General features: G+C 46.8%; 3 protein-coding genes and 2 long non-coding RNA genes across 7 annotated transcripts; 2 read left to right on the forward strand and 3 right to left on the reverse strand.

Moving 5' to 3' along the window:
- Positions 1-8,665: 8,665 nt before the first annotated feature.
- LOC120665598 (peroxisomal adenine nucleotide carrier 1-like) lies at positions 8,666-12,361 on the forward strand. Its single transcript, XM_039945194.1, has 5 exons — positions 8,666-9,069; positions 9,905-10,136; positions 10,209-10,355; positions 11,418-11,584; positions 11,696-12,361. Exons 1-5 carry the CDS (start codon positions 8,906-8,908, stop codon positions 11,991-11,993), a joined length of 1,008 nt encoding a protein of 335 aa, XP_039801128.1. The 5' UTR covers positions 8,666-8,905; the 3' UTR covers positions 11,994-12,361.
- Positions 12,362-14,291: 1,930 nt separating this feature from the next.
- LOC120667726 (SKP1-like protein 5) lies at positions 14,292-20,874 on the reverse strand. The gene is made up of 4 exons (XM_039947744.1): positions 20,426-20,874; positions 17,977-18,048; positions 17,683-17,904; positions 14,292-14,481 (listed from the first exon to the last, which is right to left on the reverse strand). The coding sequence occupies exons 1-4, from the start codon at positions 20,816-20,818 to the stop codon at positions 14,350-14,352; spliced, it is 819 nt and encodes a 272-aa protein (XP_039803678.1). The 5' UTR covers positions 20,819-20,874; the 3' UTR covers positions 14,292-14,349.
- LOC120665601 lies at positions 14,497-16,914 on the forward strand. Of its 2 annotated transcripts, none has more exons than XR_005671236.1 (5): positions 14,497-15,084; positions 15,199-15,936; positions 16,042-16,204; positions 16,582-16,707; positions 16,843-16,914. It is a non-coding gene; the product is annotated as an uncharacterized LOC120665601 (long non-coding RNA). The 2 variants fall into 2 exon arrangements; XR_005671237.1 differs by having other exon boundaries at positions 16,585-16,707.
- Positions 17,361-19,946, reverse strand: LOC120665600. Its single transcript, XR_005671235.1, has 3 exons — positions 18,442-19,946; positions 18,128-18,343; positions 17,361-17,996 (listed from the first exon to the last, which is right to left on the reverse strand). It is a non-coding gene; the product is annotated as an uncharacterized LOC120665600 (long non-coding RNA).
- A 3,180-nt stretch (positions 20,875-24,054) lies between the features above and the next one.
- Positions 24,055-31,860, reverse strand: LOC120665602 (SNF2 domain-containing protein CLASSY 2-like). Of its 2 annotated transcripts, XM_039945196.1 has the most exons (5): positions 29,941-31,860; positions 29,253-29,910; positions 27,008-27,163; positions 24,948-26,919; positions 24,055-24,502 (listed from the first exon to the last, which is right to left on the reverse strand). In XM_039945196.1, the coding sequence occupies exons 1-4, from the start codon at positions 31,812-31,814 to the stop codon at positions 24,988-24,990; spliced, it is 4,620 nt and encodes a 1,539-aa protein (XP_039801130.1). In that variant the 5' UTR covers positions 31,815-31,860; the 3' UTR covers positions 24,055-24,502; positions 24,948-24,987. The 2 variants fall into 2 exon arrangements, with proteins under 2 accessions (XP_039801130.1, XP_039801129.1); XM_039945195.1 differs by having other exon boundaries at positions 29,253-31,859.
- Between the last annotated feature and the right edge of the window lie 39,216 nt (positions 31,861-71,076).

Below are 71,076 nucleotides of genomic sequence, written 5' to 3' on the forward strand. Positions count from 1 at the left end.
AAGTCAACAAGGACTGGGAGTGCACCAAGGAGAAGATGGATGCCTACTGCAGGGAGATCAGGAAGCTCGAAGCCAAGTTTTATGGTCTGGAGTTCCACCACGTCCCTAGGGATGACAACGTGGCGGTTGATGTTCTGTCCAAGCTTAGATCCAAGCAGTCCATCGTACCACCCGGCGTGTTCGTTCAAGCACTCAACAGCCCTGCGGTCAAGATGGAAGAGGAGCCTCCTACAAAGCCCGACTTGGTCCCGGCCATAGGGCAACAGGTCCTAAGCCTCGACACCGACTGGCGCTCCCCAATCATCGGCTTCATCAAGAACAATAAAAGCTATCCAAAGGGAAAGGAGCACGAGAAGCTTGCCCGCCGGTCAAGCAACTACATCGTCATAGGAACCGAGTTGTTCAGGCACTTGGCTTCCTCAGGAACCCTGTGCAAATGCATCACACAGGATGAAGGAATCCGACTCCTTAGCGATATCCACTTGGGTATCTACGGCAACCATGTGGGCGCCTCTACCCTCGTGGGGAAAGCCTTTCGATCAGGCTTCTACTGGCCCACAGCCCTGGCCAATGCCCGAAACATCGTCAGGCGATGTCCCGGGTGCTAGTTCTTCTCCAAGCAGCAGCACGTCCCGGCTCAGGCCCTACGGACCTTCCTGGCCATTCACTTGTTGGGGACTCGACTCGGTGGGACCCCTAAATATGGCCGCCGGCGGATATAACCACATATTCATGGAGATTGACAAGTTCACAAAATAGATCGAAGTCAAGCCAGTGACAGCCACTACAGCAGCCAAGGCAGCCGAGTTGATCGAGGAGATATCACACCGATTTGGGGTGCCTAACCGGATCATCACCGATCAGGGTATCTCATTTATGGACTCCGAGTTCTGGGACTACTGCCAAGAGAGCTGCATCAACGCCTACTACGCCTCCGTGGCGCACCCCAGGTGCAATGGCCAAGTTGAAAGGGCCAACAGCTTGATCCTCCAGAGGCTCAAAGCCAAAAATTTTGACCCGATCGAAAAGTATGGTGCAAAGTGGCTCAAAGAACTACCCAGAGTAGTTTGGGGACTTCGCACAAAGAGAAGCCGGGCCACCGGTTATTCGCCATTCTTCATGGTGTACGGTTCTGAAGCAATCTTGCCATCGGACATAGCTTTTGGTGCTCCGAGCATCTAGAACTACAACAAAAACGAAGCCGAAGCGATTCGATGCACTGACATCGACTCGGCAGAGGAGCACCGCCTGACGGCCTCCATACAACATGCGAGATATGAGCAGCAGCTCCGGCGCTATCATGATCGCAACGTCCACAAGCGAGACTTCAACGTCGACGACCTGGTTCTGTGACGATCCAGTCGACCACCAGCGCTCACAAGCTGTCTTCCCAGTGAGATAGTGGTTCCCGGAACCTACCACCTATAGAGGCCAGACGGTACAGACGTGGGCAACCCATGGAATATCGAGCACCTATGCCGCTTCTATCCGTAGAAGCGTAGAAAATGCAAAGCTATGTACCCATCCACTCATTCAATAAAGTTTGTCGCATTTTACATGTTGCATTCTACTTATTTTCGTTCTTTACCGAGTTGTTTTCAACACGCTCGGGGGCTACGTCTCGGCCACCCAGCCAGCCCCCACTCGAAGTCCGACCAGTCGGACAGTAACAACCCGGTTCGCCTTTACTGAACACAGCCGAGTACGTCCAGGAAACACTCTGTGTCACCCGAACTAACCGCGCACATTGATGATCCGCTCTCAAGCGCTATCGCAAAGGGCTCAAAGGTCACCTTCCACCTACTCGGCAAATTCAGAAAAGAACTCGGACTGCGGGCATAACATTAACATCAAATAAAATTAAAACATTATTTACATAAATATTGTTTTTAGCGGGTCCACTCTAACCAACTTTCCTTCCAGCAAAATAAACAAAACAAACTCCTGGAGACCAACAGCCTACAGGTCGGCCACGATGTGCTCGGCGATCTCTAGGATGGCGACGTGGTTGGCCTCCCACTCTGCATCAGAGCAGTCTTCGGGGACGCCGTCTCCCACCGGGTCCAGATCCGCTTCCGGGAGGTGTGTCTTCACCAGACCCAGGGTATGTTGCACGGCATCCTTGGCAGCTCCCCTGATGAAGGCCTCCAGTCGGCCGCGGGATGCCTCCAGCCTCTCAGACAGGCTCTCGGCCGCCGCCACGCCCTCGGGCTTGAACGCCCTAAGCAGCGCCTCCAGTGGCCTGCGCCGCCTGATTTTCCGCTTGTGCAGAAAAGCACACGGCTGGGTCAGCCCAAGCCGGAGAAACGACAGAAAGCACATAGCAGTATGATTTTTGAATCGTACCACGCCAAGCCTGCTGTTCTAGGCAAAGCTTCTCCTCGGTGGCGGCCTCCCGCGCCTCAGCCACCTCCCGGAGCTTCTGCAGCTCCTCGTTGGCCTTGGTGCAGGCCTCCAACTCTAAAACAAAAGCAAGTCAGAGACAAAACAATGCGAAAAGGACTCGGCAGACAATGATCCGACTCCTTACCGTGCTTCTTCTTGCGCAGAGCCTCCTCGGCCTTCGCATTGTTAGCCTCCAACTGGTGGTCTCGTGCCTCTAGCTCGGCCACCTTGGCCTCGAGCTCTGCCACCCGACTGGCGGCGGTGCTCCCCTTGGCCAGCTCCTGGGCGGCCTGCTCCGATAGCTCCACCAGAGCCTGAAGAACAACTACGCGTTACAAGACAACGCCTGCAAGAACAAGTCGGCTTCACAAACGGAATGAGGCAGAAGACTCACCTCGACCAGTCCCTGGGCGAGCTTGGTGGACGCCACGAGCTTGCCGGAGACCATGCCGTCTCCCTCCTCGTCCTCGCCCTCCTCGGCCTCCTCCTTCACCGGCAGGGTTCTGACCCCCTCGGTGGGCTTGGCCCGGGTCCTCTCTGCCTCGATGGCCGGGACCTCCGTGGTCCTGACCACATAGATGGCCGGGACCTCGTGGGCCTCGACCTCAACGTCCGCCGCCCCTTCGTCACGGGGCGGATCCTGCATCTCCACGTGCTGGAGAGGAGGGGACACCATATTGCTGGTCTCCTCCTCCTCCTGCTTCTTCTCCTCCTCGCGGTGGGCGCGGCTCTTCGCCGAACTCGCCCGCGGCGAGGTTAGCGTCGCAGCATCACTGGAGCCGCCCCCGGCGGACGACTCCTCCGCCTTCCTCTTGGCGCTGCTGAGCGACGCCCTCCTACACCAACGACAAGGGCGCTCAGCGCAACTCCAGTAAACAAAAATCAAGCAAGAAAAGGATCAAGACTCTGAAACTTACCCGCCACTGCGACGTATCGAGAACTTCAGCTTCAGCGGCGCGGCTGGCGGAACCCCAGAGCTGACACGCGGGGGCGTCACTTCCCCGTGCAGCTGGCCCAGCACCTGGGCCGCCTCCTTCTCGACTTGGGGGATAGCCGATGCTGACCCCACCTCAGCAGTGGCCGGGGGCGCCGATGCTCCCCAGACCTTGCTCGTCCCCTTCCGGGTCGAGCTCCTAAGCGTTTGTTGCGCCGCCGCCAACCCCGTCTTCGAAAGCGGGATCTTCTTGATGGCGCGGCACATCTTCCTCCTCAGGGCGGCCGACGGCGGCGGCCCCGAGGCCCCAGTGATCTCCACCTCCAGCTCACTGCCCATGGAGGAGTCGGAGGAGAACTCTGCCTCTTCCTCCGCCGGCTGGCGCAGCTCAGCGGGGGTGACGGCATCCTTCCCAGGGTCCCCCTCAGGTAGAGGAGCGGGTGACCAGTACTCCAAGACCTTGGCCTGCAAGAGTTCCGAGTTGTGTCACAACCCAACGGGTGCGCCCAGAAAAACAGAGCAAAAATAGAGAAAACAACTCGGAATAGTCAAAGCAACTCGGAGGATTCAAGAAAACTTACGGCATTGGTCGGCCGCTTCAGGCAGTGGGCCTTCGGGCAGCCCTTATCCCAGATCTGCGCCACCATAATGCGGGCAACCCGGTTCGCGATCTCCTCCCGGGGAACCTTGCGATCCTGCCCCCGGGTTGGGTCCCAATGACCCCAGTATTTGAAGGCTGGGTGGACCCTCTCCTGGATCGGCTGCATGAGCTGTCTGCAGAAGGAGATGGCCACCGCGGCCCCCATCAGACCTTGTGCCGACAAGTCAGCGATCTCCTTGAGGAGGCGCTCCACCTGTGCCTCCCAGCATGCCTTGTACTCCGGTACGCGACCAGTGCGCGCCGGGAGGCAGGGCGCCGGGTTCGCCACCACGAACCATTCCCGCGCCCACCCCTTGTTGGTGTCGTGGAGCACGAAGTCGGGGTAGACGCTTCCCTAGCGCAGCGAGAAGGTGGCCCCGCCCACAACATTCCGGCGAGTGTTGGACGGGTGCCCCTTGAGGAGGTATAGAGCCCGCCACAGATTGAAATGGGGGGCGATCCCCAAGTACCCCTCCCAGAGGTGTATGAAGATGGCGATATGAGCAATGGAGTTGGGCTTGAGATGAGTTATCTCGAGCCCGTAGAAATGAAGAAGCCCGCGGAAAAAGGCCCCCGCGGGCAGCGCGAAGCCCTTCTCGTAGAAGGACTTGAACACGACCGTCTGGTTCGTGTCCTCCGACGGGAATTCCTCCCCATAGCAGCACCGCCACCCAGAGATCTGCTTCTCCGGGAGGATGCCACGCTCCACCATGTCCTGGATGTCGCTCTCTTGAAGCGAGCACTTTTGCCAGGACGACGACGGCGGCGGGGCCTCTCCGGAGCTCCCCGAGGTCGAAGATGCCGACACGACGGGTGAGGCGGCCATGGCGACGGTGGTGAAGCTCAGGCGATGGGAGGAAAGCGACGAGGACGAAAGCCGAGAACTTTGGAAATTCACCGAGTTAGCTACTTGGGCGGAAAGCTCTGGAGTGCTTGGGAACAGGATGGCCGCTCTGCGCTGCCTCCCCTGTTTAAATATCGAAGGCCTCACAACGGGCAGATCCGAAATCAACGGCCGGATCAGATCGGGCCGGCGATCTCACGACGGATGAAGCAGGATAAACAGAAACTTTCTTTTTACTGTTGCCTCTGACAACACCGCTCCTCTGTCAGGCGCGACAGATCCGCGCGGTGAGATAACGGTTTGATTTTTACCATAATGCACATATGCTCCGAATATTCTTGGAAACGACCCGGCGTGTCTCCATGACCCAGCCAGGGCCTCAGGGCCCGGATGTCGTGACGACTCGGCTCATCTCCACGACTCCGCCAGCGACCCTGCTCGGGGGCTGGGCAGCACCTATGACCCGGCATGTCTCCATGACCCAGCCAGGGCCTCAGGGCCCGGAGGCCTTGACTACCCGGTGTGTCTCCATGACCCAGCCAGAGCCTCAGGGCCTGGACGCTGCGACTACCCGGCGTGTCTCCATGATCCAGCCAGGGCCTCAGGCCCCGGACACCGCGACTGCCCGGTGTGTCTCCGTGACCCAGCCAGGGCCTTAGGGCCTGGACGCCGTGACTGCCCGGTGTGTCTCCGTGACTCAGCCAGGGCCTCAGGGCCTGGACACCGTGACTACCCGGCGTGTCTTTGTGACCCAGCCAGGGCCTCAGGGCCCATACGCCATGGCGACCTGGCATGTCTCCGTGACCCAGGCAGGGCCTCAGGGCCCGGACGCCGTGACTACTTGGCGTGTCTCCGTGACCCAGCCAGGGCCTCAGGGCCCGGATGCCGTGACGACTCGGCACGTCTCCGTGACTCCTCCAGCGACCCTGCTCGGGGGCTGGGCGCCACCTACGACCCGACGTGTAACAGGAATTTTGGCCGGACGCTCAAGCATTCAGACAGACAAGAGTTAAAGATCATTTCTTTGATCCTCGAAATGCTTCTCCGAAACCTTCCGAGGCTCGGGGGCTACACCCAACGGGTGCGCCCAGGGGCGCATCCCGTTCTGGATCTACAACAACGACAGACATTCTTAATGAGCACCGAAGGACTTCGTTCAGTACGACAAGGTTCAACTCGGCCCTCCGGCGCTCGGGGGCTTGACGGAGGTAGATCTATGTACCTCCCTGCCGAGTGGGGTCCCCGAATCCAGGAGACTACCCTGCTTGGTGACTCGGCTACGACTACTCGGCTGTGCGCAGATGGGATCCTCAGTGGATTAGGATGAGAGGCTCCAGCTAGAAGCCCGTATATCTAGGGATCTTAACTAATCTCTTTCCTTGTAAAACAACCCGAGCATATCATTCCTTGTACCCCTACGGCTCCTAGCCTATATAAAGGAGACGTAGGCCGACCCATAGAAGGACGCCTACTACTTTTCGTAGCATTCCACAAACCCTAATACAACCCCTAACACAGGACGTAGGGTGTTACGCTCATCGCGGCCCGAACCTGTCTAAGTCCATGCGTCTTCGTGTTACCATCGAGCTCTTGGTCCTGAGATCCTCATCCTGAAACTCTACCGCCGGGTACATCCTTGGTGGACTGGCCGGAATAGCAATCCGACAGTACTCTTTGTACTCATGGTGCTATCGTAAAAGTTGATGCAGGTGATGCACAGCCGGAGGTCGTGTTTGGTTACTTCTACCCCGCGGACAGAGGTGCGGGTGAGGAGTAGATGGCCGGTGGCTATGAGAATAGCACTATCGGCATATAGTGTTACCTTCTATTTTGCGTATGCATAGAGTGCGTGTAGTAGAACATTTCCGCTGCAAACTCTGAAAACCTAATGTAATATACTTTGAACCTCTTTGTAATATAAACTTGTGTGGATGTGCTTATGTAATGGTATTACTGTTGTGCTAGTGGAGTGTGTTTAAATTCTGGGCGGTACTCATGACACATTCCAAGGACTACTGGAGATAGTCCTTTCTAATTGAGTTGATCAATGAACGATGACTCGATTAGACGGGATTAACTTGAGCTGGTTCCTCACAGTCTCCACCTCCACCAGTCATCACCATCATCCGCATCCCCTGCCCCCAGCCTGTTGATCCAGCTGCAACGGCCGTCGGCGCTCGCTGGCCTCGTCTTTTTTTCCTCAAAAAAGATTCTCGCTGACGGCGGATCCCACAGGGCCAGCGCGGTGGTACAGGAAAAAAATTCTGTGCAGCTGGGCTGCAAACTGCGCCCGGTGCAGCCCCTCTCTAGATTAGAGACACGTCTATCTATGCGATCGAGCGCTCGTGCGACCCCGGCTGTGAAGCGTTTTTTTAGGAAGGCAACGCTCGGCTCCTGCCCGCACTCGGCTCGCCAGCCGCATGCTGCACTCGCAGTTGCTCTCCCAGACTCATGCTCTCTCTACATCCCAGTACAAAGTTTCCATACACGATTACCAAAAGTAATATATCATCAAAAGACTTTTGAAACTATGATTGAAATAGGACCTCCCAATGCATAGTTTTATTTCACGATTTTATAGGCGAGCCATTACATTCAATTACTATGAACATAATTGGTTGAAATCACATGAGATGAAATTCTCTAGCCCCAATGCTAGTTTCATCAAGTTTCATAGTCTTGGAAACAGTGTAACCCAAGTTTCATCTAGATGAAACTCATTTCTTCTCTCTCTCCATAAATTTCTTGCCATGTCATCATTTTTGCCTATATGGCACCTCATTTAATGTGCATGAAACATCTATGAAACTTGCACTGGGAGTGGCCTTAGAATTGATTAGTAGGCTGCCTGATTCACTTCTTGTTTATTAATGCGCATGCGAGTTCTACGTAGGGTGTGTTTAGTTGGTGAAAAAGTTTGAGTTTTTGTACTGTAGCACATTTCGTTGTTACTTGACAAATAATGTTTAATGATGGACTAATTAGGCTTAAAAGATTCCTTTCGTAAGAATCAATTAAACTGTGTAATTAATTATTTTTTCAACTATATTTAATATTCCGTACATATATTCGAAAATTCGATTGGACGGGTACTATAGAATTTTTTTTTAACTAAACACCCCGTAATTGAGATTTAAGATGCGAGGTTGCTCCGATCCACGAGCTCCGTGTACACGAGGAGCGGAGACAGCCGTAAGCCCGCAACTGATGATGCTCACATGCGGTGTGCACCCACCTCGTGGACCGTGCCATCGATGAACTCCACTGCAAGCTGCCATCGATTCTGGTTTTCTTAAGGCGGTTTGGCCGACGGCGTGAGGCAGATGCAGATGTGATGGAATATGGGAATTACTAGCTCAAAAACTCATCAGAGAGGAGCCGTCATGAGAGCGGGCGAGCCTAACATATAACACACCTAGGAGCCGCCGAGCCGGGGCCGCACGAGCGCCGAATCGCGTAGATAGACGCGTGTCGCTAATCGCTCTGTTTGTTGTGTTGGTGTTGGAGGTTATCGTTGGAGTGGTGTCAGAAAAAAATATTGTTGGCTGGTTGGTGGCTGGAGGCTGCTGCTGGAGTGATATAAGAGGAAAATACTGCTGGCTGGTTAGAGGCTGCTAGAGCAGAACAGATGAATTTAAAGAGTGCCGCACCGGCGGCAGTTTGCAGCCTGGCTGCACAGAATTTTTTTCCGTGGTACACGGGGGCGCACCCGCCACCGCCGAGTCCGCGCCGAAATTCGCGGCGGCGCACGTGCCGCCACGCACGAAACATCGCGCCAGGGCCGCGCAGGTGTACCAGCAGCTCAGCGCCTTAGCACAGTCGAAAGCCCGCCTGCGGCCCGCCCGGCGTGGCGGCTGGCTGGGGCGTCCCCCTCCCATCCCAAGTTCCCAACTCCCTCCGCCATCTCTGCTGTGACGTCTCCCTCTTCTCCATCCCACCCCGCCTATTTACCCGCAGGCCGCTGCCTGCCCCGCCCACGACGCCGGCCGCAACTTGTTGGACCCGAGGGGTGGGCAGCAGGCGGAACGGGGCGGGAAGATTCCCTCGGGTCTCGGGATCTCGTCGGCCGGGAGAGGAGAGGAGAGGGGTGAGCGAGCGAGCGATGGCGGGGGACGGCGGCAGCGGCGTGGACTGGGAGAGCCTCGCGGAGGCCACGTCGGGGGCGATCGGCGCGCTCGTCAGCACCACCGTGCTCTACCCGCTCGACACCTGCAAGACCAAGTTCCAGGCCGAGCTCCAGACGCACCAGGGCACGCACAAGTACAGGTACGGCGGACCGGCCCCCTTCCCTCGCCTCTCTTCCTTCCATTCCACGGGCTGTAATCTGATCCGTACGCATGGCGGGGCTCGTCGGGGGCTGGGGGCGGTGATCGCTCGGTTCTGGAGCTGTCGAGAGGCGGACCTTGAGGGTTTGGTAATTTGGATCTGATTCCGCAGAGGACGCTTGCGATGGTTGAGGTTTCCTGAACTGTCCTCTGGGCGAGGAGTTCGATTGCGACGGCTGGAACAGTCTTGCGTCAGTCAGGACGAGGATGCGTTGATTTTTTACATTCCTTACTAGTTACTCCCTAATTCTCTGCGATCGAACTGTCTGCACTTGAGGTCGCGATTTATGCGAGCTTCTCCTGCCCCATCTCCTCTTATGTGTTTCTGTTGAAAGGGGTACGCGGTAAATGATGTGCTTAGCCGGACAGCCAGTGGTAGCACAATTGGTTAGCGTAATTTCTTACAACAATTATCATCATTAAGCAAGCAGGGAAACAGTCTGACGTCACAACAAAAGAGAATTATGCATCTGATGCTGTTTCTGTGGCCAATCACCAATTATTGAAAAACTATATTGGAAACAGTAGATTTTCTTAAAACAGACATACTTTGACCCTAAATGTTGGGAGAATAGCTGTTTTTTTTTTCTAATGATGATGCTGGGAAATCAGTTGACTGCAATTTTAGCTTATTTTTATTTGTGGTTCCTGTATAAAACTTGACCTTCTGTTGATGATATTGTTGTATCTCTGGAGTTTTGTCTTTGTCCTGCATCTATCTTGTACTGCTCTTGTTCTCCATCATAGGAACTAAGGGAGTTCAAATGCTTTTTCAGGAACCTTTCAGATGTCTTTTGGGAAGCAATCCGTAAAAGGCAACTTTTGTCCCTATATCAGGGCCTTAACACGAAGAACATTCAATCTTTTATTTCATCGTTCTTTTACTTTTACGGGTATAGCTACTTTAAAAGACTTTACTTGGAGAAGAGTGGAGCAAAGTCTGTTGGAACAACAGCCAACTTGTTAGTTGCAGCTGCTGCTGGTGCTTGCACAGTTATTGTAACACAGGTAATTAATGCTATAGGATTGCTGAAAATTAATCTTGGCCGTCTGATCTTATTTATGCTTCGCTTGTATCAGCCACTAGATACAGCAGCTTCTAGGATGCAGACAAGTGCCTTTGGGAAGTCTAAAGGGCTGAGGGAAACTCTTGCAGAGGGTACTTGGATGGAAGCATTCGATGGCTTGGGCATTTCCATCATATTGACTTGCAATCCTTCTATTCAGGTATAAACTTTGCAAGGTTCTTGTATGATGAGTATTGTAGAACTTCATACGGATCATATGTGCTATGTTTTCCAACTGTATCCCTTTTATCTGTTGACATAGATACTGAAGATTGTGTTGAAATGATATTATTGAGTTCTCCATCCCCATGCTACCAACAGTAACAGAAGGTGCTTAGTTTTTATTGTTTGAAACCAGACATGACATGTGAGACATCACAAACAAACACAGGCAGTGGGAAAAAAATCTTGGGACTATCGCCCCTGTATATCTCTGCTTTTGCAATATTACCATAAATTATCCAAACATGATGATAGGAATGTGGCTGTCCTGATTCCATAATGAAACACTCTTTAGCTACAAAAGAAAACACTTGGGACCTAATTTGCTGCTAAAGGAAGCAATAACAGCAGCATCTGGATATCTGCTACTGTCAATATCTTTCACTAATACAAATATGTACAGTAGGATGTTTATTCTGGAAAATAATGTGCAAAACCGTTAGTCTTTTTCTGCACTTCCTTTCAGTTACAAAACAATTGTGCAAAGATGTTCTATTTATATAACTGTCCGAGCCTTCAAAATAGTCCCTGTGTCATCAAGTATGCATATTTTCTTTTATGAGAAGCCTTTACATATTTGAAGCGAGAAGTAGAGAAAGTTTATGTCTACGGATCACCTTTACAGCAAAACTGTCTGTTCTAACTTACATTCTGTAAACTTATATACAAGGAAACAAAACCACCTTTGTAAGTTACTTATTTTGTATGTATTTTTTCTTTCCTTTGAACTACCTCCATTCTTAAATGTATGTGGTTCAAGAATGCAGAGAGACATTAAAAACTTTGGCCACAACACTGATATACACTGATGTTTTGAGATTTGTATGTGAAACACATATTAGTAGAACTATTATGAAAAGTATTTTCAGACCTTTATATATTTGTATTTTTTACTGATACTTCTAGAAAGTAACGGTCCAATTTATGCATTGTAATGATGTCCAGTAGGTAAAAAAAAATGGAACTGATCAAAATGATTGTTGGTTTCTGTCGTGTGCAGTATACTGTATTTGATCAGCTCAAGCAAAGGATAATTCAGAGGCAGCGACGTAAAAATGGAGGATCAGCAGACGATAACTCCCGAGTTGCTCTGTCTGCTTTCTCAGCTTTTCTCCTTGGGGCTGTCTCCAAAAGTATTGCTACAGTATTGACTTATCCATTAATCAGGTCTGTAAACTTTTCCTGGGCAACAGAAGTATATCTGGGCCTTACCACATGCTTTTGCTTGTTGATGCTGTCCAACGATTTGTTGTCTTACTACAAATCATCGTCAAACAGGTGCAAGGTGATGATTCAGGCTGCAGACCTTGATGAGGATGAGGATGATGAATCTGAAAGGCCAAGCAAATCAAGAGCACCCAAAACGATGCTAGGTGCCTTGCATGCTATCTGGAGCAAGGAAGGCATTCCAGGCTTCTTCAAAGGTCTACATGCTCAGATCCTGAAAACAGTTCTGAGCTCCGCATTGCTGCTGATGATAAAGGAGAAGATCTCGAAGTTCACATGGGTCTCACTGCTTGCCCTGCACCGTTATCTTTTCGTTTCTCAGAAGAGGATCAAGTCTGCAGAACTGTAAATTGTTAGCTTCAAACAACTGTAACATGGTGCATCTGGAGTTCATATACCAAGGAATAAATCTGTGGAATAACGATCAGAACTACAGAAGGAAAAAAGGTTTGATTTATATGTGGCTGGTTGGCCTTTTTTCCCGAGAATACTACGTGGGGGACTGGGGGTCATGTTGATAGCGTCAGGGAGTGTTCTTCAATAAGTTTGTTCATTGCTTCTTTTTAGCTCTGAATCTCTGATAGTTAAGTGTTGCCGGACCCAGAACTGGACTGTATGTTTACGTTGTTTGTTGTCCGTGATGTGTAAAATAGCAGACCCCTTTTTGGAAGCAAATGGATCGATTGCTATAGTAAGATGTTGTCAATCATTCCCTTTGGTCCTTGAATTAGAATCCTTTTCCACTTGAATTTTTTTTCCCGAACGGAATAGCTGTGGCTAAACTTGTGGTCGTAGCATTTGTTTTTTTCCCCTTAAATATCGGCTGGGCATCTCATGGCTTTGGAGCATCAGTTGGAGCGATATTTTCCGCTACCCAGTTTGATAAGCTCAGTCATCTCATCAGCTGTACATGTAGATTGAAGCGATCCTTGTAGCTCTCTTGTTAGGCCTCAATTGAACTTGCCACTGAGAAGAGCAAATTCCCTGGTGCCACTAGAAAAACTGCCACTTATGTGCCATCAATACTTCTGAACTTCCCCGTTGTCGTCACTTTTAAACCTTTTGCCTTGAGAGGCATCCTGTTAGCTTTCTCTGTCCATTCCCTAGTCTTTCTGTTCTGGTGCCCAACTCGCATCACAAGTTGTCCAGCGCACAGACAGGCCACCATAAGCAGCAGCGTGTGGGCCATGATCTCCACAAGTTGGCGCTTGGCAGGGCACGCCAGCGGCCAGCGGGATCGGAGTCGCAATGGTGGCGAGGGGCGGCCGGTGCAGGGGAGCGCCAGCCCCCGTGCGAGAGATGGAAGGAGGGCTCGTAGCTGAGAAGGAAGATGGAGGACAATATGGTCTTTCTCAGAACAAGTCTGGACAATTTGGCGTCATATCATGGTGGAGAAATTTGGCGTCACATGGGTGGAGAATTTGGCGTCACATGGGTGGAGAGAGAGACGTATCGAGTGGCATTGAAGGCATCAAACTTTTGAGTGATGGCAATAAGATAGTTTAGAAGTTTTGAAAGTAGTATTATCTCGGTAGCAATTTTTAGTATTTTTAACTAATAATATCTCTAAAAATAAATACTTTTAAATAGGAAAGGTTACATGATAGTTAATTTATCATGAGTAAACCAATATTAATTTTATATTATTATTTTTATGATTTTCCCATATATTGTTAAAGTTTAAAAGGTTTGATTTGGAGGGGAAAAAATCTAAAAAAAAACTATATTCTAGGATTGAGGGAGTAGTTTTTTTCTAATGGCACTGTGTCATGTGGGAATTGCCTCGCTAATCATCTTTATTAACCATGTTATGCAATAGCACAAATACTGGAGAAAGAAATGGCTAAGTTTAACCCAATATATCATTGGTTAGTTATATGGGAACAAGTAACATTGGTGCAAGTTTAAAGAAATTCCTATCAATTACAAGGGAAAAAATCATCCCAGGCATTAATTCTGAAATCAACAAAGTTATTTACACATTTCCTCCGATGGAGACATCTAATCTCCATTCTTAGAGTATTTCCAAGAGTGTAGCTATTTTTTACACTCTATTTGACTCTCCTTTTAATTCTCTAAAAAATTATTCCCCATATTTAGTTGCTTAGTTCAAAGACTCCAAATCCCGATTGCTCCTTGAACTCTTCCCTTCTACACACTGACATGTGATCCTACACGTCATTCTCTTCCTTTCCCTTTCTTTATCCTCCCCAGCCTCCCCGCTTCGGCGTGGCCTCCGTGCTCACCGTGTCGCGCCGCTTTGCTGAGGCCTCGCTCTGAGAGGCGGGGCTCCTCCCGCCCACAGCGTCACACCGCCGCTGCTCTTCCTCGCTGGCGAAGAGGCACAACGTGGCCGCATCAATGGCAAAGTGAGGGAGGGGAGCTGTTGTTGGTGGGAAAGGAGATGGACGCAGGAGGGCGGGACTCGCGCGATATCGAGAGACTCGTGATGTCGAGGGCATCTTCTTCGAGCGAGGGAATATCGAGCGCGATTGCAAGGGGAGCAGGATAACGAGACTATTGGATGAGATTTTTACGATCTTTTTTAAGCTATCTCATCTGGGATCTGGATACAGAGGCTGTTGGATATGTTATTAACAGGCTTCGCCGTAGTTAGGAAAATTTTAGGACTGTCCCTACAAAAAGGGGCATGCTATACGATGAAAAAAAACCTAAATTCCTGCGGCTACTAATTATCGAATCGATCAGTCGAAGTCGAACGCCCAGGGGTTCTCCTTCCTGATCTCTTCCTCCTCCTCCGGCGTGAAGTCGTTCTCGATGCCGAAGTACTCCCGGAGCTCCGGCACCGTCTCCCCCCTGATCCTGTCCGCGACGCACTGCGTCGCAACGAGGATTTAGTGTCCTATGGCATATGTACCCATAGCAAATCGCTGCCGTCGATGAATACTCCAAGATGCGTGCAGCAACGAGCAGTTAAGCTACGGCGTTCAATAACTTAGGGTTAGCCTGTTTGCTTATCCAGAGTTTAGAAGACGCGTTCACACCACGCACCGCAAAACCACTGTAGTAGCATTTGTTGTAGGACTGCCGACTTGAGGAACAGCTCGAGGCACTGTACATCTTCCCGAAAACTCTTCTTCTCCTGGAGCAACTCACGCAACCCTCCCCCTCCCCTTCAGGGGCCAACCCGCGCACTCCCTCTTCCCCAGCGGCTCTTCCAGGCCCCCAAAGCACACTACACCGCCCCTCCATCGAAGCCGCCCCGCAACCATGCGGATGGCCTCCAGCTTAATTCGTTCGATTGAATGAAATTGAACCCGTGGCTATTTTAGTGAGTACAAATAGGATAGGGTTATAATTGAGCTTTCCGCAAATCTGAAAAGAGGAAATCTTAAGAAGATATGAGGAAAAGCAATCCAAAGTCTGGCGGATCTACTGCACGGAGCTCTGCTACAGACGAACCATATGGAGCTCTCGAGGTATGTTGTGTAATATTTCTATTATAGATTAGTATCAGTACGGTCATGCTTTCATTTACTTACTGCAAAACAATTGTTTAAGAGTGAGTGAAAAACAATGTAATTGCATCGCAGCTATTCCCTTCAAGATAGCTCTACCTCGAGTTTAGTGGATTTACCACTGGGGAAAATGAAAGAAGATTACATTGTTGCTTCAACTCGGTCATCAATTAAGCAAATATATGATGTTATATCATGCTTCGATGAGAGGAAAAGGTCTTTAGTTAAGTCAATTGGATTTGGTGGTTTGCTGTTATTCCCCTCACTAATAAGGCAAATAAACCGCCGGTTTACAGTTGCAGCTTGGCTGATGAGCAGAGTAGATCCACTCTCACAGACACTTGGTATTGACTCCACAAAACACATTAAGTAGAAAAACAGATCTTCAAAAAGTATTCGGAATATCATGCAATGGAAAGAGTATATCTGATTGCGGTATGCCACGGAAGGATATCATTGCAACTGTAATGGGGTTATACCTTAGTACAGAAACCCAGGAAAACTGGAGTATAAAAGCTTCACAAGAAGTTTTAGAAAGAAAATATGGCAATGAAATGACACAATCTGACCAGGATGCGTTTAAAGTAGCATTTGTCATATATATAATGTCAACATTATTATCACCTGGCTCCAAATATGACTATGTGTCAGTGGATTACTGGGATGCTCTTGTGGACCCATCAAGCATCGGAGATTTCGATTGGTCAGATTATGTAATAAAGAAGCTATTCCAGGCAGTCGTCAAGCTAAAAGACTGAGCTTCAGCTTAGCAACAAAGTGTCAAATATTACAGGATGCTCCATTTTCCTGCAGGTAACCATATAATTTCCTTCACATATACCATGTACTAATCATTGCTGATATTGTTTAATTCAAACGCAATAAAATGGTATAACATAATTCCGGAACACCTTTTAGGTGCTTTACCTCGACAGTATGGATATTGGAGTGATCAGTATGGAGCATTCATCATTCTCCACGCATTAGACATTTCTCGGCAGAAACAATGAAGTCTATGGTGCTTGCTGATAGTTTGTGCAGAACTGCAGACAGTAACGAGTTCGAATTTGGCAAGAGTCAGGTTAGCATTCCATTGGAGGATTCAATCAAACATGCTAGTGAAATGTTGGGAAATAAGTACTATATTTGCCCAATTTAATTGTATCCTAAGTACACAATACTTACAGACATAATATAATACAGTGATAGTGTTGATATTGTCGTAGTTGGCCTCGTTTCATACATGCAATCCTGAAAACAATGGATCAAATTTATCTAGTCACCATGAGAACAATGAAGACCATGTTTTAACAGATAGAAACAGCTACATTAGAAAATTGCCATTAATATCACAAGTAGCAGAGTAGCATGGTATTCTTTATAGATTTTCCTAAGAAATTTATCAGAATTTGCACACCAATATCTATAAGCATTGATATTGATATTGTTGATTCTAAGGAGGCTACAAGACTGTGACTCGGAATGTACAACTCAATGGGACTGGTAGTGACTCTTCCACAACTATAATTGAACGCAGATCAGGGGATTCTGGTAATGGTACCACACCAACACTATTATATGAAGGTAATAAAAGAATGTACATTTATCAAGCGACAGTGCAAACCATTTGAGCAAAATCATCGAAAAAATAATAATTATGTTTGCATCGTGATACATAATTCCTTCTGAACACATACTTAACTGAATATTGTCCATCAGGTCTCAGCAGCAAGACTCTCCCCATACAATTTGACATTACTACTGCTACCGCACGGCCAGCCGAAACAAACTTGGTTGCCCTATTGAATGCGTCCTGTAAGCTTACTTGAACCAATATATGTCTTGCACCTCAACTATTGGTCGCATCAACGTAACTAATGAGAACCAATATTGATATTTTGTAATTCATGCAGTTGGACGGAGCAACACAAAATCAGCGTCTGCTCCTGGTCCAGCGAAATACGACACGTCCTTCGGCTGCTCGAAAAAACGACCTAGAGATTGACAAAGCATTTCAAGTCTAACCATATCATGGGAGAACACCGCACCAAAAGAGATTTAGATACTGCAAATAAACTTGCAATGTAGTAAAATTAGATATAATCCTTCTTTTACCTTGAACGGCAGCAAAATGCAATAATATTGTTTTTTTAAGGGACTTCCACATGTTTTTTAGAAAAATCATGGGGACATGCCCCCCCCCCCCCCCCCCCCCGATAGGTTTTGAGTTATTCATGTTACACATTTCAGAATTAAAAATATATATTATATCAACTCCAATTACAGAAAAGTCTGATACACTCTTATAGGCAAGCATGCACTATCATAAATGAGTCGTCCAAATTTCAAAATAAACTATACTACATTCTTCGCCTATCAAATATCAATTATGCGCCGGGTCTTCTTCCTATCAGGCCTCTCTTCCTCAGGCCAGTCTTCAGCTAATGGATCCCTTGATGAACATTCTGAGATCCTTTTCTTATCGTTCCTTGATAGCCACGCCTTAAGTCCAGTACTAAGTGGCCGGCCACCTTTCATTGTCCTTTCAGGACAAGAAACAGGGAGCTGCTCATGCTCAATGTCCATGCTACTCATGCCAGATTGAACAATTACTCCATCGGTGCACTGCACTGCAGGAAGAGCCCTTAAAGCTTCCATAGCATTCCTGAACATCTGCTCGTCAACAGCAGTAGGTCCATGGACTAACTGAAGTGTCTGCATCATCAGCAAAGCCTTCTTTCTCATTTGATCTGCATCTGATCCTATATCACTGTCATGTGCCTGTGATTTATATTATATACAATTGCCTCCTTTGTCCATCTTTGCATTATATTAAACTTTGGTATTTCTTGCCTGTCCAAATGTAACAGCACCTGCCACCAAAAACTTAGAATCATCAAACTCGATATATAGTTCATTAGGTGCCTGGAACATGATTACGTGAAAAAAATATAATTAATGAAGCTGTTACGCCTAGAATGCTACAAACTCTACCAATGCTTACATTGTTGTCTCTTTGTTTCTTGATAATACTTGGTTGCATCTATCATTCTGTGAGAATTCCATTGTTTCTTCTCTGCATACCCCTCGGATAATTTGTGGTTGTGGCTTGTGTTCACTCGGCTAATATACCATCCATGATCACACTAGTTCTAAGCAACCTTATCATCACTTTACACCCAGTCCTTACAGAAGCACAATTGCTGATCCGTGATGAGCCCTGTTAAATATTGCCAATAGATTACTGATTTGCAGCTTCAACCTACCGTTCAGCACCGGACAAACCACCTAATTACCTTTAAATTAAGAAATACAAACCTCACATGAGCAAACAATATCTTGCCTTGTCCTATAACCCTTGTTGTTCTTGTTACTTCGTCCGTAGCGAACACCAAAACCAATTTCTCATGAATAAAGATTAAAAAAAATCTCTCACCTCTTCACAGCTATTGAAAATTGTACCCTCTGACGGGTAGAATATTGGGCGACCTGGATGCTATCCTGCTTGAGGGACAGAAGAAAGCAAAAGAAAGACTAAAAGGCAAAGGAAAAGGCACTTCATCTTCTCCATTGGGGAACCTGCCATCTCAAAATATAGTGTTGTACAATGAAACTATCAAGATTAGAGCTGAAGCATTATTGAAATCAGCAGAAGCACAAGTAGAATCGGCCAAAGCAAAACGGGAAGAAACAAGGATGAAAAAGTGGTTGGAGTCCAGAAAAGCTGAAGAGACATGAGGTTGCGGTGCTCAAATTATCTAAGAACTCGAAGACCAGTAAAGAAGTTATCTAAAGAAGTTAGCTATGTATGGTTAATGTACTCTTTGTATGGTTAATGCTTAATGTATGCTTAGTTTATGGTTAAAGCTTAATGTAATTGTCTGCTTGTACTAATGGAATATCGATAAGTTTTATGTGTTCACAAATATTGTAGCCAGACTAAACTCCAAAAGATAGCTGATAGAATATTGACAAGCACGTATGAACAAGGGCCATTTTCCCCGCAAACAGCAGGACTTCACCACGGACCTATCTATGGATTTGCAGATGTACTAGAGAAAAATAGTGAGATTTGAGATCGACAGACCCATCGTCGGCTCAAGGAAGATTTGATAGAGCACATATGGCAAAAATATGGCGCCGAACAAAATTAAAGTTCATTTGTTTCTTGTCGATTCTAAGCATTACTAGTTTATTAGTGTTTCAAACCTTGTACTATACCAGTTTGTATTCAGGTCATATTGAACTTTTTTATTATGAATAAAAGGCACAAGTCTTTTGACTACATCGTTAGTTCTTATTTTTCTACTAATGATAGAACTAGTACTTGCACTGACTCGAGCAAGCAAATCTCAACACCAACCACATCGGAGGCCAAACCAAATCATTCCAGGAGCAGGGAGATAGGAGATTATTATATTACCTGCTCTCATGTCGCGGGACCAAGGCCATGCATGTCCCGTTCAGATCAATGGTGGAGGGAGATCTCGTACGAGCGGAGCCCCAGCGCGGCGTCCCCGGAGCGGACGTCTTCGATGGCGACGCCGGTGGAGCCGTGGAGGTGAGCATCGCCAGCACCAGCCGCTGCGGGGGTGGCGGCTCCCAGAGACACGCCGGGTCTTGTTTCGCCCCATCGGGACCCCGAGCTTCGTTCTCCTCGCATCCCGGGGCCAGAAGTCCACCCGCCGCGCGCAAAGTCGCTCTCTTCGACTCGATCTGAGCCCGCCATGGCTGGGGAGCAGGAGGCAAGTGCCAATCGCCGGATCCGATTGGAAGGGATCGAGGATGGCGGCGAGTCGGCGACAGACTGGATAGGGTTTGCAAAATAAGCCTAGCCGATTTCCTATTTTGTTTATTCCTAACATTATTTCTTTATAACCGGTTCGTCCAGCTTCGACTGTGGCCGCGTTTAGCTCCCAAAAAGTTCCCAAACTTTTCCGTCACATCGAATTTTTCAACACATGCATGAAGTATTAAATGTAGTTAAAAAAATAACTAATTACACAGTCTAACTGATTATCACGAGATGAATCTAACGACGTTAATTAATTAATGATTAGACATTAATTACCAAATAAAAACGAAACATGCTACAGTGTTGTAACCCAAAAATTTTCATGATCTAAACGCAGCCTGTGTGAAAACGGATGAGGCTTATCAACGTATCTGTTGACTTTTTAACGCGCAGTCTGTCAAAAGGATAGTTGATCTCGCCGTCACATTTAACGTCCGCGTGAATCTAGAAGCTCCTTGTTGCGGCGTCCACATGATCTCCGGACCGTCGATCAAGGTGGGTACGTACGCCATAGGACACCAAATCATTTGGGCACTGCGTCGCCGCGTCCAGCAGCTCCTCCGCGTGGAGGTAGTTGGCCGCCAGGATCAGCTCGAACAGCTCCTCCTTCGTCATCTTCTCGAGGAAGGCCTTCTCGAACGCCTTGGCCTCCGCCGCCTCGGCGCTATGCTCCCTGCTGAGGTACTCGAGCACCCTGGAGATGGCCGGGGCCTTGACGTTCGGCAGCGGGATGCCGCCCTCCACGCAGCCGTCGTCGATCATGTTGTTGATCGTCCCGCACTTCCTCGCGACGGACACCGCCACCGCGAACTCCTCCCCGTCGCAGCAGCGCAGCACGACCTTCTCTTCCTCCCCCGACGTGGTGCCCATCACGGCGGGGCTCACCTCGGCCGATGACATCGCCGGGTAGGTCTTCGTCAACTAGGTCGGAGCCTGCCCCGGGGCGGCTAAACAGGCGAGACGTTGGCTGCAACGGAGTCGAGCTAGGCTGCCGCGATTCTTGTTGCGTTCCGTCCTGCCTAGCTAGGGAGGGCGAGAGGCGGCGGCTACTCGGCTATATATATGGGCACGACTGGCAGACGTGCGTAGTAGAGTTGGAGAAAGAGACCTCGGGCCTGTTTGGATCGGTTTTTAGCCCGTTCTATAGGATCCAAATATATGAGGCTATTTGGGGTTAAAGTGAATTAGCCCTTCTCAAAAATTAGCATCTCTAAAATGTGCTTATTGTGACTATTTATGTGTAGATCCCACCAAAAAAAATTATTTTTCTTCTCACTCCCAATGAGCCAATGATTGAAATATATGCTTTAGTTCTCCAATTAGCCATTCTTCAAATAACTCTAGAGGCTAAATTTTATAGGGCTAATTCAAAATCTAAATTTTAGTCCTCAAATTAGTCCAAGAACTAAAGAACCAAACAGGGCCCTGAGCCCCGCCGACCTGTCTGATCCGGGACACCGTGCATGGCATGGAAAGTTCACGGCCGCCCTTCTCATCGTTGTGCAGCATAAGGCTAGTGATTCGTGTTGATTCTGACCAGGGATGTAAACGGATATATAGATGGATATTACTGATATCGTATTTATTTGTATATTTTTATTCAAATACAGATTAGATACGGATAGTGTTAATTTTTGTCGGATAAAATTGTAATGGATATCGACATCATAAAAATGTAACTTTAGTATCCCAATGCGGATCAGTTATGTATATTGAATATCTGGAATCAGATATGAATGGATAAAATTCCTTTCAAACCGGATCGAATTCGAATACGATTGGAAAATATTCGTACCATTTACGTCTCTACTGGCCAGGGTTTGATAATTCTATACATAATTATTTTTTGCCACCGAGTGAAACAATAAACTAAATTCATGAAATTTCAACAAAACTTTAAAATTTAATGAAGATTTCTACGGTATCCATACTTTTGAGTATTTTGAGTCTTGACGAGCTAAGCGCTCAACATGAGCACGCATGTCCATGTGATAAGAATTTACAGGACATTCTGAAAAGAAAATATGAGCATCGGGTAGCAGCATGCTTACAAGTTACAACAAAAGCACAAAACACAAAGATTGTTCCTCTCGTAGCTACGTGCCGTCGTACGGACCTTGCACTACCCCAAAAAAAAAGAGAGAGAGAAGGCAACCCGTTTTACTGCATTTATCATCAGAATACCCAGGAGCATGCTTTTTGAATCATTACTGGTCCATCCACAAACAGAACAGCAGCGTTCATACAGATATACAGAGATTCAGAAGCTCCACAGATGAATCTGCTTTGCAGGCACCATCCAATTGCATAGTGGAATGGCAGCTGGTAGCGGCAGACAGCGAGAAGAGATGCTAATTTTGTTGGAAATGGACAATTCTTGCACCTCATGGATCCAGGTTTACTTGTAAGATACCATGAAGCCCTTTTAGCAAATTGCGACCACATTCATTCAGATATTAATTACCTCAAACAAATTCAGAGCCACTTCTTCAGTCAACAGAATAAAAACACCCTACTCTTTTCAGTTTTCACACAGCGAACGGAAGCAAACTCGAATGACGCCTTTAAACAATGAGTTGAGGATCCTCCCAGATAGAATGTGATCCTTTCAGAATCTACACATCCTGAAATGTGAATCAAAGAATGACTATTCAGTCAACAAAAAGGCATGTGGCTTCCTGGTTTTGCAGTCAGATGCCCTATGGCCCCCAACCATGTCATATATATGAATGTAGTCCCGGGTGAGTGACGCGGTGTGTGTGACAATGTCAGTATTATTATTCAAAATTTCAGTGAAAATGGAGGCCATTAATGGCTATAAATCTACAATAATACTGCCATTGTCACACAAGCACCACAATCCTTTCCAACATACAACTGTAGCAATTATCCCTCTTTCTACCAACCACAGGTGTGACTTGGTGGCTTCAATGACATGTATGTTAAATTGAATTCAATCTTGCCATTTTTTTCACAATATTTCTGCAGCAATTTGAATGTTCCACATCTTTATTTAGAACAAAGAAAAAATTAAATTCTCCAATCTCACGTGCTAGCTTGAAAAGAGAAATCAGCATAAAAGCTAACCGTGCTATCAATGAATGAAAATCACATATTTCAGTAGAACTGTATGACTTGAGTATTACAGTATGCCTACATGATCGCAGTCCACGAGATGAGCAGATGTTTACGGTGGCATGAAAGGCTCTGCATGGAGCTGAATAAGCTCTTCTGGACTTCTAAAACCTACAACTTCATGTTCATCAATATGAGCATGTCTCTCTCACTATAAACTCTTGCACATATGTTTTTGGTCAATTTCTACAGACCTGGTTGTCAGAAAACTGAAAATAATAAAGTCTAATTTCACCTTCAGCTTGTTTCTCTTGAATGGTTCCAACAGAACCTCCCAGATACATTTTATACTAGGAAAAAATAGATTTTATACTAGGAAAAAAGGTTGTCATTATTTTGTGTTGTTTCTCCCAAACACAAAACTATTATAATAATGATGTAAGGCTAACGATGATCTTACTTTACATGAATCGTCTTCACCTGAACTTGATGGATTAAGCATACCATACAACTGGCCTAGTTCCAGTCCTGGGCAAAGTTTCAACAAACTTTATGCTAAAGATGAACAATAGGAAACTGGGAGTGTAGTAAACAAACTACCTGATTGGACAATATGCTGGATCCAAGCAGAATAAAACCAGTAACTTTGGACCTTCCACAGAGTCTTGGACACCAGCTTCTACACTACCAATGACCCATCTTCATAATGGCACTTTTGTACTCAAGTTTGTACTTAGTATAGTCCAGCTGTACAACCTTTTGGACCTTTTGACAGAATACTTTGCCATCACGACAAATATAATCTAACTATGTGTATGTTTCACCAGAACAAGAGAAAAACTGTGAGGTGCTGCCCAGTTTGACCACCCAAATTTTCAAGAACAGCTCCCTTCCTCGGACTATTCGTAAAAAAGGCAGGGTGGCATTCTCCAATATTCTTTGAATCTTGACGCAATATATACTCCATAAGTAACATATATGTAGTGAAAAAATTGAAAACAAAATCTAAAAGGGCACATGTACCCTAACCCACACAATAACAAAAAAAAGACACAAGGAAGAACGAACACAAAGCTTGGTTATACTTGTACTCATGTAAGCACGGTTGGCAGTTACATAGTGGCATGGGCAGTAGCACAAAATGAATTGGACCACCCAAACCGCCAATTGAGGCGGAGTCAGCACAAAATGAATTGGACCACCCAAACCGCCAATTGAGGCGGAGTCTGTTTATTTTAATTGAGAAAATCTTTTATTCAAATAAAGTTGGACCACCTCAAATGATCCAACTGGATTATTATACATCACATTTGGATGGAAACACCATATTGGTAAACCTGCAACCTTGTGCACACCACCAAATACATTGAGGCTCTGCTACCAATTATTAAGTTCTACTTTGAGTCCTCTCCAAGCTGCACGATGGGTTACAACTTACAATTGTAGATGCATCGTGGAATGGAAATAAACACGATGAAACCTGTTGGTGTTCTTCAGTGCATGTCTAGCCTGCAGAAATTTTTTTGAAAAGACAAAAATCAATAACAGACAATGCATGTATTTATTTAGCCAGTAACAAGGCAGAAACAGGACCAAACCAATAGAGTGTACACCTAATGATGACAATATCAAGTTCGCACAGATGAAGAAAAAAAACAGGGCAGAGCCCTTGATTTTACATGAACAAGTAAGTACTCATACAGCAGAAAATGGCTACTAAAATTAAATTACTGAACCAGTTAGGAGATGATAGAAAATTATTGCTTCATGCAACACGAAATCAATTAAATAAAAAAATGGGAGGACAGATGCCAAGACGGCAACCAAAATTGCAAGAAAGCATCACATCTAGGTACACAAAAACTAGATATACACAATATATGAGGGTAGTCAGGTGGGAAACAAATGTTAGGAACTAAGATAATACTTGTACATCAGAAATTTATGAGCATACCTTAGAATAAATCAATTTGATGATGAAGAATGCCACAAATTTACGCAGGAGCAATCTGATTGTAAGTATAGATAAGGTTTGACTCGGTTGGGGGATAATGAATCTTCAAAAACATTCCTTTAAGTTGGTCGTGAGAAGTCATCTCCTCCAAAACCTTATCTTCTGAAATCAACTTAGAACAGTGCTCCATTTCAGCTTTAGATAGCATGTTCCTAACATTATTGAACTCGTCTTCTGTAGAGAAGACCAACTTGGACAAGTGATCCTTTTCCGCTTGCCTGTCATATTTGTCACCTTCACCTGTTCCATAAGTTATCAAATTGTATGTATATACAAATTTCTTCTGGCCTATCCTAAATGCTCTGCTGATGGCTTGCCTTCCAACAGCTGGGTTCCAAACAACATCTAGAAGCACAACTCTTGAAGCTCCTGTCAAGCTAATCCCTTCACAGCAAGCTTTTGTGGATGCAAGTAACACCCTGGAGTCATTATTTGGATTATTAAAGGCTTCAATCGAAGCCTGGCGATATCTCGGAAGGATCTTTCCATCCATTTGAAGAATTTCCTTCCCTTCTCTCCACTTAAAGAACTTGCGAAGTTGCTCTTTTATCAGTTCTAGTGGCTGAATAAATTGGCTAAAAATCAAAACCTTCTCTTTTAGTGCCTCGCACAAACGAACAACTTCGATTACAAATCTGGTTTTAACCCCTTCATAGGGATTTGACCTCAATCTTTGAAGCATAGGTTTATCAATAAGTGAAGCTTCTTCCTCAGACATGTTAATGGCTGTTACAAGGGAAGGGTGTGTAGAAGCTAAAGAAATGACATATTCATGCTCAAAGTTATTGCCAGAACCAATGTTTTCCACCTTTCTAATAATACTCTTTTGAAGGGGAAGTGGTTTCAGAATAATCACGCTCTCTCTGAGGCCTGGAAGAGTTCGAAGAATGTTACCATTATGAATATGAACAAACGGTTTCAATATTGATCTTACTTTCTCGGCATTGTCATCAGTTACATTGCTAGTTAGTGAAGCCCAAACTCCTTTTTCATATTTATCAGAAAACTTATCTTTTTGCTTCTTTGAGACACAGTACCTTCGACCCACTCTTGCTTTAGTCAGAAACATTTCACCAAATCTAGGCCTTACCAAACAAAGAATGTTGTAAAGCTCAAGAAAATTGTTCTGAAAAGGAGTTCCAGATAGAATTATACGTTTCTCTGTTTTAACATTTCCTAGTGTCTTCCACATGACACTTCGATCATTCCTAGGTGTGTGTCCTTCATCAAGAACAAGCAAGCCAGGATTTTCAAGAAGAATGCTTCTTACTCTGTTTTCTTCCGTGCAACCAGGTTTTTCAGACGTTAATTTTGTATAAAGGCCATAACTTATTCCAAGAATACCATGCCCCTTGTTCCATGAAAGCAGTTTCACAAGTCTTGTCAACTTTTCTGTCCGATGTTTTTTCTTTATTAACTTACATATGTCTCGGTCCTCTTTTCCAGTGTAATCAGCTGTATTCATTATATGAAAAGGAGCATCAATATTCCATTTCTTAAATTCCTCATCCCAAGCAAAAAGCATCCCACGAGGTGCAATAATCACTGGTCGGCAGTCTGGAAACACTTTCATATATGTCTGGATAAATACAATTGCTAATCGTGTCTTCCCTGTCCCTGGAGCATGACAGATCACACATCCTCCAACAATATCAGGCCTTGCTCCATGCTTCAGCTCATCAAGCCTAATATCACCAACTAGATTCGTCCACATAAATTCAAATGCTTCATGCTGATGCTCATACATAGTACTAATGACCCCTGGAATCAGATCCCACACTGTTCCATATAGATGGAAATCTTGAGAGTGCTCGGTGCCACTGTCTGCTTCTTCATAAAGGTCGTGAAACATCAATGCATTCTTCACACCTTTGGCATTTGGCCATGCAGATTTTTCGGCAAAACCTGAGACCTGAAAGAAAATATTAGTTAAATGACCAGACTTGCAAGCTTGTACTGCGGAAAGCAAGCTAAATGCATTATGGCCATAAAAAACTTACCAATGATGGGAACATGAATTTGATTTCCAGATTTACTAAGGAACAATATTTGCATCTGATTCCAATTTGATCATCAATGATAAATTCATGCTTCCCTCGAGAACAAGGTGTTACTGGGGCAAGAGCAAAATCTAGTTGATTGCCCTCTTCTTGACCCTACAACATAGGATAAGCTAATAAGTTCAGTTTGTACACTTCCACTGGATATAAGTAGCAAATCAAAGTGTCCGGCATGATAGTAACTCTTGCACAACTGCAAGAAAATAAACAGTAAAATCAAGCAGCATATCCAGGATGTATGACCTTGAAATGCCATCCCACTTTTACACAAAAATGGTAGGAGATGTTTATAGTTTCTAAAAGATGAAAACTTTTTATGCTTCTTATGTGGGGTAAGACCTATCATCGCAGGCGTAAGCATACCAGAGCTCAGATGCAACCCAACGTGGCTAGGCACTTGGAATATTGAGTTAAGAAATTGTTTGGTTTTGGTTAGGAGATTTGGTTTGTTAAGACAGCAGTTTGGTTTATTTAAGGAATTAGAGTTGCTACGAATAGGATTTTGATTAGGAGTTGTAAGCTTGCAGAAGAAGCACATGTAATCCAGCCAATATATAAGGCCATCGATTGTACCTGGGAGAGACAAGCAAGATTAATCTATCTCCTTCTACCTCTGTCTTCAACAAGCGTAGAGCAATCAAGGCTTGACCTCGACCCTCTGCTGCCAGTATCTGGTCAGGAACTCTTGGCCATACTAATGCTGAATAAAGAGTAGAAATCTACCAGTAGCATCAGGTATGCAGAAATTCTATGTATGTTTGAGTCAACTCAATGATACGAAGATAGTAAATTGCATTCCAAAAAGAACAAAAATGAAACTTTTAAGAAAAAAAACATCTCTGCTTCCTATTTGTCTTGGAACATTAAACATAGTGCCATTCACAAAGATCATAATAAATAAATTGTTATTTACCCTTAAGGCTATCACCCAAAAAGTTACAGTTCTGAGTTTCTGTAGAACATCTTTTAAGTGCAGTTTTAATCTTGCAGAAAACCCTTTTAATCTTTACTAAGCTACTCTGTTCTGGCAAATGATGTTGGTTTCCTGCGTATTAGCTGTAAACTATTATGGCATAAACCGCTGTGGAAACATTGAAGAAGGTAGCCGTACTGAAGACAATGCAGAGGGAACTCCTTTAATGGTTCTTTTTATGTACATTTTCATAAAAAAACTCGATCGGCGGGGGAAAGACCGCCCCCACGGCTTTCAATTAAGAAGAGGCCAGTTGACCCCGGCCGAGAAAACCCCCGAAAGCCGGCTTCCGGGCTTGGACTGGCGGCACCTTGGCCCTGGGCCGGTCCGTAACCTTCATGGGCCGGGTTCCGTCACCCACTGGGCCGGGCCGTAGCCACATGGGCCGGGTTCCGTCGCCCAAGAGCCGTGTCGCACAGCCAAGCTCAACGGAAGCACAGCGAGGGGGTTTTTTTCCCACAAGCGGGGTAAATCCGCCCCGGTGGGGGTTCGAACCCCCCACCTGTGGAGTGCCGCCGGTTGCTTCGCACCAACTGGGCTAACAACCTTAGGCTATGTACATTTTCATCCTCACTAGTGTGGCTGAAGAAGGTTTGTTCCTTTGCTGTATTTGTGGACATTAAAGTGTAAGGTGCTAAATGAACATGATACATCAATACATTCAGAGATATTGAAGCTATTAGTCAGAGAACCGCCCTGTCAAGGCGGAAGCTGCGGGTTCGAGCCCATGTTTATAGGTTGAATGTCACGTGCAAAGGATTTTCAGAGAAGTGTTGTATTTATCACACAGTGCTCAAATGAATTAGTTCTTCTCTTATTGCTATGCACATGAAAGATGTGGAAAATTCACACACAAGAGGAAAAAAAACAGAGATAGTTTATGCTTCATGAAGTTTGCTCTTGCAGTTTCTTGTAGGCAGCTATGTCAATCCATATAAGGTACAAACTTATATAAGATTTGTTGGTTTTTGTCCCTTCTAAATGTAAACTAGAGTGGATACGTGACATGATAGAGCTCTCTGCAAGGAATTGCCACGAATTCCATGATAACCTGCCTCAAGTTGGACATTATTAATTTTATCATCGTTCCAGTCATAGAGTTGGTGTTCAAATAAATCGGACACCATATATTTATTTTTTGCAAGTGTCTAAATGAGTACCAAGGAAATGAAAAACAGTACCACTACCACACATGCAGTAATGAAAATGTACCTCATCATCATAATAAGTGCCAATATTCTCCGACTCTAAAGCAAAGTCAAAGTCAGCCCACAACATATCCAATGCACCATCTTGCTCTGGTTTGTCAGCTGGTACCAAATCTTCATCTCCAAATGAGAATACCAACGGATGCATTTCCTTGAAAGTAAACTGGAGCTGAGGATTCTGATCAAATGGGAAAGGTTCTTCATTTCTATCACCGCTCATTTTATCTATCAAAAGCTTCAGAAGAGACTGTCTCTTCAGAATGGTTGCATGGCCAGATTTCTTGCCTGATTTGGACGATGAATGCTTCTTTTTCCTCCCAACTTTATGATCACCATCCTTGAATTCATACCTTTTGATCTGGTCAGGACCCGACGAACTTGAATCTGAGTCCAAATCCCGCCCATACAAAGGATGTGTCTTCATCCCAAGTTTAACCTTTTTCCTCCTCTCAAGCTCCCAAGTAAATCGTGATTGCTTTTGTTGCTCGGTAAATGTGTCATTGCCCACAGCCACAGGGTTCCATCTGGTAGCTTTCTTAAAGGAGATTGGCTGAGAAATATCAACACTTGCATCTTCATCCTCCTCCCACTTAATATCATATCTTGAGGTATGAACAGTAGTATCCTCATATCTTGAGGTAGGAACAGTAGTATCCTCATATCTTGAGGTAGGAACAGTAGTATCCTCATATCTTGAGGTAGGAACAGTACTATCGATCATGTCATCATCGGATGTATAAATCCTGTTCTTGAGTTTTCTCCTCTCAGCCTCTTCCTCTTCCTCTTCCTTTTCTTCCTCGTCCTTTTCTTCATCTTCATCAAAAGTTTCACTACTGTCATCATCATTGTTGTCCTCTTCATCAAGTTCAACTTCTGTGTCATCCTCCTCTTTTGGCTCATCAGACAATGCCTCAAAATATGTATTGTATGATAGCCTATCTTGAATCATCCCCCATGAAGATCGAGTTCTCCATGCAACACAAGATGGAATTGTTGGTAACTTGGCTTGCACTGATGCCTTCCTGGAGGGGGCACTACTCACATTTTCAAGCACCTTGACTTCTTCCTCATCAGACTCTAGAATTTCTACATGCAAGCCCTGTTGACTAGAGCCTGGAGCTGCTTCACCCTTTGGTTCCACCTCATCCTTGATACCTGCTTGCTTCTCCTCTGCCTCTGCCTCTGCCTCCTCTGCATCCTGACACCTCCCTCCACTCAAAACAACATTACGGTTCACCAAGTCTTGCATTGGTTCTGTCATGCCACCTTCATCAGCATCATCCATAAAATCACCATCATCATCGAACTCCATCTCATCCTCTGCCTCCCAATCCACTCCATCTGCATTCAAGTCTCCACCATTGCCGTAAGCACGGATAACATCTCCAACAAGCTGCTCCTCAGCATCAAACTCCATCTCATCCTCTGCGTCCCAATCCACTCCATCTGCATCCAAGTCTCCACCATTGCCATAAGCACGGATTACATCTCCAACAAGCTGCTCCTCATCATCAAACTCCGTATCATCCTCTGCCTCCCAGTCCACTCCATCTGCATCCAAGTCTCCACCGTTGCTGTAAGCACGGATTACATCTCCAACAAGCTGCTCCTCCAACATCTCGTCATCATAGTCACCTTCAAAGGTTGCCATCTCCTCAGCCACCACATTCACAATCGGTGCCTGCTCTCTGGTCCCAGAATCTCTCGTGTTCTCGTGGACAATACAGCCATCACCTCGCCCACCTCCCTCATCAGCAGCACCTTCCACTTCCTCTGCATCTCCCGAGACCACCTCGTCCGTGCGATGATTCAAATCCAAAGCAGTGACCTCCCGGGCTACGCAAGGCTCCAAAATCTCGTGCCCACCGGTGGCTCTGCGACGACCCCTGTTGCCCTTTTTAGCATTGGCGCTTCCAATGCGAGCCTCCCCATTCCCGCCATCAGAAGCGTCATCGCGTCGCCCGCCGTCGTCATCACTTTCATTGCCACGTGACACCTCGACCCATTCTCCACGGGCTGGCGCCTCCACCTCTGTTTCCGCCTCCGACTCCTTGCCCCTGCGCTTCCGCGCGCGGGCCGTTCTCGCTGGCTCCGACGCTCGCCGCGAGCGGTCGCGCCCGCGCCGCTTATCCCTCGGCGTCGACCTCGAGGCCCCGGCAGCCTTGCTGCCCCGGCCACCGGACGCCTCCGCGACATCCGAGCTTGCTCCCTTCCTCCTCCTCCTCGCCCTGGGCTCCTCCGGCGCCGCCACCGCAGCCTCCATCGCCCGCCTCCGCGATCGCGTCCGCATCGCCACCGCCCCCGCCGGCACCATCATCGGCGGCGGCGTAGCCGAACGCGGAGGCGAGGCAGCCGCCGTCGAGCCCCCGCGCCTGCCCGCGGCGCCACCCGCCGCCTCCCTGCCCCTGCCACCGCCGCGGCCGCCGTCGTCGTCGTCGCCGAGGTCGATGACCACGACCGGCCCCTCGCCGCGCCGGCGCGCGCGGGAGGAGGACGGCGCTCCCGCTCGCGCCGCCGCCGGGGACTCGCCGTGGCGGGTGCGGGCGCGCCGCCCGGCTCGATCCATGCGCGGGGGTGGGGGCTGCGGATTCTGCTGCTGCAACGGCGCGGCACGGGGGGGGGGGGGGGAATTGAAGGGTGGGGGGGTAGTTGACAGTACGGTGGGGGAGGGAGGTTTATGCGTCCCTGGGAGGGAGGCTGACGGGTCGGCCCAGGGAGGGGTTTGGGGAGTGGCGCTCCGTGGGGGCGCACGACAAGGAGAGAGAAAAGCCCGGGAAACGGCGGCCGGGTCCGGGTGCTGGGGCGAGCCCCGATGCGTCAGGATCGGGTGAGGCCGCGCTTTTGCTGGGCCGCGCTGTGGCCGGATGCGGCGCCCGGGAATCCGGGATGGATCGTGCAGGATGCTCTGCTCCAGGCCCCAGCGTGTCCCGGGACTCCGTCCCCGTCACCCTTTCCGCCGCCGCAGCGAGCCCGTGGCAGCGGCAGCGGCAGCGGCGGCGGCAGAGGATTCTGATTCGATAGCCACGCACGCTTTATTCGATTCGCGGATGTTTTTGGAAACAGTCAGCGGGAGAAATCTGCGGTGGAATATTCAGTTAATCATGGTAGCTGCCAAATTACGCGGAAAGCTATTACCGTTCGTGCTTTATTATGTTCAATCAATAGTACCAACACAACGGTTTCATTTTATTTTACGTGTAAGCTTACTGTAAACGTGTATATGGTTGATCTGCAAAAGCAAGTGAAATTTGAGTCATTAGAGGGGCGCACCATGCCTAAATTTTTTTCAAGCTTACATGTAAGATAAAGCTTCAGAGATTAATGCCTTTTCCGATTTTTTTTTAAAAAACAAATGTTGGGAGGGACTGAAATCTAGAGGGGGATTGCATAGTCATTTTTGTTCATGAGGCGTGGGTTATATGTATGTGCTGTTGTAGATGTTTGGATAATTAAACTCATATTATCTGCTTTCGCTCGACATGATAAACATTTCTTGTTCAAAATTAGTCTACACAATCACCTGAACTATACTTATTTTGGGACCCCATAACGGTGTTGAAAACACTTTTTTAAAGATAACCTTTGTTAAGCAAGTAAAATAATAGTATGACCATAACAGTGTATTCTCGCCAAAATATTGCCAGGGGTCCAAAATTATATTAAAGGTATGAATGTGTATGGCACCTAATAAGCCACCTATGTAGCGTACATAACATCTACTCCCTCCTTCCCCGTTTATAAGGCATACACGTATATCAAGATTCAAACCTTCTCATCTTTGACCAATAATTTGACTATTAAATTTTTGTTTTTATAATGCAAATTTCATATGATTGGATTCATAATCAAATATAGTTTACAATGATTATAAGTTTATAATCAAAAGTGATATAATATATGATAAATAAATAGTCAAAGTGTTGTTTAGAAGACCGTGTCATGTTCCACCATGCCTTATAAACGGGGAAGGAGGGAGTATAAAGAATATTTTAACGACTTCTCAATTGGAAATGAGTAGTGTATTTTTTAAGTGTATTCCTTATTCCTTTAGGAAAGTAAATGCATCAAAGCATTTGTGTAGTTTACCATATAAACGGATGTGCTCGGTTTTTTTTCATGTTTTCACTAGTAAATAGGTTACGCATCATGTTATGCATAAGTTTGCTACTAGGTTCCTACCAAAATATGTCATTATGAGTACATCAAGTGCAATATTCATAATTTCATATAGCATATTATATTTTAAAATTTACGATAAACATAAAAGATCATCATTAAAGCTTACAAAAGTGTACTATTAATATATAAGTATTGGCGCATATCTCTCCGATAGTGTAAGGCATGTAGGGCATTTGAAAAGAATCTTCACTGTTCACGTGCCGCATACTGTGCTCAAATTGAGCCATCTATCGACTATCATCATAAAGATCATATGCCTGAACTGCACACATCCCCTTTAAAGTTAGCAAAAGTATATTTTCCAGAAATAACTTGTCTTTTAGTGCTTCTTTTTCCAAACGACATGCCTCGAAATCTACTGACCTTTGCCATACCCTTTTAGTTCCTCGTAGCATGGCCTAGGTAGTCCTAGGCGCAAAAATCAAGCTTTAAGATTATGCTTTACCATTACTTCCTCCATACTCGAAAAGAATGTCGTTTTGGACAAAATTTGGGTCAAACATTGGGAACATAAATCATGAATAACTTTTAAATTGTTGAGTTTCAAAATGTAAAAATCATATGAATAGATTTGTCTTGAAAAATGCTTTTATAAAAGTATAAATATATCACTTTGCGATAAATATTTTTTATAAAAATAAGAAGTCAAAGTTAAGCTTTGGAGACCGTGTCGCTGTCCAAAACGACATTCTTTTCCAGTATGGAGGGAGTATGTTAATTTCAGTGGGAGTGTTATCGACACAGTTACCAAAACCACAAACTAGGTAATCGAGCCGGAGAATGATGATGATACTCCTCATCCTTTCTCTTCATAGAAACTTTGTCATGTCAGTAAATTTAATCTCATGACACTACTATAATACTTCTACTGAGAATGATCTTAGACTGACAAATGGTTTAGTTCGAGCATCATTATCCCATCTTGGCGCGTTATAACCTGTAAGGTCCAATAAAAAAAATAATCTGATAGGAGTATGTCAAATGGCCTCAGAATGAGAAAAAACAGATTTGAGTTCAACGGACTCATCTTATTATCTAGTAATAAGTCAGTTCGTTACTGGATTCTCGTACGAATTTTGCGGTATGTCTTATTTCTATACTAAATAACTAAATAGTTATGGGTGAATATATGCATTTTGTTCTTCCCATTAAATAAGTGGTCTGGACTCTCGAGAGGTACATAACGCGCCGAAGCCAACACCACCACCACACAAACAACGCACGCAAACAATCACACTCAATAAAACACTACACCACCACAAACAGGGAGAGGAAGCGAAAGAAGCCGCCGCGAACTGCGCCGTCGTCGCCAACGATGTGCCATGCCAAAAGATGCGGTCCGCTGCAAGCCAGAGCGGCAACTCGAACTCCTCCACCAAGCGACTATCACCCTCAAGCTGCACACACACGACTGTCGATCCCCCTATTCCAATGGTGCTTCAGCAGGACACTCCCGTCGCAACGCCGATGAAAAACAGTAATCCTGGCAACTCTGCGTTGGGGCCTCGCCTCTCCCACCGCCTCACACTCCTCTGCCAAGGACTCAGATAACTAAACCGCTCTGAGAGCAACAACATCCGCCCAGCCGTCACCGGGATCACCACTGCACCATGTGCGCCAGCTCAAGACCTCCAGCACCCATGGGTCCTCTGCACCTCCCTGCCAACACGGACCAAGCGCACCTCCTCTACCGCAGCGCGTGGGCAACACCACCAACCAACCACCACCACTGCCTAGCCAAGGCGAGTCTCCAGATGCGGCGCCTCCAACGAGGGCATGATGCCAAAGGCGTCTCCGTCGCACGTCCAAAGATGGATATGGTTTTCACCCTAAAGAGCCCCATGCAATAGGAACATGATGCCTCACAATGGTGCCCCCAACAGGGAGAACGGCGCCACAAGGGCGCCACCACCATCGCCACTGGCAAAAGTGTCAGTGAAGGCATTCGCTCGACTCATCACCATGCCTGCCGCAAGTTTTTGGCCAAGCCCGTAGCCCACTCCTTCCCGCCTCCGCAACGCCTCCACCGGAAGAAGCCCGGCACAGCCCGAAGCACCACCTCGGCGCCGCCAGCATGCACCAGCCACCCCCCAGCCCCACCACCAAGGCGGCGCCGGACCAGCATCACCATTGAGGAGGAGAAGGGGAGCACCAGCCACCACACCACAAAACCCGTCGCTCGTCACCCGTGCGCAGCACACCCCCGCCCCCACTATCTCCAGGCCGCAAGACCCAGATCTGGTCAAGGCAGAGGCACTCGATCGCAGCCATCGCCAGCCACCGTCACCGCCGGCCACAATCGCAGCCAGCCAGGGCCCGCGTCTGGCCAGCCACGGCCACTGCTCGCGTCAGCCACGGCCGGCCACGGCCCGCGTTAGCCACGGCCTCCCGCGATGGCCACGGTCGGCGCCCCCATCCGTGCAAGCTGCCGCCGCACCGCTCCCCGGCGTCGGACGCCTCCCCCACACACACCTTCACACGCCCCCGTCGCGCCGCCACCATATCCGGCCGGGGCGACGCCGGATCTGGTGGCCCCTACCGCCGCCGCCGCGCAAACGCCCGCCGCCGACGAAGGAGCTCCGGGGGAGCCGAGGTGGCCGCACCCACCCCAAGCCGCCGGAGAGAGGGGGAAGGCCCCGCCGCCGCCTTCACTATGGGCCGCACGAGCTTTCGGCGGCCCGCTCCGGCGACGGCGCGGTGGGAGGGAGGGGAAGCAGGAGGTGCGGCGGCTAGGGTTCGAGGGAGCCGTCCTGTCGCCCGAGCGGGGACGACTCGAGCGGGATCAGAGATCTGGATTTCGAGACGGTGGAACCTATCCAGATTTGAGTTCTCGAGACGCGGCACAGATTGTCATATTTTTCTAATTTATTCCAAAATTTTATGCACTGTGCTTTTGGCGTTAGGTGATATGCCCATCGACTACGAGCCACCTGGTACTTCATCAATCTTTAAATATACTGGCTTCTCTCGGATATGCTCATAGGAGTATGATTGCGTGCGTGTAATATAGAGGTGTAGTATGTGCATGTCTATAAGTGTATTGTCTGTACTGTATTTTGCAAAAAGAAATCCAAACTACTCCATTTAAAATGTAAGGTATTTTATCCTATCCTAAGTCAAACTATTCTAAGTTTGACCAAATTCGTACAAAAGCAATAATATTTTGAATGTGGAATAATAGATCCATCTTAAAAATATTTCCATAAATTAATTATTTGATGTGTCGGATGTTAACATTCTTCTTTATGAATTTGCTCAAACTTAGTGTAAACTTTAATGTGGCAATAGTAGATTGCTTATGAATCGTTGGTTATATTGCATTGAGCCTCAAGGGCGGGGTACAAAACTTGTACGAGTGTCCTCGCTGCAGTCTGGGAAGGCGCAGCGACAACGTTGTCCTCGCAAGTGTCGAGGATGTAGCGACAACGAAACAGCAGGACAATGTAAATATGATCCTGATCAGGAAAAAAAGAAACACAACAGTCCGGTGAAGCGGTGCGGGGACGGTGAAGTGATGCGGTGAAGGGACGTGGTGGACAAAGCAACGCGAGATGGCTCAGATGGAACCCATCCGTTAATGGATCTCGACGAGGACGCCTGCCGGAGCGGGATTAAGCATCCCAGTGACGACGTCAAGAGACGCCGTGGTGTCCTAACACCCAGACCCTAGTGCTTCAATGGCATGGCAGCCTCGCACCGACTCGTGCCACCTCTGCAGCTTTGACATCTCGGTCTAGGGCTTAATAGGATTAATAGAATACTCATATTAACAAGGCGCAACTTTTTTTTTGAAAACCAATCTCCAAAGAACTCTGAGATTAAACGTGCTTAGCCTGGAGCAATTTCGGGATGGGTGTCTGACCAGGAAATTCTTCCCCGGTACACACGAATGAGGACAAAGTATGCAGAAAACATTTGTGTTGGTCTGTGAGGGTAGTTTAAATTCTAGAAAAGCTGCCATAGAGATCGGAGGGATTAGATTGGCATCCTACGAGGTTGTTGCCCACGGTGGAAATCCATCTCCCTAGGGGCAACGCATGGTAGTGATGGCCTTTGATCTAGATCAGTAACCAAAACTCGTGATACCATGTAAACTGGAATATGATGATAGTAGATTGCCTATGAATCATGAGTTATATTGCTCTAGATCAGTAACCTAAACACGTGATACCATGTAAACTGGAATATGATGATAGTAGATTGCCTATGAATCATGAGTTGTATTGCACTGAGCCTCTGAAAGATATCTAGGCCTCTAAGTGGATTTTGGTGTTTGATAACAAAACACAGGTACGATTAATATTGTATTCTAGCATGTGTGCAGGTGCTAAGGTTTAACAGGTGAAACAAATGGTGAAGCACGTCCCGCTAAAAAGGAAATGAAAAGCAGTGTTTCGAATTGACTCAAGTATTAGTATTTTATTTTAAATTTGAGTATAGAAATGTCATACTATTAAGAGGGAGTTTGCTCTGCAGGTTGTGACTTGGATCAAGTGCTCAAGAAAACCTATAGAAATCCTTGTGAGCCAATCATCCACGAGTTCTTTTGAGTGAAGTTTGTTGTTGTACTCGGAGTCTCGGGGTTCCAGCCCGGAATGTCTAGGCATACAGACCCGAGTATCCGGAGAAATACATGGACTCTCCGGGTAACTCTTGGACAACGGCTAGTTTATGTGTGTGGAGAGTATAAATACCCCCCCACACACCCCTTCATTTACCTCTCTCGCTCATTTCGAATAGAACTGCCCAAGAACCTTAGAAAAGCTCTCTCACTCCCTCCTCTTTGATTCTTGAGTGATGAATGATTTCCTTGAGGGATTCAAGTGAGAGTGTTGCAAGAGAGAGGATTTTTGCTAGTGAGCCTCCATTCCTACTCTTGAGCACTAGTTTTTCGTCAAGCCGGTGGATTCAAGTATGTTACTCTTGGAGCTTTGAGCTCCTAGACGGCTAGGTGTGCTCGCGAGTGCTCATCAAGATTTGTTAGCTCCACATGAAGTTTGTACTCTCCTCTTGGAAGAACCCATAGTAAGTGACCTTGGGCTTGAGCGTCGGTCTCACCCTTGGGTGAGGAGCATATGGGTTCTTGAGCACCGTCTATTGAACACTTCCTCAATGGAGATGTAACACCTTTGGGTGTGAACTTCGGAAAACAAATCTTTGTCTCTATGTCTCCACCTTACTTGAATTCTTGGTCATTTGATTGAGAGACTAACTTGTTAGGATTTGAGCTTGATCTACTTATATACTTGTCTATCTTGTGGAAAAAAACTTAGAAGAAATCACTGGTACTTGCAAATTTTACTCGATCTAAATTTTCATTACATTTACTTGAGCTTGTGTATGTTTTTCTTCGTACCCGAACTCTGTGGTTTAGACCCGGAAACTCCGGACACCAAGTCCGGAATATCCGGACCTAAAGCCGGAGTCTCCGGGCTCCTTTGGTACTAACCCTATTTTAAGTGTTTTTAAGTTTTAGATTCGCCTATTCATCACCCCCACTCTAGGCATCTTAAGATCCTCTCAGCCTCAAGGATGCATACAGGGGGTATAAGACTTAGGGGGCAAGAAGTCTTCCCGAGATATTTTCTATACTACTTAATATACTCTAACTCTTATTCTACTTTAACTTAAAATAAACAAAAATACTTTATATTTCAGGACAAAGAGACTAGTTAACATTGATGACTTATTCTTCCCCAAAATAAAAAACTGAATTATTGTTCTATCAATGTATGCCTCATCATGCACCAAAAGAATTTGAAGGAGTCACCCTTTCTAACTTGGATAAAGTCCATTTTTGACCATCTAACTACCGTCTGAGTTTGATTTTAGCCATGCAACTTCAAAACCGGATATTCTTGACCATCCAAATATTGAAACCATTCACATTTGGCCATCCGGTGGTTTTGCTGGGTGGTTATGATGACGTGGCTGACACATGATGGTGAGAGCCACATATTAGCTTTTTTTAATCTCTCTTTTATTTCTCTCTTTCTTCCCCTCTCTCCTCTCTAACGATCATCGGAGCACTGCGACGCCGTCATCGGCAGGTGCCAGCATGAGGTTCGGACTCGGGCTTTTGGGCACTGACGGTGGGTGATTACCGCTAGCAGGGATTACTGGGAACCCCCATTTAGAGATTCGGCCAGAGGTATAAACCGCGCAAGGATCTAACCTAAGGAAGCGAGTTGAGACAATGGTTTTTAGATAGGTTCAAGCCGCCCGGAGGCGTAATACCCAACGTCTTGTGTGTGTTGTGATTGGTTCTTTGGTGATCCCGAGTTGGAGAGCCCAAGCCCGGAACCAGTGTTTCTGTTAGGTCCCGAAAAGATCGGTCCCCTTACATGTCCTGGTATGCTTCTATTTGTAGGCTACATTTGCCTTCTTTGTTGCTTCTCTAACTAGTGTGAACGCACCCTTTACCTGGTGGGCGCCATCTTTCAGGCTGCCCTGCCTCAGTCAGGCGGGCAGTAGTCTTGTTGGGCCCGTAGTAGTGGGCCTCTGGGTCCCGTCAGTGTTAGAGGCGCTCCGGGGTGATCCGGGGAGTCTCGGGGTGTTCCGGGGCAGTCTGGCCGGTCCCCGCGCTCCCGGGCGCCCTCTAGGGCGCTCGGGGCGGCGCGAGCGTGGCCACATGGAGTCTTCCGGGGTCGCCCTACGAACCCTCCTGGTCCGGGGCATCCCTGGTGAACCCCGGAGCGCCGCCCGGTGTGGCTCTGCCTTTTACCGTGACGGGGGCGCGATAAATGGAGGTGGGTCCCAGCCACCATCCATCTTTGAGCTGATGGGACAGGCAGCACAGAGATAAGCTATCCACTGCCCATCGTCTTATCTTCTAAGCACGCGGCATCCCCGTAATTATGATGTTCTTTTGGGGAAGCCGCGCACCCCTCGGGCCCTGTATGGAGTCCGAAGGCGAGGCACTGTAACTGCCTGGTAAAAATCTTTCTACTAGGCGGGTGTCTTCGAGGGGAAGGAAATGTCCCCCGGGCTTCACGCGCCGGGTCAGGCCCGGCCCGTTCTTGGTGGGCTCCCATCCCCATGGGGCGGACGCTCGTGGTGGGGGCCCACGGCCGCGTTCGGTTGACATCACCGGCGGACACGGCTAGCGGGCCCCATCCTCCTTAATTGCGCATGATTCCGGGGTCATGGGGACCCCATTCCCATTACACTGACGATAGCCCCCGGGCCCACCGGCAACCCGCGAAAGTGGGTTGGTGGTGGGGCCAAGAGATTTGTTACTGCTGCAGCCGTTTCGGCTCCCAACGTCGCCGTCGTAGAGGGGCCGTGCCGAATCCGTCGGGGGAGTCGAGGCGCCGCGGCAGCGGATCCTCCTGCCGATCCGCCTCCCCCTGCCCATAAGTATATAAGCGGAGAGGAGAGCACAGCTGGCCGCTACACTCTCCTCCTGCCCACGAACTCTTCTCCTTCCTTGCTTTCAACCCTCATCTCCCACAGCTTTCAACATGGCTCGCCAAGGTGCGCAGGCGAGCGGCCCGCACGTCATTGACTTCGTCCCCTCGGCAGCGGATGACGATGCCGCCCTGAGGGTGGCGGCGATGCTGGTGCCGATGGGGCACCGTGCTGCACCATGGCGGGGCTTCCCCGGCGTTCCGGAGTATGCGGGAGGTGGTGACCTTCCTCCCCTTCCTCTTGGTGGGGTTGGTCCCACCTTTCTCACCGTTCTTCATGGCGGCGCTCGAGGAGTACGACCTCCACCTGAAAGGACCTTGGATGCCTCCTAGAGGGGGGGTGAATAGGCATTCTAAAATTTCTCTAAAATTCAACACTTAAAAGCACTGTCAGCAGACAGACCGGTCAGATCGGTCAGGCAGACCGGTCAAAGACTTAACCGCAGAAATCAAAAGGCAACCGGTCAGACCGGTTGTGTAGACCGGTCAGACCGGTCCTATGTAGAACCTGCCCCACAATCAGAGTTTCTCCTCTCTTTCACTCTAGCACAAATGTAACTTGATGAAGTGTCTTTGTAGATGATATCAAGTATATTTCTAGTTCCTGCACACACAAAAACAACACCACCAAGTAGATCGAAGCGGAAGCACAAAGTAATAGCTAGAAAATGAGTAGTGAGGCAAACCACAAAAGGAGACACAAGGATTTGTTTCCCAAAGTTCAGATTCACCAACGTGAATCCTACGTCTCCGTTGAGGAACTTGTTGGGCTTGAGTCTCTTGCAACTTGATCCATTGAGTTGGGTCTTTTTCAACCACTCCTCATTTCTACTATCTTGATCCTTTCCACCAAGGGGGCAAGATCACGCCCGCACAAACTTGCCGCTGCTCACAACACCGTTGGGAGCTAGCCGGCGACACCTAGCCGTCTAGGAGGCACACCTCCAAGAGTAACAAATGTAAAGCGAATCTTTGACGGAACCAAGAGTGCTCAAGCCATGGTTGCTCTCAACAGCTCGAGATGGAGCTCTCACAATGCTCAACAATCTCACACACGCTTAATCTCTCAACCCAATCAAAAGATATGAAATCTAGTTTGCACAACTCATAAAGAGTGTTGGGGAGAGCTAGCTGGTCAAGAAAATGCTTTGGGTGACCCTACCCCATTATAGGAATCTCGTCCCCGAGATTCAGCTGGGCTGGCTAGGAAAGAGATCTGGATAGGTCTTCCTCAGCTCATCTTCTCGCTCCCATGTAGATTTAGCTTCACTGTGGTGACTCCACTGAACTCTGCACATCTTGATGCGCTTGTTCCGAGTAACCCTTTCTGATGTCTCCAGAATCTTCACTGGATGCTCAGTATAAGTCAGATCTTCCTGCACATCTACTCCATCCAGTGGTGCCTGCTCCTCGGGTACTCGCAGACACTTCTTCAGCTGAGATATATGGAAGGCATCGTGAACTCCTGAGAGGCTGGGAGGTAACTCCAGGCGATAAGCAACTTCGCCTTTCCTCTCTAGCACCTTGAATGGACCAACATACCGAGGTGCTAACTTCCCCTTGGCATTAAACCTGCGGATTCCTCTCATCGGAGACACCTTCAGGTATACATGATCACCAACACTAAAAGTCAGGTCCCTCCGTTTGCCATCTGCATAGCTCTTTTGCCTGCTCTGTGCAATCCTCAGATTCTCTCGCACAGCTTGTACCATCTGCTCTGCGTCTTCTATAATATCAGGGCCAAAGAGCTGCTTCTCACCAATCTGATCCCAATAGAGAGGAGTCCTGCACTTTCTGCCATACAATGCCTCAAAGGGAGACTTCTTTAGACTGGCCTGGTAGCTATTGTTATAGGAGAACTCAGCGTACGACAGACACTTATCCCAACTAGTACCATACTGAATAGCATAGGCTCTCAGCATATCCTCCAACACTTGGTTGGTTCTCTCTGTCTGCCCATTTGTCTGAGGATGATAGGCGGTACTGAAGCGCAGCTTTGTATCCAACGAATCATGGAGCTGCTCCCAGAACCATGAAGTGAACTGAGATCCTCTGTCTGATATGATCTTCTTGGGCACACCATGCAAACAAACAATCCGAGAGATGTACAACTCTGCAAGTCTAGCACCGGAGTAAGTAGTGTTCACTGGAATGAAGTGAGCAACCTTCGTCAGACGATCCACTACTACCCTTATAGAGTTGTACCCTTTCTGAGTATGAGGCAATCCAACAATGAAGTCCATAGTGATTTCCTCCCATTTCCACTCTGGAATCCTCAAAGGCTGTAACAGACCTGCTGGCCTCTGATGCTCAGCCTTGACACGCTGACAGGTGTCACAAATAGCCACGTACTCTGCCACTGAATGCTTCATCCCATACCACCAGAAGCGTTCCTTGAGGTCATAATACATCTTTGTGCTGCCCGGATGAATAGAATAAGCTGTATCATGAGCCTCACTCAGAATCAACTTCTGGAGATCCTTCACATCTGGCACACAGATCCGGTTCTTGTACCACAAGGTACCATGTTCATCTTCTCTGAAATGAGGAGCCTTGCCCTTCTTGAGCAACTCACGCATCTCCTGCAGCTTCTCATCTTCCTTCTGATGCTGCCGGATCTCTGCCTCTAGAGTGGGCACTGCCTCGAATGCTGCACTCGAAGTATGATGCATGAAACCCAAACTCAACTGCTCAAACTCCTCACATAACTCTGGAGGCATCTGGAAAGCAACGGCCATGTTGACATAGCTTCTTCTGCTCAGAGCGTCTGCCACAACATTGGCCTTACCCGGATGATAGTGAATCTCCAGGTCATAGTCTTTGACCAGCTCTAACCATCTCCTCTGCCGCATATTCAGCTCATTCTGTGTGAAAATATACTTGAGGCTCTTGTGATCAGTGTAGATATCACACTGCTGCCCATACAAGTAATGCCTCCAAATCTTCAGAGCATGCACAACTGCTGCTAGCTCAAGATCATGAGTGGGATAGTTCAGCTCATGCCGACATAACTGCCGTGAAGCATAAGCAATCACTCTGCCCTCCTGCATCAGAACACAACCAAGACCATCCTTCGAAGCATCACAATACACCGTGAACCTCTTGCTCTGGTCTGGCAGAGTAAGGGCTGGCGCCGTAGTAAGCCTCTTCTTCAACTCATCAAAGGCCATCTGACGCTCATCTGTCCATATGAATGCCGCATTCTTCTCTAGCAAAGAAGTCAAAGGCTTCGCGATCTTGGAGAAATTCTCAATGAATCTCCGATAATATCCTGCTAATCCCAAGAATGAACAGACTTCCTTCACCGTCTGCGGTGTCTCCCACTCAAGCACATCCTTCACCTTGCTCGGATTAACTGCAATACCTCCCTTGGAGATGATATGACCGAGGAATGGAACCTCGTCAATCCAGAACTCGCACTTGCTGAACTTAGCATACAGCTGATGCTCTCTCAATCTCTGCAACACGAGCCTCAGATGCTCTTCATGCTCTTCCTCTGTCTTGGAGAAGATCAGAATATCATCAATGAAGATCACCACGAAGACATCCAGATAATCCATGAAAACCATGTTCATCAAGTGCATGAAGAAAGCTGGGGCATTAGTCAAGCCGAAGGACATGACCGTGTACTCATACAGCCCGTACTTGCAGGTGAATGTCGTCTTCGGAATATCCCCAGGACGAATCCTCAGCTGAAAATAACCCGAACGCAGATCAATCTTCGAGAATATGCGAGCACCTCGAAGCAGATCAAAGAGATCCTCAATACGGGGCAGTGGATGCTTGTTCTTGATGGTAACTGCATTCAGCTCCTGATAATCGACACACATTCTCTTCGAGCCATCCTTCTTATCTACTAGCAACAATGGAAAATCCCAAGGAGAGAAGCTGCGACGGATATAGCCCTTGGCTAGCAACTCATCAATAGTCTTCTTGACTTCCTCATGCTCTATAGGTGCCATGCGGTAGGGTCGCTTTGCAATAGGAGCAGTGCCAGGGAAGAGATCAATAGAAAACTCGATGTCGCGTTCAGGCGGCATACCTGGCAAATCATCCGGAAAGACATCCGGGAATTCAGACACCACGCGAATACCGTCCGTGGGTCTAGCCTCCATCTGATGAAGAAATCCCGAGGGCTCTGAAGCACTGACTGTCACCTCTTGGCCATCAGATGCTGTCAAGTGAACTGCCCGATGAGCACAATCAATTCTGACTCCCCACTTGGCAAGAGTATCCATTACCAGAATCACATCGATACCCTTGGTGTCTAGCACCCTCAGATCAGCACTGAACGTTGCCCCCCTTATGGCTATACTGACTCGGGGGCAAACAATATGGGATCTCAACTCCCCTCCCGGTGAAGAGACTAGCAGACACTTCCTTAATGCAGTGGTAAAGAAACTATGCTCCTCAACATATGACTTGGTGATGAATGAATGAGTAGCACCAGTATCGAAAAGCACTGTAGCTGGATATGAGTTGACCATGAACGTACCAATGACCATGTTGGGAGCCTCGGCCGCTGACTCGGCCGTCACGTGGTTCACCCGACCCTGTGCTGGCGCCCTGGGCTGAGCTGGGCGCCCCTGCTGTCCCGCCTGCGCCTACCGGGGGCAAGAGTTGGCGTAGTGCCCCGGCTGGCCACAGTGATAGAAAGTGCGAGGGGGTCCCTGAGCCTGCTGTCCGGCAGGAGGAGCTGCCTGCCGTGGAGCCTGAGGTGCTTGCGGAGCTGGTGGAGAAGCACGAGCCGGAGGTACTAGTAACCTCGGGCCCTGACCTGCCTGCTGCTGCTGTCGAGGCGGGTACTGCTGCAGCCTCTGCTGGTACTGCTGGGGCGGCTGGAGGCGAGGACGAGTGTTGCTGCCGGAAGCAACGGGAACAATCTTCCTCTTCTTGTCCTCCATCTCCAGGTGCTTGCGCTCCGTGTTGAGCGCGCTGTCAACCAGATGGTTGAAGTCGTCGAAGCGGAGGTTGAGCAGCGCGTACTGGATGTAGTCTTCCAGTCCCTCCATGAAATGCTCCTGCTTCTTGCGGTCATCCGCGACCTCGGCAGGGGCGTAACGAGCGAGCTGAAGAAAGCGATCACGATACTCCGTGACCGTCATAGTCCCCTGAAGTGGAAAACACAGATGTATGATGAATGATTAGCTCATGCTTCAGAAAGATAGAACAAGGGGGATACTAGCTCAAAAAGGAAATGCTGAAAAATTATATCTGAGTTTACCTGCTTAAGCGCAAGGAACTCCTTCTTCTTTGTCTTCATAACGCCCGCGGGGACGTTGTGGCTGCGGAACCGCTCCCGGAACTGGATCCAGGTGAAAGCCTCACGGTCCTGAACTGGGTGGGACTCCCACCAGTCCAAAGCTGCCCCTCGCAGCTGTCCTGTTGCGTACAAGACATGCTCCCGATCATCGCACTGGGTGATGTCCAGCTGGCGCTCCACTGCATGGAGCCAGTCGTCTGCCTGAAGTGGGTCAGACGTGTGAGACAACATCGGCGGGTGACCCCTCAGGAACTCAGCACGCCTATCGCGGGTCTGCAGAGGTGGAGGAGGCGGCGGCTGTGCGTGGATCGCTGCAGTGCCTGAACAGTGTTGTTCAGGGTGGCCATCATCTGCATCTGGAGCTGAAAGAACTGCTCTGGAGTCAAGGGTGGAGGCATCGACATCCCGGTACCCTGGTTGTTCTGTCCCTGCTGCTGGCCAGAACCGGAACCGGTGCTCCTGGTGTTCACCATCTGATTTGAACAAAAGATGTATGAGCAAAGATATTGCAGAAATAATTTCAGACGGATATGATATCTTTCGGCAAGACTTTGGCATGATAAAGTAGACATGATAGAGTGGATGGTTTTACCCCCAACGATCTAACTCATTTTATTAATTAATTAACTTTAACTTAAAACTGATTTTCATTAAACAAATTTAACTACTAAACTATGCAATCATTCCAAAAATCCAAATCAAACATGTAGCATAATAACAAGCATACAATTTCACAACTTAGCCGAGTTTAACACACGGCTCGACTAACACAACGCGTCGCAGAACGTGCTATCGTATTATTATAAAGGGGTCATCTAGCTTACACCTATGACGGTCAGACGTCTTACTCCAGGCCAGAATCTACGAAAACTATTCTATAGAGAGAAATCAAGGCAAGACGAGAAAGAGTCTTGGAATTCAAGGAATATAATAGCAAAATTGTTTCAGCAGACAAGGCTGAGAGAGAAGAAGTCCTAAAACTCGACCAGTTCTATCTAGGCTTTCGTCCTACAGTCGATACGACTCTGATACCACTCTGTAACACCCGGTTTATATAAGGACATAAACCGAGCAATCATATACGTGCCAGGATCAAGTCACACGTATATACAATAGAATGAACAGTATATCACGTAAAAAGATATAATAAAGTGAATACGAATGTTATTTATTACATTAATGACAAAATGTCTGATATAGAGTATGCGGAAGCGTAAAAATATATACGTAGACTCTCGACGAAGCTGGGCGCCACAGGGACATCGACTGGGAGACGAACGCCTAGAAGTCCTCATACTCCTGGTAGCTCCGGGTGAACTCCCTCGCGTCGGCAGGAACTGAGCAGCAGTAGAGTATCCCCAAGAGGAAAAAGAGTAGAGTAGGCAAGAGTGAGTACACAACTTGTACTCAACAAGTATAACACAAACTATGAGGCTCTAAGGTTGGCTGACCCAACTGCATTAGCTTTTAAGTCTTGGCAAAATTTTATTAAAGCTATTTACTACAAGTTGATGAATTACCATAAACCCAATTACATAGTAATTAATCAAAATTAATCATGTTACTACCGAGAACCATACCAAACCAAACCAAGCCACCTGGGGAAACCTGCCTCGTCAAAGGAAGATAACCCCACTAATCAAAAGGAGGATCTGGGCCGCTCATGACCGTGAGCACGGCTAGTATACCAATTTTACACTCTGCAGAGGTTGCACATCTTTACCCACAAGTTGTGAGCTACGCTAGTTGTTCATCACACTTCCTTAGGTGAGATGACTAGCAAACTCACTACGAGGCCGTTACAAAGGATCACGTTGGTAAGGTGTAACCGCTAAGGATTCAGGCAATGCAACGATGGTGCCCACCTCGAGGGGGTACACAGACCAAGCCTCGTATCCTGGGGACCATTGAAGCTCGACCCCCCTCTTGCCCTGTCGGTAAGTTACTCCCGAACCAAAATGACCTAATTAGTAAGCCAAGACCGTCCCATTCCAGTCTTGTGGTAGCGCTGTTGTCCCAGGTTGTCGCTCTATGAACCGGTCCTTATGGAGAGTGGCCAACCCACCAGTAAGCACCATGCTGGCCCCCTAAACCATGTTTCTAACAAAACCATTTTATAACGAGACGTGAGCCCCTCAAACGGGCCACTCCCAGAATTAAGTTGCATATACCATTAATCAAATTAATTAAAAAGGACCAAGTGTGTTATAGCACGGCACCTAGCACAACTAACCAAAATGCAACCCAAAGGATATAAAGTGGCTAGGAAAGTCCTTATAGGCATACAGTATTAAAATGCAGTGTGAAAGTGTATTTAAAAGTGATAGGTTGTTCATGTCACACTTTCCTTCCTCAAACTGATTCTGCTGCTCAAACTACTCTAAAGATGGCTCCTGGTACTGGTACTGGGGCTCCTCAGATGGATCAACGTCTACTCACGAACACATGGCTAAAAACAATACACAACATAAACATACATGCAAACAATAGTAAAAACTAAGAAACAGTACAAAAATACATGAAAACAGCACACAAAACTAGGCTAGAACTATTCTACGTGTTACAATGATCGCGTGGATATAAAGAATGTCTAAAACGGAGCTAAAACGCGAAAACTAGAATAAAAACAAGGTCTAGGGGCTTTTCTGCAAGAAAAACTAAGTTTCTGGGGTTTTTCTGCAAAAACTGAGGGTCTAAACGTAATTAAACCTTAGATCCAAGGGCTAACATGCAAAACCACCGGCTCTGGATTGCGGGTTCCATTTCTAGAAAGCTTAGGGGGGTTTGTGCAAAATTCTAGGCCTAGCTGGAATTACTTTTCAACTAGCAGGGACTGCGGGTTGAATATGGAAAAGTTGAGGGGCTCTTTAACAAAACTGGCAGGCCGAACAGGTATGTTTAGATCTCGGCCGTCGGATCTAGATCTGGCGGTTCAGGGCGGCTCGGGGCTAGATCTATTCTCGCCCGTTAGTCTCGGATCGGGAGGCTCAGGAGCGATGGGGCGCGGACGGCGGCGCTGCTCGCCGGAGCAGAAGCTCATGCGGCGGAGGCTCACCGGACTTGCCAAATTTGGCCGTCCGGGGGTCGAATCGAGCGGGCTTTGGCCTGGGATGGAGTACGCGGCATGCGTAATTCACCTGGGCCTCGTGCGCGGGGTGGGGAGGCTCGGGGCGACGTGCGCTAAGGCGGTGGCGGGTCTGCACGGCGGAGCTCGCCGGCGTGGTGAGTTCGGGCGGTTCTGGTGCGGAAACCTGGGTGCAAAAGCCTCGTGGAGCATCTGCGAAGCAAAGGCAAACCAGTGCGGGACTTGCGCGGGGCTGCGAAGCGCTGCAGCAAGTTCGCCACGGTGAACTGCGGCGCCAGCGGCGGCAGAGCGGCGGCATACGCCGTTCCGGCCTCTGCAGTTGTCTACTTGTCCTAGGATCTAGCGCAACAGGTAGAGGGGTGCCACGGTTGCTCACCGAGGGTTCTTGTCGGGCAGGAAAGCAGCGCAGGGGTCGACGGCGTCAAGTCCAGCGGCGGCGCATGGGCGAAGCTCGGGGTTCGGCCGCTGCTGGGCGTCTCCGGGTTCCTGGATTCCGAAGATCGACGCGGAGCGACCCTGTGGAAGTGCTGCGGAGGTCAGGAAGGGCCGAACTCGCCGGCGGCAAGGAAATTGGGACGGCGGATCGAATCACCTGCGGTGGAGTTGGCTCAAATCCAGCCACTGGAGAGGCGGTGGTCAGAATTGGCCGGTCCGGGGAGCTTCCTAATGTCCGGGCGAAGATGTCGCGGGGGTTCGCAGAGGCTAGGGTGTGGCGGAGCGGTGTGGCCACGGCGGTGCAACGCACGGGGCACGGCAGAGCGGAACAGGGCAGCGGCGCTGGGGTTCTGGGTGGCGGCTGTGGCGGTGTGGTGCGCACGACGATGGTCGCCGGGGCTAGTTAAGGAGGGCCGGGGATTCCTGGGCAGGCGTGCCATGGAGGGAAGGCCGACGAGGATCGCGGCCGTAATCCGCACAGTGAATGGATCGCGCAACGGCCGCGCTTGATCCTGGGACAAGGCGTGTAGCTTCTAAAAGGTGGGACGGGGTGCGTAGAGGCTGGCCGGTGGGTCTGCAAGGTTGGGCCGGTTCACTGGGCAGCGGAGAAGCGGTGCGGGCGAAGCGGAGCTGCGCGAGCGAGCGGGTGTCACGGCGGGGACGAAGGGTCTGACCGGTGGGCCGGAGCTGCCAGTGGAGGGGCGTGACGTGTGGGCGAGCGGCTGCAGCGGGCCGAGCGCGTGGGAGAGGGTGGGCCGGAGCGCGTGCAGCGCGGGGGGGGGGGGGGGGGGGGGTGGAGAAAACTGGGCCGCGGGTGTGGGCCGCGCGGGGAGGTGGTCTGGGCTGCTGGTGCGGGCCGGGTGCGCGGAAAGAAAAGAGGGAAGGGCTGGGCTGGTTTCTGGGTTGGGCTGGATTGCTAAGGGTTTGGGTTTCCTTTCTCTTTTCTATTTCCTTTGTTTTTCTAAATCAAACACTACTCCAACTATTTGAATTCAAACCCCTATGAAATCAAGCAAGATAAAATATGCACCAGCATGAATGCACAAACATATTTATCCTAGAAAAATTTTAATTCCTTGTAAAATAAAATTAGATTAAATGCAAGACTAAACAAATTAAAACCTTGGAAAATTAAATAAATCTAATTAAATTTATTATTATTTGCTGAAATTTAAATTAGGGTGTTACAGAAGCTCAGGAGAATGCCAAGAACCAGCAGCCCTCAAAGAAGAGGGCTGAGGGGTATAAATACCCTACTTCCAAAAACTAGCCGTTGCTCTGTCAGTATAGACCGGTCAGACCGGTCGATTCAAATAAACTAACCGTTGGCCCCTGACCGGTCAGACCGGTCCGGGCCAAAGAAGCCCAAACCGCTGATTACAAGACTCCACTTGATCCATCAAGTCAAGACTTGATCATTCAAGTATTTCTATGTTAGTTCTAAGAGGTTTTCTCTCAGGATTCTCTCATGGGTCATCTATGAGCACTTTTGACCTAGTCAAGTAATCAATGTTGCATCCCTCTTGATAGTACGACATACCTATACTCAAGATTAAATTTAAAACACATTTCTTCCACTTGAGTCTTGAATCACTTCATATTTGCCATACTTTGATTTCCTCGAACTTGGGATTTCAACATTGCATAATCTTCTCTTTTGAGCAATTCACAACAAGGCTTGGATATGATTCTTCGAACACCTCGCGGATACTAGCACTTCACCTTAGCAATTCGCACACATGGTAAGCTGTCGCTCCACCAAAGCTTGCTTAGTCCCTCGCACTAGTCATCTCGGTTGATTTCTTCATCACTTACCCTTGCCATGTTGAGTTAGGCTTTGCACACCAACAATGAATTCAATATTCCATTCTCATATCTTCAATTCTTTGTCTTGCATTGTAATCATGAATGATAACCATATTTCACTCATTGCAAGCTTCCATAAATAAGACCAATATATCTTGCTCACAAGTGTATGTCTCTTTTTAATTTTATTAACCCATGAAGCCTTGCAATAATGCTTTCAAAAATTTGTACCTCAATGTGCCAAGCCATGTATATATAGAAAACACTTGTTGTCATTGCATGAACACTTGTTTCTTGTTTCTCTTCACAACATGCTTGACATTTACTAGTATTTGCTTTTTGTTTGATTCTATATCACATGAGCTAATAATAATAATAATTGATTTGCAAATAAATCCTTGCTCATGACAACTTCAATAATGTCGTTAGTCCTTTAATCATGTTGTCATTCAACTCACCAAAACCAATTAGGGCCTAGATACACTTACAATCTCTCCATTTTTTGTGATTGATGACAACCCTGATTAAAGCTTACAAATGAATCCAATAAAAACTTTTAAATTCTCAGATATATCATGAGCACCCCCTAAATATGTGCTTTGAATTGAATTCAACCACCGAGGCCTCAAACACCACTTTGCACATATTTAAACAAATAGGAGCTCCCCTATATCTCAGAATTCATGGGGTGCAAAGAGTGCAAGTGTGTCTACAAAAAATACACGTGATGCATATGACAAGAATATTCACTTCATTTCAAAAGAAAAGGAAATTTGGTTCTGTCAGGGCTGACCGGTCAAACCAGTCCAACAGACCGGTCTGTCCTGGCAGACACCACAAACAACAGTTCATCATTCAATTGAGCATCACACTAGCACAAATTTACTTAGATAATTTTAAAAGGTTCATAACACATAGTAGCACTCATTACAATCCTCAAGTCCACAAAGGAAATTAAAGTATGAATTATTACAGATCCATAGTACAGAAGTGATGACCGGTCAGACCGGTCCATCAGACTAGTCAGACCGGTCCTGCTTAAACAGACACTCTGATCTGAAGTTTTCTTCTACTCTTCTGCATCTCTCCTGTGCCAAGCTGAAGCTTTAATCCATGTTCTTCTCCCCCTTTGTCATCTATCACCATAAAAGCCCTGGGAGAAGTAGCTTGGCGGCAATCACTGTCCATTACCCCCATTGCCCGTGGCATCTGAGGGAGTCCGATCACCCCAATCATGCATACCAGGTTGAGATCCAAAAATGGCGGCAACTGTGGATTGAGCAATGATCTCTGCTGCTGAGGGATGAGAGGCTTCTGACTGAGATGTGTGCAGTGGTGCCATGGAAGAAGCCCCTGGAGCTCCAAAAGTATCAAATCCAAAAACTGGAGGAGGAGGTGGAAATGGAGCTGATTCGGAGGGTCCTGTAGCACCGTAAGACGTGAACGACCCGAAGACACCTTCTCCAGGTGCAGGAGAAGAGGATGTGGCACCAATGTCTGGATGGAAGAAGTGTCCATACTGATCAAAGTATCCATCATCCATATAGCCTTGCATCCTTGCATCTACTGATGGAATCTCAACCTCAGGAGGTGAAGGAGAGATGGGTGAGCGAGGCGGCTGAAGATTCATCGCATTGTGCATCATCTTGATGGAATCTCTTTCTTTCTTGCTAGCTATCCACTGCCTCTGTTGCTCAACCTCAATATCTCTTTGGCTTTTACACATGCCAACAAATAAATTTATCAACTTCTTGATGGGAGAGGATGAGCTGCGCCTGTGACTGTGATGCTCAGGCCTAGACCGGTCAGACCGGTCCTGGTGACCGGTCAGACCGGTCACCCCCTGAGCAGCACCATGTTGTTGTGGCTGCTGCTGTTCTTCTCCCTCTTCCTCAATCTCATGCTCTTCTTGTTCTGGTGGTTCTGGAGATGGTGTTCTGGGGTTTTTTCTCACGGGAGGCCTCAATGGCTTGTGTTTCACATCATTTGGGAATCTAGTTCCCGTCACCTTCTTGATCATGTACATTATATAGTGGCTATAGCTGCAGATCTTCTGAGGATTTTCATAAAGGTTCTTGATCTCTTGCCAAATAAAATCACCCACACTGAACTGTGGTGCCCCAGGCCTCATGGCTGCCATCAAATTCCTCTGAAAAAGTGTCACATCTGACGTGTTGCCATCTCTAGGTGTCAAGGTCTTTCTAAACAATCTGTTCAGCACTGCATAATATGTGTATAGACCAGACACTTTACCCCAACTGCCTCTCATGTTCCTAGGATACAGGAAATGCATCTCCTTTGTCTCTAGAACACCAACATCATCAAGCTTTGGAAGTTCTGTATCTGCATTCCCCAGGCGAAAAAGACCAACAAAGTCTAAAAAAGATATCTGATATCTCTCTTCTTCTGTCATCCAGAACATAGTCCTCTCACCATCATGGTGTCCAAAGAAGACTGTGGCATAGAACTGAGCAATGATTTCTTTGTTCCAGCTATGCTTGAAACCCATGAGTGCCTTTATTCTCTTGTTTGCACACTCGGCCATCACTTCATTTTATTCTTCTCTTTTTTTCTTTTTTTTCTTTTCTCCTTTTTTTCTCTTTCTCTTTCTTTCTCTTTTTTTCTTTCTTTTTACTCCTTAGAACTTTTGATAACATAGAATACTTACCCAGCCATCCCCCCATGCTTGATCGAATGCTCGTCCTTGAGTATGAATAGTGGGAGAACCAACTAGCTAGGGTAAGTATCTCAAATTCACCTTCTTCTTCGTAGAACCTCTTGAATCTCCGGGGAGCATTGTCTCCCAAAACTTTTCTTTATATGGTGCCCTTGATTCTTTTGATTCCGTCGAAATGATAATCCATACTCAAATTTGGTTGTGGTCAAGGAGGTAATCACAAAAAGATATTTTTGGTTTAGGTTGGATATCCAGCGAGGTTTGCAAAATTTCCGAAGTAGAAACTCACAATGCATGGATAAATAGGCTAGCAAAAAGAAGGTTACACAAAAAAAAAAACGGAATGACCAGCTTTTTAGTCTCGTACCAAAGAAATCAATCTTAATCCAACTCATCAAAATATAAGTTTGCAATCTAAATGTTTCATCATGAAAGAATATGTATGTATAGGCTTTGGTAGGTAGAACTTTGCAAGAGATTCACAAATGTAGATAGTATAGGAATTAAGTTTTCAAATTAAACAACACAAGGTGTAAGGTCATCAGTAGACTTAAATCAAAGAGGAACATAGAATATATGGGTTTAGAATTTAGTCATTTAACCTCCACAAATAAAAGAGCCGGTATTTAATCATTTTAATTCCATTTAATTGAGAGCAAATGGTCAAGTCATATACAACATAGCGTAGGTAAAATAAAGCAGCAACTTTCATCACTTTTCCATAAGCAAGAGCATATAAGAATATCATCGTGGTGAGCTCAAGGTGATGGTGGTTATCATTCATTGAAAACAAAATCAAATCTAGGTTGTACTCCTAGTAGCCATGTTATTATACGGAGAGATATACAAAGGTTGCATCTTTGGTTGAAGGCATATATGTACAAGCATTTAGAAAAAGAGAGTTGAGGAAGAATTACCGTCCTTCTCGATGCTCGTAATGAAGTGTAGCGCGGCCTCCTCCATACTTAAGCATTGTGCTAAGCATGGAAGAAGAATCATGAGCATCTTGTGGCAACCGTGATTATATTACTCCATGAGATCTTTCGTCCTTGTCCACAAAATCATCCCCCATGCTTAGCATGATGCTGTCGTCCAAGCACATCGCTGTCGTCCGAAGTGCCCCGACCAGGTCAAGGGTAGCGACCACGTCCACGTGTGCCATCCGGTCGAGCCAAAGCGGGTCTGCCGGGTCAGGTGCAGGGAACAACCCGAACGCGGTAGAACCACCTCCAGAGGGTGCGAAGAGCAAAAAGCGGTCATCGCCCTCATGGCGGTAAGCTCCCAAGCGTCCAGCAGGTAGTGACCGACCACCTGGGTCACGATCGGCTCCCACCCGTTGAGCGGGTGCTGCGGGATCACCATCGTCACACTGCAGCGACGAACTCCGTCCTCCACAAACTCGTGGCCATCGTAAATCGGTGGCTGGAGGTAACCGGCTGCACTCAAAAGCTCCCAGAGACAGCAGGGAAACCCGTCCCAGTGCAGGCAAGCGGAGTGCACGTGTCCCTGCGCGTCAACGACCAGCAGCTCTTCCATCTGTCCCAACAAAAGACCGATGGATCAGCTGATGGTAACAAGAACTACTAACTCTGGAACAGTGAAAGAAATGGCCAAAACTGTAGAGAACTTGCTTCAAAAATTCTCAAAAATTTACACAAGATCCCTCTGATGTTAAGGAACAATTCACCTAGTCATCACTAAGCTCAATTCGGATTCCATGGGGGTGATATGCTCAGGTATTCAGAGTGATGTCAACCAGGAAAACTGAGGGTCCAGAGAGGGTGTATTTTGACTATAACTCTCAACCCAGACGTCAAAATTTTTTCAAATGTTTATGGTAAGCTCATCACTTAGTTGTCTACAACTTTCATGTTGAACGATTTTTAGTTTGAACAACTTATAAAGGTCGAAAAATTTCAGTTGTATAGACTGTTCAGAGTTAACAGTTTTACACAGGGTTGATCCAAAAATACAAATACCATGATAGAAGGCTTCAAAAAATTTCAATTTTTTACAAAAGCTGGATAACTTAGGAAACACCATTTATTCTTACTACCCCAAGTCGATTTGAGTAACTTAACAGAAGGTTAAAATTCGTGGAAACCAGGTTGCAGACTTTCTGGATACTCCTTAGGATAGTGTTTTAGCTGATTTGCTTGCGATTTCTCCAGAGATTTATTTGCTAACCTTTTTGAGAATGAATGCAGAACCTATACGTCCTCACCAAGGAAAAAAATTGCCAAGTAACCTTGGTCTTACGCAATGACTTTGGTGGCATACCTATTACGTCTCTCACTATATAGCTACTCGATATAGCTAGATAGCCTATAATTCGATTTCGAGTTAGCGTACCTGCAGAAGATTGACAGTATATAAAATGAACCTTTCGTGCCAGCACTCACGAAAGCGTCCCCATACATTACCGATCACTATAGAATCGGCATCCATACCATTACCGCCGTATGGACAACGTTAAGCATACGTTATCGAAACAACGTATTGACTGAGTACCGTCTTTGACGGGGAATTGAATTCCAATTTCGAACCATTACTCCCCATATACTCAACCGAAGTTGGTATATGGGCAGCAGCTCAAGTAGGCCACTGCTTGAGCTCCAGCGTTCGGCTCGCATCACCGACGGGAAGGTCAGACTCCCTTAGCTGACTGAGTAAGCATACCTCCGTGGCGATGATGTAGTTGCAGAATTTAAATTACAGAATTTAAATACTGAAAAGTAAGGTGCTGGAAGTTAGCCATACAAAATAAGCCACCTGATTATACCCATAAGATTCCCTAGGGCTTTACGTCCTAGACTTGTCCTTGGAGATCCTAAACTCTTTCAAAAACTTTAGTAGCTTTGAATTCAAGTTTTAAATTGTTGTTTTGAAAACCGAGGTTGCCATCTCTGGTAGGCTGTCTGCGAGCTCTGATGCCAGCTGTGGCGGAACCACCCAAAACTACTGGGCCCGGGTGCACTGATCTTTGTTGCTAAGCAACTCTGACCCAATTTGGCACTCTCCGGTAGTTCCTCGAGTGAAGCCTCGATAAAAGCCACGCTATTCCAGGATCAGCAGACAACACTCACACGAAGGTGAGCCCAGAGATTACAATACAAACCAATTCATACATCTCAGAGTGATTGCAGCGGAAAGAAATTTTATTACAAACCATATTCAGAGTAGCAAGTACTGCGGAGTTACAACTACTCAATTATTCAAGTCTCATGTTCAGCGAAAGTAGTAAAGATAACTAGCGAGATAACGTGACGCATCGGTAAAGCCCGTACAAATGCGTCACTCAGCGGGAGGGTGATTAGCACCAGCTGAAGGGCCATCCCACTCAACAGACCAACCCGGAGGCAGAGTACAAGGCCAAGTAAGACTCGCAAACAGATCTTCAAAGTTAGTACCTGAAAAACAGTGCCACAAGCAAGGCTGAGTATACTAATACTCAGCAAGGCTGACCCGTCTCCGGATATAACATAGTCCGATAACTAGACATGCAAGGCTTTTTGGTTGGTAGGGTTTGTTTGCCAAAAATGCCGCTAAGTGTTGATCCTTACTTTCAGGTTTTACTTAGCCAGATTCTAGTGGAATTAACCATTCTAAATTTGCAACTAACTCTACTCAAACATGGTAGAGCAACCATTTAATCAACCAGCAGTATTTTCATCATCATATTCCACTTGTTACTCTATGTGACCGAAATCATTAAGCAATCTCATGCCGTGAGAGGCGGACGATTCCGAATCGAATTTCAACCTGGCCAGGGGAACCTAGACCACACGCATGGGGATTGACTTCGCTCCCGCCCACGCTACTTTTCCCCATTCTTTCCAGTCCGTGGATCCGGAACACCCTCCCCGACTACAGAGTCCGACCACTCTGCACCCGTACGTCGCGACATAAAAATAAACCCTACTTCTACCAGGAGGGTGCGAGATCGTTCCACTCGCCGGTCCAATCAGGTACTTAAGCTTACCGATTACCATATTTCTCGGTATGTGGCTAGTACTTTCAAACGCTTAACGAAATGAGCCACACACCTCGACCTTAGCCATTTTTTACTACACCAGCGGGGTATCACAACTACACAACCCCGCCCGTTGTCCTTACATTTCAACAGGAATTAAAGTCAGTACAATTCCTATTTGCTCGCGAGAGGCAGAAAACCACTCGACTTCTACCGTACCTATTTAGCATGGCAACTAGTTGATAGAGAGATCCGGTATCAAACATAGGTTCCTATGGATCATGCATCTAGGGTTTTCGATCAACGCCTAGAGAACTTAAATGCAGAAAACCAACTATTACCATACATTAATAAATAGATAGCAGAATGATAATTCGGAAAAATAGTGGGATTATGCTCCGGGGCTTGCCTTCTTGGGCACTGTCAGGCAGAAAAGCTTCTGGGGCTTGGCCCAGGTCTTGAGACAAGTTAGTACAGTTCAAGGAGACCTCCTGATCCGCACGAGAGTCCGCGGGCACCAGTTCGTAGTCACCGTCCGCGAGATTAATCGTTTCTATATGCCATGCAAGATTATGAGTTATTCATGGATAACAATTTCTTTCCTTCACTATAAAGTTGTAGTCCAATGAAAGTTAATTTAGTGACGATTTCACATTTCAATGCATGGGCAAACGTTTATAGAGTAGTAAACATAACTACGTTTATTCATGAATGGGTGGGGTTTTGGGTTTTCATTTTTAATTTCAACACATAGCATGCTTTCATTCTTTCTTAACAACACAACTACTAAAGAGCTAGTGATGAAATACTAAAGTAACTCAGATCCAAACTTGAACATTCATGGTATAAATTTCAGCATCTACCATAGAGCAAAAACTATAACTATTCATGCAAATGGATTACTCTAGTTGCTTCATCTTTTTGTACAGAATGTTAAACATGGGTTCTGGTGCTACAAATTTTATGCAAGCAACTTCAAAGCATAAACTCAGTACTGAAATTTTTCCAGATTTTATACACTTATATAGCAGAGGTGATAAAAAGAATAAAAACAGCAATCCATTAACAAAGATTAATTCTACAGAAAGTTTTACTAAGGATTTGGTTCTCAAATTTTTACCAGAGACTAGTCCTGAGTTAAACATACTCCAGAAAATTTTTCAAGATTTAACTCACTATGATAAATTAGTTATTCAGTTAACTTAACATGAGTTTGCATAAATTTCTCAAGATGCATTTGACCAGTATTGCATCTGAACTTTTTATCAAAGGTAGAAAATACTCTAAAAAAGATCATGCCCAAAAATAACGATCAGAAACATTGTAGATTACTCAGAACAAAAATAGTAAATCTAGCCCTAAGATGCTAAGCATGATTATTCGACAAAGCCAAACTCAGTAACTGCAGCTCAAATTTTTTTGACATTAACACAGAGCTAAAAAGAGACTCCAGAAATAAATATGGATTTTTCTGAGCATAAGAACTATATATGAGGAATTAAGTTGATTAAACAAGCATAAATCATGGTATATAGCAAATGAACTCTAATAAATCTGAAACTTAGGTATTAACAGTGTTTTAGTTTTACATGCACGCAGTTAAAATTCCAAGGCAAGTTCATGTGCATATTGTCCAGAATTAAATCGAGAAAGCTAACAACAGATTAGAGAATCTTGATTGTTCCAACATGATAACTGTTTTGGGTTGCTGTCATCTTTTTACTGTGATCTTAAAATTCCATTAGTGATAACATATCCAAAAATCAAGGTCATTTGATGAGCAGAACTTCATGAACATGCATAAGGTGGTTTTCTTAATCTTTTCCCTAGATTAAACTCGGTTGAGTTTCTGCAAATGTGAATGTTACAAAATTTGTAGATCTTGTTACAAGGAATCCAGATCAGTTGAGTTTGCATTTTTCCGATTTTTCTGTGATTTGTTTCGCATTTTAGGAGTTCACTGGTATACACTGAAAAACTTGCAGAAACACCCTTAAACGAAAAAAACAAATTACAACCGGGTCCTTCGCCGGCCTTCTCCGCCGTGGCATCTTGCCGGTGGTGTTCTGCGGTGCAGGGCTTACCGGGGCTGCCACGGGGAGGCGCGTGGGAGAGAAAGGTTCGAGGAACACCTACCCTGGTCGACGTTCGAGCATTTGGTGCACGGGTTCAAGCTCGTCGGCGTTGATGGCGGGTCGGTTGTTCGGTTCACCGGCGCTGGAGGCGAAGGAGGGCTCGGGGTAGGGGAACAAGGCGCGCACGAGCACCACGTGAGCTTGTGGATGCTTCTGGGGTGGCTGTCGGGCTCGGTCTCCTTCGGAGCTGGCCGGTCCGCGGTGAGCCCGACCTCGCCGGCGGCGGCGCAAGAGGGGAACGGCGTCGGGAGGGGGTTTGGGTTCGATTCGGCGCGCGTGGAGCGTAACTTGGAGGTGGAGAAGCTTCTGCGGTGGTCGGAGGGGGCAATGTGGGGCTGGGCTAGCCGGCCCGCGCGAGCTGGATCTCGGCGGCCATGGCGGAGCGGCGGGAGGAGGAAGAAGAGGGAGAAGGGGCGCGACTGTGGGGTGCTGGGGGTCTTTATAGGCCAAGGAGCTCCTGGGGGAGGAATGCAGTGACTGGGGGCGGTCGATTTTGCCCTGGGCGACTCGACGGCGAGCGGGCGGAGGAGGCAGCGGCGCGGCGCATGGCGGGGGTATCGTGGCGGCTCGGGGAGCGGCCTGGGACGCGTGTGGGCGTGAGGAGGTGCCAAGGGGCGGGCCAGGTGGCGCTAAACGGTTTCCCCGGGTCCATTTGGCCGTGGGCGCGCGGTGGACGAAGTCCACCGGCGGCGTACGGCGGGCGGCGCGAACAGAGCAGGCCGGGGGAGAGAGAGATGGAGATAAGGGCATATTTGTGATTTCTGAAAATCCAGGGACCTCTCGGTAAACTAAAATTATCTCCTAATTGGAGGGCTCAAATGGAAAAGTGTTGAATACCATTTTTGCATAACTTTTCAAGATCTACAACTTTTGTGTTATGCAAATTTTCGTTTGAAACTCACATTTTGAACTATTGGTACATTTGCATATTTGCACAAAAGGACTTTAGTTTTATTCAGTTTTTGACTTGATTTTTGGCTGAAGTTCAATTGAGCACATGTCAATTGAAACACCTCTCATGAGCCAACAAAAATTTTGTGCACATTTTTGAATTAAATTTTGAGTAGCTTTTCACTCCTTTCTCTTTTTCCTTTAATTTCTTTTGTATGATTTGTATTTTATTTGGTCCTTTCTCTTTGAATTAATTTCTCAAATTTTTATTTTAACTTTAACTAAGGTACATTGATTGTATTTAAAAGTACTGACACCTGAGGTGTCACAACCTACCCCCCTTAAAAAGAATCTCGTCCCGAGATTGGATGATTGGATTTAGGTGTGGAAAATGATATACCTGAGGTAGAGTTAAGGAAACCTGGATAGTGTCGATTAAGATAATCCTCCGTCTCCCAAGTGGCTTCTTCTTCAGTGTGATGAGACCACTGAATTTTATACATTTTTACCACCTTTCGACGAGTACCTCTCTCTTTTTGATCCAGAATTCTGAGTGGATACTCGGTATATGAGAGATCGGGCTCCACTAAAATTTCCTGTTGATCAATGATTTCCGTAGGAACTCGAACACATTTCTTGAGTTGGGATATGTGGAAAACATTATGGATGGCGGCAAGTCGTGAAGGAAGTCGCAAACGATAAGCCACGGGTCCACATTCTTCAATGATTTCATATGGCCCGACATAGCGAGGTGCGAGCTTACCCCTGACTCCGAAACGTTGAACGCCTCGAGTTGGGGACACTCGTAAATAGACGTGGTTACCAACCATGAACTTCAAAGGATCCCTTCTTTTATCGAAATAACTCTTTTGCCGAGACTGGGCTGCTCGGAGATTTGCTTGTACTATTTTTACTTTCTCTTCAGCCTCGACCACTAATTCAGGTCCAAAGATTTGACGTTCTCCAGTCTGGGACCAACTCAAAGGAGTTCGACACCGTCGACCAAACAAGGCCTCGAAGGGTGCCATCTTCAGACTGGCCTGATAGCTGTTGTTATAAGAAAACTCAGCCAAGGATAAACATTTGTCCCAGTTTTTGTCATAATGGATGACACATGCTCGAAGCATATCCTCAAGAATTTGATTTACCCTTTCGGTCTGTCCGTCGGTCTGTGGATGGTAAGCTGAGCTTCGAATTAATTTAGTTCCGAGAGCCTCTTGGAGTTGCTCCCAAAACCTTGCCACAAACTGAGGACCACGATCCGATATAATTGTTTTGGGTATACCGTGTAGGCAGACAATCCGATCAATATAGATCTCAGCATATTTCTTGGCTCGATATTCAGTATGCACTGGAATAAAATGAGCAGTCTTTGTGAGCCTATCAACAATGACCCAAATGGAATCATGGTGCTGAGAAGTATTTGGTAAGCCCACGATGAAATCCATGCTGATATCTTCCCATTTCCAAGACGGAATCGGTAGAGGTTGGAGAGTTCCAGCAACTTTCAAGTGACTAGCTTTCACTCTCTGGCAGGTGTCACATTCTGCGACATATTTGGCAATCTCTCTCTTCATGCGAGTCCACCAAAAATTTTGCCTGAGATCTTGGTACATCTTGGTGCTGCCCGGATGAATAGAGAATTTAGTGAGATGTGCTTCGTCCAGGATTTGTTTCCGCAGCTCAGGATTCTTGGGAACGACTAGGCAATCCTCGAACCACAAAATTCCTTTATGGTCCACTCGGAAACACTTATATTTATTTTCACCTTCTACTACTTTCTGCTTGATGATACCAACACTTTTGTCGTATAATTATGCCATGATGACCTTGTCATAGAGTGTCGGTTCCACCGAAATATGATTCAAAGAACCTTGAGGGATGATCTCCAATTTCAGCCTTTGCATTTCAGCACACAATGTGTCATTATACGACTCCACTGAAAAGCAATTGCAGTGAACCTTGCGACTGAGCGCATCGGCTACAACATTCGCCTTGCCCGGATGATAATGGACCTCCAGATCATAATCTTTGATTAATTCCAGCCATCTTCGTTGCCTCATATTCAACTCACTTTGAGTGAAAATGTATTTGAGACTCTTATGGTCGGTATAGATATTGCAGTGAGTACCCATAAGGTAGTGTCTCCAAAGCTTGAGAGCGTGAATAACGGCGGCTAGTTCAAGATCATGAGTGGGATAATTTAGCTCGTGTGGCCGAAGAGCTCGGGAAGCATAAGCTATCACCCGATTGTTTTGCATTAGAACACAACCAAGACCAGTGCCTGAAGCATCACAATAAACGTCGTATGGTTTATTGTTGTCAGGTTGAGCCAAGACTGGTGCAGTGGTTAGATGTGCTCTCAAAGTATGGAATGCTTCATCACACTTTGCGTTCCATTTAAACTTGACATCCTTCCTTAGTAGCTCTGTCATGGGCTTAGCGATTCTGGAGAAGTCTGGAATAAATCTGCGGTAATACCCCGCCAAGCCGAGAAAACTGCGGATCTGATGAACTGAAGTAGGAGGTTTCCAGTCCATCACTTCTTGTACTTTGCTGGGATCAACTGATATGCCTTCACTAGATATAGTGTGACCCAGAAATTTGACTGTGTCCAGCCAGAATTCACACTTGGAGAATTTTGCGTACAGCTTATGATCTCTGAGACGTTGAAGAACAATGCGCAGATGTTGCTCATGTTCTGCCTCATCTTTGGAATAGATCAGAATGTCGTCAATAAAAACCACGACAAACTTGTCAAGTTCCGGCATAAATACCGAGTTCATGAGATACATGAAATAGGCCGGAGCATTGGTGAGACCGAAAGACATAACCAAGTACTCATAGAGACCATATCTGGTTGAGAAGGCGGTCTTGGGAATATCACAAGGCCGAATTTTAATTTGATGATAACCCGAACGAAGATCAATCTTGGAGAAGATCTTTGCTCCAGCCAATTGATCAAACAGTACATCAATGCGGGGAAGTGGATATTTATTTTTGATGGTCACCGCATTGAGAAGCCGGTAGTCAACACACAACCTCAGACTGTCATCCTTCTTCTTTACGAACAATGCTGGGCAACCCCAAGGTGAAGCACTTGGGCGAATAAAACCCTTGTCCAGAAGTTCTTGCAGCTGGATTTTTAATTCGGCTAATTCTTTAGGCGGCATTCGATACGGCCTTTTTGAAATAGGGGCTGTACCAGGCTGAAGTTCAATGATAAATTCGATATCCCGGTCTGGCGGCATACCAAGTAAATCGTCCGGAAACACGTCTGCATATTCACGGACTACCGGAATATCTTCGAGACGAATATCTTTCGTGGCATAGGCACAAGAGTTGTTGCATTGGTGATGAGGTAAATATAGAACCGAATGACCATGAGTTGGAGAATTTAATTCAACGGCTCGGGAAGAGATATCTAACATTACCCCATGTCTTTTCATCCAATCCATTCCTAGAATAATGTCCATACCTTCTAGTGGCAACAATATCAAGGTGGTAGGAATGGTTTTACTACCCAAACTAAGTGGCGCATTATGAACGATTTGGTTTGATGCGACTTTACCACCCGGAGTAGATATCATGAATGAACCTTTCGTGTGACAGAAATCTAACCCAACCCTTGCTCCGAATTTAGAACTAATGAAGCTATGAGAGGCACCAGAATCGAATAAGATAACTGTGGGGTGTTGGTTTATAGAGAATGTACCCGACACGATTGGTGCTCCCTCGGGTAGTTCAGCAAGGTTGGTGAAGTTAAGTCGGCCCTGCCTGACTTGAATGGTTTGCCTCTTGCCCTTGTTCTGATCATTTCTGCGAGAAGCCTGCCCTTGAGATTGTCCCGCCTGGGGGCACATCTTGGCAAAGTGATCCGGACTCCTGCATCTAAAACAACGGTTATTGTTATCCGGGCGAGCGGCTTGCTGAGCATTCGGCCTAGGGCCGTTCTGCTGCTGCTGAGGTGCAAATCGAGCTTGCTGGGGAAGCCCGAATCGAGTCTGCTGCTGCTGTTGAGGAGGCCGAATAATCCAACGCCCTGGCTGAGGGGCCTTCTGAGAGGATGCGGGTGGGTTATTTTGCACAATACGATACCTCGGTGCAGAGGCACTCGAGGGTCCAGCAGGTGCCTTGCGCTTCTTTTCAGCGCGGTGTGCAGAAATCAGATCCGCCTGAGATATAGCCATATTCAACAATTCATTGAATGAGTCTGCTCGGACAAGATTTAGCCTCTCCTGTAATTTGGTACTAAGGCCTCGACGGAAGCGTTCACGCTTCTTAGCGTCGGTGTCCGCGTGATGTCCAGCATATTGACACAATTGATGGAATACTTGGGCATACTGCACCACAGTACGAGTGCCCTGAGTCAAGGCCAAGAACTCGTTGAGCTTACGGTCAAGAAGTCCAGCTGGAATATGATGATCTCGAAAAGCCAATTTGAATTCATTCCAATTCACCACATGATCAGCCGGTAGCATCCCGTGGTAATGATCCCACCACATACGAGCTGATCCGCGAAGCTGCTGCGCGGCATAGCGAGTCTTGTTCGCTTCGGAACAAGGAGTAGTCAATAGAGAAAACTTGGACTCGATCGTGCGAATCCAAGCGTCCGCGTCCAGAGGCTCATCCGCTTTATTGAACAGCGGAGGCTGAGTGCTGAGGAAATCTTGGTAGCTCGCCTCTTGTGCGTGATGAGCATGATGCCCACCCCGCGGTTGTTGCTGAGCTTGAACCAGCTGCCGCAAAATTTCCGTCTAGGCGGCAAGAACCTCAGCGATACCCACTGGTGGAGGAGGTGGAGGTGGATCGCCATTCCCCCCGGCTCCAAAACCACTAGGGGTACCTCGAGTCGATCCCACCATCTGAAATGTGAGTACTTTTGCATTAGACCCATCATTATCATCATCTCGAATGGGAATTTCAACTCAAGATGACATGTAAATATTCGGAATTGTTTAAATCACATCGTGCAGAAAATCAGTGATACAAAAACGTTCATAACTGGAGTTCTGTACATGATATAAACTTGAAATTTTCACAGGAGATAGATAATTTCATGATCTACAACTTTGGTAGTCATCGCAAAGTCAGATTTCCAGAGTAGGTTAGTCGAAAAATTCATTTACTCCTCCTCTGGTTTTTCTGTTTCACAGAAAACAGAGCTTCTGTAATTAGCGATTATCTCCTGCGATACTGATCCGTTTGGGCTGAAATTTTGCGAGCAGGTTCCCGATGAAATTTGGAACAATTTTGGTATTCAACTCAGGAGCTAAATCCGAAAGGAAAAGAGGATAAAAATTCGAACTAGCTGCTGCTTTCAGCTTTTCACAGTTCACTGATAATTAACGCTAGTAGCATTAGGGGTTCGTTACATCCATCGTTCTCTCATTTCTACTTGGTCACTCCTAACATCAGTACTAAGGGGGTTACTCAACTCTAGGTTAGCCTAGTAGCCATGATCCAAAGGTAGGCCACGCTAAGAGGAGTCTACAAAAGCTAGACAACCGCGCCTCGGTCTACATGTTGACCGATGCCTCACTCGCCGCGGGAGTGTGAACCTCAACCGGTGCGGGCTGCGGCGCCTGGTCCTCGGAGTCCATCTCTGAAACGCCCTCTATCTCCTGGGGCTCGTCCTCCTCGTCCACATGCATCTCGTCGGGAGGTGCGTGAAGGGCATCCTGCGCGTGCTGTATCGCGTGGAGCTGCCCCTGGGCCTCGTCCATCTCAAGCTGCAGGTCGTGAAACTGGTCCTCCAGAAAGTTGATCGTAGCATCACGATCCGACATAGTGTCCTGAAGCTTGTGAACCTGGCCGTGGAGCTGGGCGATAAGAGTAGCCCTGCTCTCGAGCTCGGTACTAGCCTCCTGAAGCTGCCCATCTCTCAGCTGGACCGCCAGGTGCAGGGCCTGAGCGTGGTCCACCAACTGAGCGACGGCGTAACTCTGGTAAGTGTGAAGTCTGTAAAGGCCGTCCAAGCACATCGCTGTCGTCCGAAGTGCCCCGACCAGGTCAAGGGTAGCGACCACGTCCACGTGTGCCATCCGGTCGAGCCAAAGCGGGTCTGCCGGGTCAGGTGCAGGGAACAACCCGAACGCGGTAGAACCACCTCCAGAGGGTGCGAAGAGCAAAAAGCGGTCATCGCCCTCATGGCGGTAAGCTCCCAAGCGTCCAGCAGGTAGTGACCGACCACCTGGGTCACGATCGGCTCCCACCCGTTGAGCGGGTGCTGCGGGATCACCATCGTCACACTGCAGCGACGAACTCCGTCCTCCACAAACTCGTGGCCATCGTAAATCGGTGGCTGGAGGTAACCGGCTGCACTCAAAAGCTCCCAGAGACGGCAGGGAAACCCGTCCCAGTGCAGGCAAGTAGAGTGCACGTGTCCCTGCGCGTCAACGACCAGCAGCTCTTCCATCTGTCCCAACAAAAGACCGATGGATCAGCTGATGGTAACAAGAACTACTAACTCTGGAACAGTGAAAGAAATGGCCAAAACTGTAGAGAACTTGCTTCAAAAATTCTCAAAAATTTACACAAGATCCCTCTGATGTTAAGGAACAATTCACCTAGTCATCACTAAGCTCAATTCGGATTCCATGGGGGTGATATGCTCAGGTATTCAGAGTGATGTCAACCAGGAAAACTGAGGGTCCAGAGAGGGTGTATTTTGACTATAACTCTCAACCCAGACGTCAAAATTTTTTCAAATTTTTATGGTAAGCTCATCACTTAGTTGTCTACAACTTTCATGTTGAACGATTTTTAGTTTGAACAACTTATAAAGGTCGAAAAATTTCAGTTGTATAGACTGTTCAGAGTTAACAGTTTTACACAGGGTTGATCCAAAAATACAAATACCATGATAGAAGGCTTCAAAAAATTTCAAATTTTTACAAAAGCTGGATAACTTAGGAAACACCATTTAGTCTTACTACCCCAAGTCGATTTGAGTAACTTAACAGAAGGTTAAAATTCGTGGAAACCAGGTTGCAGACTTTCTGGATACTCCTTAGGATAGTGTTTTAGCTGATTTGCTTGCGATTTCTCCAGAGATTTATTTGCTAACCTTTTTGAGAATGAATGCAGAACCTATACGTCCTCACCAAGGAAAAAAATTGCCATGTAACCTTGGTCTTACGCAATGACTTTGGTGGCATACCTATTACGTCTCTCACTATATAGCTACTCGATATAGCTAGATAGCCTATAATTCGATTTCGAGTTAGCGTACCTGCAGAAGATTGACAGTATATAAAATGAACCTTTCGTGCCAGCACTCACGAAAGCGTCCCCATACATTACCGATCACTATAGAATCGGCATCCATACCATTACCGCCGTATGGACAACGTTAAGCATACGTTATCGAAACAACGTATTGACTGAGTACCGTCTTTGACGGGGAATTGAATTCCAATTTCGAACCATTACTCCCCATATACTCAACCGAAGTTGGTATATGGGCAGCAGCTCAAGTAGGCCACTGCTTGAGCTCCAGCGTTCGGCTCGCATCACCGACGGGAAGGTCAGACTCCCTCAGCTGACTGAGTAAGCATACCTCCGTGGCGATGATGTAGTTGCAGAATTTAAATTACAGAATTTAAATACTGAAAAGTAAGGTGCTGGAAGTTAGCCATACAAAATAAGCCACCTGATTATACCCATAAGATTCCCTAGGGCTTTACGTCCTAGACTTGTCCTTGGAGATCCTAAACTCTTTCAAAAACTTTAGTAGCTTTGAAGTCAAGTTTTAAATTGTTGTTTTGAAAACCGAGGTTGCCATCTCTGGTAGGCTGTCTGCGAGCTCTGATGCCAGCTGTGGCGGAACCACCCAAAACTACTGGGCCCGGGTGCACTGATCTTTGTTGCTAAGCAACTCTGACCCAATTTGGCACTCTCCGGTAGTTCCTCGAGTGAAGCCTCGATAAAAGCCACGCTATTCCAGGATCAGCAGACAACACTCACACGAAGGTGAGCCCAGAGATTACAATACAAACCAATTCATACATCTCAGAGTGATTGCAGCGGAAAGAAATTTTATTACAAACCATATTCAGAGTAGCAAGTACTGCGGAGTTACAACTACTCAATTATTCAAGTCTCATGTTCAGCGAAAGTAGTAAAGATAACTAGCGAGATAACGTGACGCATCGGTAAAGCCCGTACAAATGCGTCACTCAGCGGGAGGGTGATTAGCACCAGCTGAAGGGCCATCCCACTCAACAGACCAACCCGGAGGCAGAGTACAAGGCCAAGTAAGACTCGCAAACAGATCTTCAAAGTTAGTACCTGAAAAACAGTGCCACAAGCAAGGCTGAGTATACTAATACTCAGCAAGGCTGACCCGTCTCCGGATATAACATAGTCCGATAACTAGACATGCAAGGCTTTTTGGTTGGTAGGGTTTGTTTGCCAAAAATGCCGCTAAGTGTTGATCCTTACTTTCAGGTTTTACTTAGCCAGATTCTAGTGGAATTAACCATTCTAAATTTGCAACTAACTCTACTCAAACATGGTAGAGCAACCATTTAATCAACCAGCAGTATTTTCATCATCATATTCCACTTGTTACTCTATGTGACCGAAATCATTAAGCAATCTCATGCCGTGAGAGGCGGACGATTCCGAATCGAATTTCAACCTGGCCAGGGGAACCTAGACCACACGCATGGGGATTGACTTCGCTCCCGCCCACGCTACTTTTCCCCATTCTTTCAAGTCCGTGGATCCGGAACACCCTCCCCGACTACAGAGTCCGACCACTCTGCACCCGTACGTCGCGACATAAAAATAAACCCTACTTCTACCAGGAGGGTGCGAGATCGTTCCACTCGCCGGTCCAATCAGGTACTTAAGCTTACCGATTACCATATTTCTCGGTATGTGGCTAGTACTTTCAAACGCTTAACGAAATGAGCCACACACCTCGACCTTAGCCATTTTTTACTACACCAGCGGGGTATCACAACTACACAACCCCGCCCGTTGTCCTTACATTTCAACAGGAACTAAAGTCAGTACAATTCCTATTTGCTCGCGAGAGGCAGAAAACCACTCGACTTCTACCGTACCTATTTAGCATGGCAACTAGTCGATAGAGAGATCCGGTATCAAACATAGGTTCCTATGGATCATGCATCTAGGGTTTTCGATCAACACCTAGAGAACTTAAATGCAGAAAACCAACTATTACCATACATTAATAAATAGATAGCAGAATGATAATTCGGAAAAATAGTGGGATTATGCTCCGGGGCTTGCCTTCTTGGGCACTGTCAGGCAGAAAAGCTTCTGGGGCTTGGCCCAGGTCTTGAGACAAGTTAGTACAGTTCAAGGAGACCTCCTGATCCGCACGAGAGTCCGCGGGCACCAGTTCGTAGTCACCGTCCGCGAGATTAATCGTTTCTATATGCCATGCAAGATTATGAGTTATTCATGGATAACAATTTCTTTCCTTCACTATAAAGTTGTAGTCCAATGAAAGTTAATTTAGTGACGATTTCACATTTCAATGCATGGGCAAACGTTTATAGAGTAGTAAACATAACTACGTTTATTCATGAATGGGTGGGGTTTTGGGTTTTCATTTTTAATTTCAACACATAGCATGCTTTCATTCTTTCTTAACAACACAACTACTAAAGAGCTAGTGATGAAACACTAAAGTAACTCAGATCCAAAATTGAACATTCATGGTATAAATTTCAGCATCTACCATAGAGCAAAAACTATAACTATTCATGCAAATGGATTACTCTAGTTGCTTCATCTTTTTGTACAGAATGTTCAACATGGGTTCTGGTGCTACAAATTTTATGCAAGCAACTTCAAAGCATAAACTCAGTACTGAAATTTTTCCAGATTTTATACACTTATATAGCAGAGGTGATAAAAAGAATAAAAACAGCAATCCATTAACAAAGATTAATTCTACAGAAAGTTTTACTAAGGATTTGGTTCTCAAATTTTTAC

The sequence above is a fragment of the Panicum virgatum genome, chromosome 3N (genome assembly GCF_016808335.1).
Source record: "Panicum virgatum strain AP13 chromosome 3N, P.virgatum_v5, whole genome shotgun sequence".
NCBI lineage: Eukaryota > Viridiplantae > Streptophyta > Magnoliopsida > Poales > Poaceae > Panicum > Panicum virgatum.

Excerpts from the sequence above, each read along its gene's own strand:
- LOC120665598 (XM_039945194.1), top strand. The coding sequence starts at position 8,906 with ATGGCGGGGGACGGCGGCAGCGGCGTGGACTGGGAGAGCCTCGCGGAG. Across the intron at positions 10,137-10,208 it reads GCACAGTTATTGTAACACAG|CCACTAGATACAGCAGCTTC; the intron begins GTAATTAATGCT and ends CGCTTGTATCAG. Across the intron at positions 10,356-11,417 it reads CTTGCAATCCTTCTATTCAG|TATACTGTATTTGATCAGCT; the intron begins GTATAAACTTTG and ends TGTCGTGTGCAG.
- LOC120665602 (XM_039945195.1), bottom strand. The coding sequence starts at position 31,814 with ATGGATCGAGCCGGGCGGCGCGCCCGCACCCGCCACGGCGAGTCCCCG. Across the intron at positions 27,164-29,252 it reads GCACTTATTATGATGATGAG|GGTCAAGAAGAGGGCAATCA; the intron begins GTACATTTTCAT and ends CCTATGTTGTAG. Across the intron at positions 26,920-27,007 it reads AATTCATGTTCCCATCATTG|GTCTCAGGTTTTGCCGAAAA; the intron begins GTAAGTTTTTTA and ends ATTTTCTTTCAG.
- LOC120667726 (XM_039947744.1), bottom strand. The coding sequence starts at position 20,818 with ATGTCATCGGCCGAGGTGAGCCCCGCCGTGATGGGCACCACGTCGGGG. Across the intron at positions 18,049-20,425 it reads ATGATTTGGTGTCCTATGGC|GCACCTAATGAACTATATAT; the intron begins GTACGTACCCAC and ends ATCATGTTCCAG. Across the intron at positions 17,905-17,976 it reads GTGCTGTTACATTTGGACAG|GCACATGACAGTGATATAGG; the intron begins GCAAGAAATACC and ends TATAAATCACAG.